This window comes from Tympanuchus pallidicinctus, unplaced genomic scaffold (genome assembly GCF_026119805.1).
Source record: "Tympanuchus pallidicinctus isolate F22 unplaced genomic scaffold, pur_lepc_1.0 scaffold4, whole genome shotgun sequence".
Classification (NCBI taxonomy): domain Eukaryota; kingdom Metazoa; phylum Chordata; class Aves; order Galliformes; family Phasianidae; genus Tympanuchus; species Tympanuchus pallidicinctus.
Window position 1 is genome coordinate 29,704,929 of NW_026294758.1, and position 56,585 is coordinate 29,761,513.

The 56,585-nt window shown below is 36.8% G+C and overlaps 1 protein-coding gene across 4 annotated transcripts; it reads left to right on the top strand.

Annotated features, from left to right (window-relative positions):
* Positions 1–642: 642 nt before the first annotated feature.
* On the top strand, positions 643–48,901 carry CHD1 (chromodomain helicase DNA binding protein 1). Of its 4 annotated transcripts, none has more exons than XM_052701134.1 (37): positions 643–780; positions 2,479–2,679; positions 13,037–13,241; positions 14,145–14,249; positions 15,502–15,569; positions 17,571–17,720; positions 18,050–18,318; positions 19,751–19,976; positions 20,739–20,839; positions 21,077–21,255; positions 22,509–22,636; positions 23,144–23,360; positions 23,929–24,018; positions 24,821–25,011; positions 26,065–26,253; positions 26,574–26,736; positions 28,358–28,510; positions 28,934–29,005; positions 30,380–30,529; positions 31,095–31,243; positions 31,498–31,594; positions 31,674–31,769; positions 32,226–32,402; positions 32,555–32,715; positions 33,965–34,006; positions 35,305–35,435; positions 35,890–36,028; positions 36,745–36,895; positions 38,162–38,284; positions 38,623–38,760; positions 41,138–41,401; positions 41,817–41,957; positions 43,783–43,961; positions 45,712–45,808; positions 46,029–46,086; positions 46,885–47,095; positions 47,316–48,901. In XM_052701134.1, the coding sequence occupies exons 2-37, from the start codon at positions 2,627–2,629 to the stop codon at positions 47,677–47,679; spliced, it is 5,427 nt and encodes a 1,808-aa protein (XP_052557094.1). In that variant the 5' UTR covers positions 643–780; positions 2,479–2,626; the 3' UTR covers positions 47,680–48,901. The 4 variants fall into 4 exon arrangements, with proteins under 4 accessions (XP_052557094.1, XP_052557097.1, XP_052557096.1 ...); XM_052701137.1 differs by having other exon boundaries at positions 46,032–46,086; XM_052701136.1 differs by having other exon boundaries at positions 13,040–13,241.
* The last annotated feature ends 7,684 nt before the right edge of the window (positions 48,902–56,585 follow it).

Below are 56,585 nucleotides of genomic sequence, written 5' to 3' on the forward strand. Positions count from 1 at the left end.
TTACTTCGAAGAACACGACATACAGTAACACGCTTATTTATCACTTCGAACAGCGGAGCGGACGGAGGAAGGTCTGCTTCCAACCAAACCTTCCTCAGGACGCCGCGGTGCCGCTTGTAACCGCTCGGGAACGCCGATAAACGGACTCCGATTTTACACGGGGAATCCGAGCGCTAGCACGAGGCACAGCGCGGCCCGCTCTATTCATGGAGTCCCACGGGGCCAGGCCGCGCCCAGCGCCCTCCAACCGGCCCGGCCCTCCGCGCCGCCCGCCTGCGGGGGAGGCGCCGCCCGGGGCTCTGCGCCGTGAGGAGGAGGCTCGGCCGGCCCCGCCGCCCTCCGCGCGGCCCGGCCGTGGCTCCTCCTCCAAGTCTTCCTCCTCCTCCTCCTCCTCCTCCTCCCGCTCGGTCCCAGGGCGCTGGGCTGACATCACGCCCGGGGTTTCCATCCGACCGCGGGAGGGGGAGGCTGAGCGGCGTGATGGCGGCGGTCGGCAGGACTTAAGCGGCGGCGGAGCGGAGCGGCGCAGCGCAGCGCCCACCCTGCTTCTCTCCGCGCCCCTCCCTGCCCACGCCGGGGCCCATTGTTCGGAGCCGCCGAGGGCGGCGGGAGAGCGTTCCGCGCAGGGTTGCCGGGAGCCGGCGGCACTGAGCGGCGGCCCAGGCCTCGCCGCGGCCGCGGGAGCAGCTCCCGACCGCGGGCTGCGGCACGAAGCGCCCCGCACGGCGCACGTAGGCTCGGGCCGGGGAAGGCCTGGCCGGCCGAGCCGGACGCGCGCAGGTAGGAAGCGGTCCGCCGCGGTTACTCTTTTCCACACGCCGGACCGGAGTTGTGTGGCGCCCGGAGACGGATCGGGCGTGCGGGGGGAGCGGGAGGGCTGGGTGAGGGGCGTGGGGCTGTTTTCCGCGGAATGAGGGAGGGAACGGCGAGGGCCGGGTCGGCCGGCCGGCGTCGAGCCGCTCTCGCTGGCTCCTGCGGGGGGAGCCCGTGCCGAGCCGGCGGGGAGCGGAGCGCGGCCTTGGCTCTGCTCCGGCCGTGGGGGGCGCCGGGGGAAGCGAGCGCGGAGGACGGCGACGGCCTCGCGGACGCTGCCAGGGAGCGTTGGCCGGGAGCGGCGCCTGTGCAGGCCGCGCCGCCCGCCCAGCGCCGGCTCCGGGGGCGGGAGGCAGCTCCGGACGGGCCCCCGCGGCAGCGCCTGGGGGCGGACGGAGGGAGAGTGGCGGCGGGCCTCGGCGCGGGTCGCCTTGGAGCGGGCGGCGGGGCCACTCGCCGTGCTTCCCGGGGTGCGGAGCTCGGGGCCCCGCGGGCGCTCTTCCGCGCGCAGGGCGCGGTGCGGAACGCGGCCTTCTTAGGCAACGGCCGCCGAGCCTCGGCCTCGCCTCGCGGCCTTTCGCGGGTTAAAGGGCTCCTTCTGCTCATTTTTCCTCCGTCATCGCCTTTGTTTGCTGTCCCGAGTAGCTAAGAGGGGTCTGAGCGTGGGGAATTTCCCATCCCGCAGCGGCCTCGTTCCCTCCCTTTCCCGCACGGACGGAGGGCAGGGCCGCTGTTCGCCAGGGAGAGCAACCCGGGGCAGGCAGCCCGCCGGCAGCTCCGAAGGCTCTCACGCCAGGAAACGTACGGGAACTGCTTTCTCTGAGTGAGTTTCTGCTTGTGCCTAGAGAGCAAAAGTTTAGGCTCGTGTTTAGGTGCGTGGACTGCATCTGAGACTCCAGATCAAATCTAAGGTGCTCCTGCATGTGAAATGGGGATCATTCAGTCTGCAGAACCTGGCTAGTTTGATTGTTTGGACTTTTTTTTTTTTTTTTTTTTTTTTTTTTAAACGAGGCGGTCTTCATCTTCCTGCTTCTGCCCCCAGCTGTATGTAAACAGCATGTATGTGTGTGGAATTGCTTCCACTGTATTAGCTTCTGCAGATCTTGGCAGAGCATTGATGTCTGTAGTCTTTACCTGTGTATTTAGTTTTCCTTCAAAGCATATAGCTAATTTGTCCCAAAGTCAGAACTATGGCAAAAGTTACACCGCGAAGTGCAGTGCACATGCACAGTAAACCATTCTTCTCACTCTACAATACTTAAGTGAGGGTCATTTCCATAACGTTTCCTGTTCTGCATTTAGTGGTTTAGCAGAACTGTCATCTTTATAGCAGTGTCAATGAAAAGTTGCATAAAGGAGTGCAATGGGACCTGACTGCAGTTGGCCAAAAAACTGCGCAGGTGTTTTCTTCTCTGCATTTTATACGTTTTGATTCCTTTCTATTATTAGTTTTTGTTTAAGTACAGCAGATAAAAAAGACCTGTTGAGAAGAATGGGAACCATAAATGGATAACACAGAATGCTGTTTTTCAGTTAAAAAGAAGGTGTGAAATGTGATAGGTGCCTGCTTTCAGTGTTAGTATGGTAGGCCAAGTTGTTTCTGTTATATTTTTAGTTGGAAATTTAATTTTCAATTTTTGTCAGTGTTTTCTTTTATCGTTTTAGGTATTTGGGCAGAACTCTTGGCCATCTATAGAGAATAGCAAGTCGAACACATTTCTTTGAAAGCATACAAAGAAGTACTGGAACGGGGATTCTTGACATACACCTTGTAACCTGAGTGGACTTTCTTCTTAACCTCTTAATACTTACAATGAATGGGCACAGTGATGAAGAAAGTGTAAGAAACAGCAGTGGAGAGTCAAGGTAAGCACTCATTTCAGTTATTCATGGATGTGTACTCTTCTGTACTTTGTTAAAATTGATTTACGTTTTCACTGTGTCCCAGAACCCTCTGATTAGTGAGCAAACTGTAGACAGGAGAACTGGATGTGCTTTCTTATAGATGCTTATCTGCTTGTTACATTCATTTTGCTTCAGCTAAGAATTGTAATGATCGTGCAGATCCTTTATATAACAAAGCTTAGGCAATAATAAAACTGCATCAGCATCCAACAGAACAGTGTTACTCTTTTGAAGAAATGTTTTAAAAGTCAAAAGCTGAAACAGAACTGTAAAGTTAAAATAAAGCTAGTGCCTGGGATGTGCAAGGCCATCTCTGAAATGGGAGCAGTGAGCTGTTGATTTCAGTTTTTGACTTGTAGTATACTTCATGAGGCTTCCTTTTTCACAGAGCCGTTAAAGCAGTGTAATCATTGAAATCATTAACTTTCTGTTTGTTTTCCAAAATGGAATTGCAGTTTACCAGCTTTTCTTTTTTTAATTACAAGGAAAAATGAAATGTAGTGAATAAACTTCAACATAAGCACAGTCCTAGAATACTGAAAGCCAGTGCAGTGTTCACTTGGTTGTAAGACCTCAATTTAAACCTTCCTTCCTCCATGCAGAATGGCAGCAAACTTATTGAGGTTGAATTGAAAGTTTTCTTTCTGGAAATGTGCAAAATTCAACAGGAGTCTCCTACCCTGCACTAATTAGGGAAACTAATAAATGTGAAAATGTGAACAATGCTGGAGAATTAAGAAGTCAAAGCAATCTCGCAAATATAAAACAAGTTTAGACTTCTCTTCTAAGAGGTGGTTATGACCATGCTGTTCATTTACCAGTTTGACTTTGCACCTCTTTCCGACTGCACAAATTGGAGGTCAGAAAGAATGCCGAGTTCCGTGGACTTAATGGAAATATCCATTTGGGTAGGGGAGGGAGATCTAAATCATTTCATCAAATGAAGAAATAAAATAGGAAAAATGGCTAGCCATTAAGCTGCTATGTTTATACTGGTAATGGACTCTAGCTAGCAGATAAATTTTGAGTTTTTTCTAGTAAACGTCAAAATATTCTTGGTTACTTTGAAAAACAAACACACACACAAAAAAAAAACAAACCATGAAAACATAATTAGATGAGAAGAGAAAGATGAAACAAAACAGTGTGAGTAAGGCTAGTTTTCTCATGTAGAAATCCTGAGTGATTAGCAGGGATTACTCTGAGTTCGTGTGCAAGTTTTTTATTACATAAACAAGTTACCTTACAAGAGATAAGGTAGGAAAGCTACTTTGTATCAAATTTGTCCCCAAATGCATTAAATGTATTAAAGTTATTTTAAAACTGTAGCAAATGATAACTTCAGCAAAAGAGATTAAAACAGCTAAACATCTTGAAAACTTCCCAGCAACTTTAGTAAAAGTTTCAGAAGGTACTTGAAAATTGATGATTACTTGTGAAATGTTTGTTCTTTATCTTAAAAGTGCTGTTCAGTGCAGCTTAAAGTTTTAAAAAATGTAAAATGCTAACAGCTGTTGTTGTTTTTTTTTTAGGCTTGTAACAATCATTAACCCTGTAGCCTGTTTCTCAGGAAGGTATTGGAAAACCTAGTTTGCAGCAGACTGTATATTACCAGATCTCCCTGTTTTTGTAAAGAAAAACTGAGAGCTTTCAATTTTAAGTGATGGAAGTTTCCTTCTAGCCTGCTTCCATTATCAAAATAATAATTGCAAAAGGACTACCTTAAGTTGCCTTGCTCTTTGTTTAGTCCTGTAGAGTTCTTCTGTTGATTATAAAAATCTCCACAATTCTACAGGTTTTTTTTTTACTACCAGGGGAATTGCTTAAGCTACCTGCAGCTAACTGTAGACGAATAGTTAACTGTATTTAGGGAAATGTTGCTGTGTTTAGCTTTTAAACCCTTAGGTGTGAGTTATGGAATTTTACAAAATGGAAGAATAATTGGTGATAGTACTGTGGATAGTGTATTATCCTTATCTAGGCTGAGGAGAGGAGCAAAACAATTGAGAAATCAATTGAGAATTGCTACTGAGAAGAGACTGAAAAGCATATTAAACTTTCAGCTGTGGGTAGAAGAGATTAAGGTAAATAGAGTGAAAATCCAAGCAGCAGCATTGATTTTAAACAGATGTTTTAAATTGTTAGTTCACAAGTATGGAGTGACCACTTGCCCTTTTTGACGCCTGGTGTAAACTTGCGTGGCTGTCATTCTGGAATAACAGCTGTGATCGCAAATGTACACTGAAGTAGGGAAGCCACCAGTATTACTTAGGAAAGGTAAGGGGAACAGTGGGTTAAAACTGGATTGGCAAAACTACACAGGCCTCATGGATATTGTTTCAAGGAAACATGTCTTGCCGTAGGTGTGGAAGGACTCTAGAATCATCAGCATTGGGATTACTGCAGAAAAGATCACACACAGGCCTTGAACTTTGTATGTTGGTTAGTGCTGCATTAAGGAATTGGAGCTTTCTTTTACTCCCTGTGACTAGCTGCGAAGAGCAAGCAGTTAAGTTGCTATAAATCAGTTCTAGTACCAAGCATGATGGAAGTTATAGACCAAGATAAACACTGTCATCTAATCTTCTTGCTTGCTGTTCTGATTCCTGTGTGACAATTGCAGTAGAGTCTACTCTCCAGCTTTTTATTCACTTGAAGTCGCTATGGCATATTTAAGTAGCTCAAGGTAAAATACAGCAGATACTATTCACCAAGATAACAAGTGAATGTGAGGCATAAAAACTTATATACCAGTGCTCTGAGAAGTTGGCCCTTAAAGTCAGGCAGTGTGTTTTTTGTGCAGTGTTCCTGAAAGCATTCCCACTGCAGTCTTGACTATGAGTAAATGCACACTAGTTAGCTAGTAGTAAGAAAGCTCAATCAGCCAGGAAGGGCAGTTATACCTGAACAGCAAGATAAGCTCCAGGTAGAACAGGGACTGCAGAAGTGAAACACTGATGGTAATTGAATAGTAATCTGATTTCCCATCTCTTCATTCTTCCTATGTTTCCTGAAGAACAAGGTATGGAGGACTTGTGAAGGCTTTCCTACTTCATAGGTAAAAAGGGATGTGGTCAGCACAGCTTATCTAGAAAGCTGCTGAATGGAATGCAGGGCACTTTTTCCTGTAAGCTGAAAGCAGTTGCTTAGGACAAAGAATTTTACCATTCTTGATATGCTTCAGAGCTGATGTTAACCAAAGATAGCAACTTTTGCAGGTTTAATTCATTTCATGCACGAACCACAAATGATATCTAATGAAGACCAAGGACATTATCAGCAGGTTTCAGTTTGACAAAGAAATTCATAATTTCCCTAGCTGTGAAAAGCAAGCAGTTAAGTTGGTGGAAGAAATGGCTTTTGGCTGTTCTCCTTTTCACTGTTGTAGCCTTCTTTCTGATAGAAATGCAGGAAAATTTCTCTTGTTGCAGGTGCTGAGCATGAGGCTATGTTTTCCAGTTTGGCATAGAAATTCATAATTTCCCTGGAAGATTGAGAAGATAAAGCCACTGCAATAGATTCTTGCTTTCAAGAAATAGAAGTTAGAGTTAAAATAGAAACTCCCCAAGCATGCTTGCAGAATTATTCCCTCTTGCTAACATCTTTTTATTGTAAGTTTAATAAATAATAGTAAGAAAACTGTGTGTGGATAGCAAGAGAGTTTGTAGAAGAAATTTCCACATCCCAGTATTTATCTAATTTCACTTGGCAAGTACTTGCTTCCGCTCTACTATTCTCAGTGCTTCAAAACTTTAGATTTTCTTGCATTCTTCAGTGAAGCTTTCAGAATTTGGTTACTGTGGTACAGGTAAGTTCATGTACCAGATATTGACAGATACAGCATCAGAAGTAATACTTTTTTTGCTGGTGGGTTGAAGGAGTTTCTGATAAGGACATTATTGTTTTGCTGCTGGAAGCAGCTGCACGAAGAATGATGGTCTGTGTACCCAGCAGAGCAGTAGGCCCTTGGGGTACTCTGGTATCTCCTGCCTGTGAGGTGTTTTCTTGTTTTGTTTTATTTTAAAATAAATTTTAGGTAGCATTTCCTTAAAACAAATTAGCAAACAGAAAGCCACCTTTAATGTAAATATTAAGTTTTAATCATTTGTTATTTTGTATGTGGTTCTCTGCTTATCCTGTATGGGCTTCATAATCAATGTTTGTGTTCTTTCTACGTCTGAATTATTTGAAACAAAAACAAAACAAAAAAACAGTCCACTGTCATCACATTTGTTTTTCAAAGACCTTGTAGCAATTCACTTTTTTTTTTTTTTAAGTGAAATTTTAATTTTCTTAAATTGATGCTCTATTTCCTGGTGTTTTTAAAGCAGAAGATTCTTCAAGTAACTTAACCTGATGAATGCACTCTAAATCAACAGTGATAAATTGTCGCTTGGGTCCATTATTAACATAGATCTGACACAGGAGCCTAAAAGCTTAGGCAGATCTTTCACACCCAGAACTTACATAGCTTTTCATCCTTTGGCTGCTCTTTCAAGTGCCCTGTATAAATTAGCAGACTTCATTCCTCACTGTTTGTTTCAGGTGGACCTTGAAGGAGTTATAAAGAGTAAGCGAGTAAAGCTAAACTGAATACTTGAAGGAACTAACGACTGTAACAGAATAGTTGCCTTTAGTCTCTTTCCCTGTCAATGATGTTGTCTATTCAGATGTCATCTTCCCAAAGCATTCTCAAGTTTCATTGGATAGGTACTTACTGGGAATTTGAGAAATTAATGGGTAGAAGCAAATACAGAAGTTACATCTTCTGGTACTTTTAGTAAGCTGTGTTGCCTTTCTTACAAAGTAGTTCTGAAATAAGTGCTGTGTTAATAGATACATTTTTCTTAAATATATTGGGGGTTCTCAGAATCAGTATGGGTTTATTTCTTTGTAGTTTGTAGGGGTTTTTTTGTTTTTTTTTTTGTTTGTTTGTTTGTTTTAGAAAGTAAAATACTGCTGTGTCAGACTTCCATACCAAATTAGACTTGACATATGTTACTATACAAATATAATTTGTTGACTCAAGGATTAGGGATGAGAGAGGCTTCTTGCCTAAATATACTGAGAAGTAATCTTTCAGTATATTTGTATTTATAATTTGTCAATATGCATGAAACTGTACTTCTTTGCATAGAAATCCTACCCTGAGAGCATGTTCATTTTTAGCAGATACTACTGCATTCCTGCTGTTGCAGGTTATTGCTGTCACTTAACTTTACCATCTTTGCCTTGATTTGTTTGCCTGGTTGTTGTGGTTTAACCCAACAGGTGGCTAAGCACCACACAGTTGTTTGTGCTCTCCTCCCCTTCCCAGTAGGACAGAGGAGAGAGCTGGGGAGAAAAGATGCAGAACTCACGGGTTAAAACAAGACTACTTATTGAGATAATGAAAAGGATCAAGTCATGCATGAGCAATTCTTATCACCCTGTGAAAAATGTCCAGTTAGACCCCTGTGCAGCAGGAAAGAGAGATGAACTCCAACCCCCTTCAAAACTGCTTCTGCATGATGTCATATAGTATAGAGTATTCCTTTAGCCAGTTTAAGTCATCTGTCCTAATTCTGTTTTCTCCCAGTTTCTTCAGGCCTTTGCTGAGAATGGCCGTAGATCTACACAGCACAGTTTAGCAGCAGTTATAAACATTGGTATGTTTATAACATTGTTTTTCTCCTAGAACAAAAAACATAGCGTCATACCAGACACTCTAAAAAATAGTTCTATCCCAGCTGTAACTAAGACAGTGCTAGAGAAGTAGTCTCACTTCTGCAGTACTGAAGAGATTATCATCGTGTTATCCATCACACTTGCATCCATATTTCCATAACTGTATGATACTCCAGTGGGTGCTTTGTGCAGCCTTGTGTATTACTATCTTTGTTTAGTTTTTGGGTGGTTTTTTGTTTGTTTTTAGTAGAAGAACAAGATACATTGTATGAAATGTTTGATTTCCTATTTAAGAATACTTTTTATCACTTAATGCTGTTTCCATTTTAGTATTGCCCCTCTTCTACTTCCCCTCAAATACTTAATTTACTTGGAGCAGGGAGAGAAGAACTCTTATGAGGCATATTATAAAAAAAAAGGGGATTTAAAAAAGCAGAAATTCAGTTTTGAGTAATGGAGTTAAGTGCCTAGAAGAGCACGCATAGTCTTCAACAGTTAATGAACGTTGTCTTTTTTCATATGTTATATTAGCAGAACCTCTGTTCTGTAGCTTACCTAGCCGTATTATTTTTCATCTACACACACTGTTGTAACTTTGATGGCTTTTGTAATTGTTGTTGGAACTGAGTGTCATGGAAGCTTCTTCATCATTGAAGAAGCCAGGAAGAAAAAGATAGTTAGACTACAGGATAGAGTTGTTCAGAAGTCAGCAGTGCAAAACCAAAGCAAAGGGAAGACAAAAAATGTTGGGTGCAGTAGTGTAAATTGACAAACACAGGTAAACAGTTAACTTAAGCCCTGTGCACTGCCTCTTCTATATAATGTAAGATGTATGACTTTTCTTCCAAAATTGCTGAAAGAAGTCAGGCTTTAGCTCTGGATTTTCCTGCAGAGAGCTTTTATCTTGAATGTGTTCAGAATGCCAGAAAAAGGCAGCAATGTCCTAATTTATGCTAGGTACCTCGAGATAGTGGAGATTTCTCTCTGTTTTCAAATTTCAGTCAGACTTTTTTCTAAGTTGGAGGAAAAGTGGTAAGATGTGGGTATGTTGTGTCCAGACCTCTCTCTCATACTACTTCAACTGTCTGCAACATATTAAGTATGATGTTCTCTTTTACCTTTTGCTGAACTGTTTTCAGTGGAAGCATGTTAATCAAAGGCAGTGACCCTAGGCTCTAAGGGAAAAGGGTAAGAGAGAAAGCACATCCTCTTTCCTTTAAGGTGTGGGGAACTCTGGTGAGCAGAGGATTGGAATTGTTCCTATGATGTTATTTATGTAACAGCATTAGTCAGCAGGTAGCAGGTCGTTATGACAGTATTCTTAGTCCTTGATTGAGGAGATATTTTAGTTTTAGTGTTCTCTGTGTCCTATACCTAGAGATTTGATAGCAGAATTGCAATTTAGTTGATTAATTTATGTGGAGGTCAGCAGTGTTACCTTGCTCTAATGAGTAAATTACTTGCTTTTGGAAAACTTAAAAAAAAAAAAATATATGGACCATAGCTTGACTACATCAGATAATATTTCAAGCTCTTTAGATAGAAAGAATTGCGAGTTGAATATGCCTCGAGAAATGAAAGGAAAATTGAAGAAGCCCGCAAAGGTGGAAAAGAAAGTGACAAGGGTGCTATGACTGCCTTGCAGGAACTGCCTCCCTGAATTTATATTTTAACATCCGTACATTAAAACTGAACGTAGATTCTGTTTTTTCAGTGCAAATAAACTGCCTTGCTCTTACTCAGGTTTCTATCTTTTTTTTTTTTTTTTTTTTTTTTTTTTTTTCCAATGGAACATCTAATTCAAAAGTCAAGTTTTAGAGTGAAGAGTGTGAAATGCTTCTCACTTGTCAACTGGCTGGCAATGGTAACTTGCAGTGACAATTTACAGAAAGTAAACGTGTTTTTATGTTAGATTGTATCTCCCTTTTTCACTTCAAGAAAGATTAAATCATTTCTGCTGATAAATGTTGGAGTGAGAGATGGTTGTCTTCAGATTCTCAAAAGCATGTAGACTTCTCTCAAGTCAGTTGTGCTTGTTCTTTACCATTAGGACAGCTATAAGAGCAACCATTCCAGTTAATCAAGAAAATTACGTCTGAGCTACTAAGAATCTGAATGAAACTCCTGTATTCAATATATCTTTTCCTGTGAGCCTCAAGAAGTCAAGTAACTACATTTTGAAAACCTCTGGCATACAAGCTTTCTAAATTCATTGATGCTTTGTGCAGAGAAAGTGCAGGAGGTATTAGACCATACAGCAATTTAGGCACTTGGAAAACTACCGATAAAGAAACCCCTTGTTTTGAACGTGGTGTAAGTTTTGTATTGATTTACACTGATGTATAATTTTGTTGCAGAATGGTATCAATAAGAAATACCTGCTTGCTTGTTCCAGTACTTTTTCAGTCCTTTAGGTTGATAGGATATTTGTGAAAGCTGAATCTGTTGCTGCTGCTGACACCACTAAGGAGGCGCTCTGCTGGGTAGCGGTGGAGATGTCAGCAAAACTCACCCTATATAACCCTCACCAATAGGTGAATGTATTGATAAGGACTGAGAGGTATCTTCAGGGTGCATTAGCTCATACTACTGCTTGCATCATTGTTCAGATGGTTTGAAAAACAGTTAAAATTCAGACTAACAGTAGGAACTTTTAAAGAGAGAATTTTAAATTCCCTCTTCCTCAGTTCCCTCCTTACTGGTGAGGAGGTAATAGATGTAACTTTTCTTCTTCAATGCATGAAAGTGCTTGAACTTGTGTACCTTTTCTTAAATAATTCCGTCTTTCCTCTCAGGGTTACCATCTAGTGTACTGAGATGTAGTCTGAAATACTGCTGATGTAGTAGAGGGTCATTAGTAATCTTGTGGCAGAAATTAATAGATTTATGTTCATATTTAAGGCTTGCTTGAAGTGTCTGTTTTAGGGAGAAAATGTTGTCTTTCTCTGTTTTGAGGCTGTCTTTTTTTTTTTTAATATCATAGTGCAGTGGTTTCCAAACATTTTTTTTCACACTGTTATCAATAAAGATTTTTGAGCAAACACTTACAATGTATGTATATTTATTTCTAAATGAATTGGCATGCTCTGATGTGTTATCATGTACAATATAAAGCACATAAAATACAGGTATTAAGAACAGTAATAGAATCACAGAACATCCCATATGGGAACACACTTGTGAGAATTATTTTGTCCACCTCCTGGCTCCACAGAGCTCCACCCAAAAACCCAAACCATGTGTCTGAGAGCTGTGTCCAAATGCTCCCTAAGCTCCAACAGCTCAGTGCTGAGCCCACTGCCCAGTGCATCCCGTTCCACACCCACCGCCCTGTGCTGCAGACCCTTTTCCTGACCCCCAGCTGCCCTCCCCTGGCACAGCTCCATGCCGTTCCCTTGGGCCCTGTTGCTGTTACACAGAGCAGAGCTCAGCGCTGCCCTCAGCTTCTCTCATGAGGAAGCTGTAGGCAAGTTGTCTGGCCCAAGATGCCTTTTTCCAGTATTAGTTTCATCCATGCTACCTTAAAATAGTTACTTAATTTTAATTGCCCTTGGCTTCATATGTGCTCAAACCTTTCGTATTGTATTAGTGTGTGTGAAGTTTCTTAGATTTGGTAATCTACCTTGTTATTTCTGTACATACAACAACTGTGAGCACACTTTACTCTGCACAGAAGTTTAATTTCTTTTTCCTCCTCCATGATTATGTAGGACCGCCACATTTTTGGTGGCTTTTCATCATGCACTCATCTCTATGATATTCACTTGTGTTTCAAGGTTTCTCCCTTCTCTTTTTCTTCTATTTTTCTTTATTTGCAGTTAGGGCTTAATTCTCCCATCCTTAGGGCACTTAGCTGTGCTGAGAAGTAATGTTTTCTGATCATTGAATCACAGAATGGTTTGGGTTGGAAGGAATCTCAAAACCCACCCAACCCCCTTGCTGTGGACAGTGCTGCTCCCCACCAGTTGAGCTACCCAGGGTCCCAGAAACCTGGCCTTGAGCACCTCCAGGGATGGAGCACAGCTTCTCTCAGCAACTGTGCCAGGGCCTCACCACCCTTTGAGTGAAAAATTTTATCCTAGTATCTAATCTAAATCTCGTGTGTCATTATATTAAGAAAATAAGATGGTCTATATAACATTTTATTTAAAGAGTTATGCAGTCTTGAAAAAAAAGAAAAGGAGGGGGCAGGAAGATAAGGGAATGCTGATCTGTAGAACTGGAAAAGTCATTTGTATTTTAGTTGTACTGGTCTTTGTAGCTTATACTTAATGATAAGAGGTATATATATAAGAAGATAAATATGAAGATTTGATAGATCTGAACTGTTTGGATTTTCTTTTGTGGGGAGGGGGAATAGGGGTGATAAGTGCTTGGGTAATAAACATTTGTATCATCTTAATTGCTCCTTGAAATTAATTTGAATGTTCTTGTTGCTTTTTTTAGTCCACAGAAAACATGTTTGATAAATGAAATCTCATATCTTATTCATTTTAACCTTTTTTTCATCTCAACTTTTATGATAAACTGCATACGCTAGTGTTCTGCATATGTAACTGCTAATTTAACAGTTCATTCATAGTGATGCCAAGATGAACTGTTTTTCAGTACTTGAGCCATTGTGAAATATCCCGCTAATTTCTAATTGCAGCAGATCAGATGATGATTCTGGGTCAGCTTCGGGTTCTGGATCTGGTTCAAGCTCCGGAAGCAGTAGCGATGGAAGTAGCAGCCAGTCAGGTAGCAGTGACTCTGAATCTGGTTCAGAGTCAGGCAGTCAATCCGAATCGGAGTCTGACACATCTAGAGAGAAGAAACAAGTTCAAGCTAAACCTCTGAAAGCTGATGGAACTGAGGTAAAACAAAATATACAAATGAGTCCTTGGTGGAGGGAAAAAATATCACTCTGTCCTGTTTGCTTCAAGAAGATTGCCATTACAAAACATAATATTTTAAAGTGTATAGATTTTAACCATTTGTCTAATTTTACCATGAATAAATACTTTAACTAATGCTCTTAAATTTTCATTTTTGTAAGTACTTTGAGTTAGACGCTTCCTTAAATTTTTTTATACAGAAACTTCTACTTATAAAAGACAAAATCAGATAAAAGTTACTATTTCTGAATTCCTTTTTTGTTTTAATAATGTTTCTGTAATACTTAATTCCATTGTATCAGTAAAAGATCCTATAAAACTTTCCAGATTATATACAAGTGGCTTTTTGCATAACCAATTTGCTAAGTTTGGGAAGAAGTAGTATTTAAAAATTTCCTAAAATTCAGTGGGCCAAAATTACCTGCAGTCTTCTCCATTATATGGACTTACTTGGGTGATAGATTGTACATGTATGAAAGTCAGTAATATATTAGTTGTTGTACAGTTTGAAGACTATTATGGATCGTATTTATGTTTTTGTTCATGTACTTCACTATTCCTGTATGAAGCAAAAGCATTATCAGGTATGTGGCCTGAAGTGGTTTATCTAGATCAGTTTAAAAATCTAGATTATAGTAACAGTGCCTACAAAACTATTGCGAAACTTCTGGAAAAACTATCCTAACAATTCTTACGTAATAGTCTGTTCTGAGGAAATCTTACTGTTTTAAAACACTACCTGATATTACTAGCACATGTAGTAATTTGAAATGATTTTTTTTATTACTGACAACATTGAATTGAATTTGGACTTAGTAGTGATGTTGTTTGTTTAAGACATGTTTCAGTTTAACTCACACTTAGATCTTAATTCCAATTCAGTTTTGGAAGTCCAGTCCAAGTATACTTGCTGTACAGAGATCAGCAGTGCTCAAGAAGCAACAGCAACAACAAAAGGCAGCATCATCAGACAGTGGTTCGGAAGAGGTGAATAATACACAGTTAGTTCTCTACAGTGTAAATTTGCCTGTCTTGTGCCACGTGCTATGATAAATTTTTTTAGAGCCAAGCTATGTTCTCTGTCTGTTACAGCTTGTCTATAAAAGTAATGTTCAAGACATGACATTTTTTATAAGGAATGGGAAAAGTATCTTTTGATTTTTCGACAGGGTGTTGCAAAAATTTTAGCAGCCTAGTTTGTGGGTGTATTCAGGTAGATATTCTGTGATGTATGGGCAAAATTTTCAAGCCACATGGTATTTACATTGTATTTTTGTCTCTTGAGTTTCTTCAAAGACAGTTAAAAATATTGAAGATTGGTCAGCTATTCCTCCTGTGTTGATGTAGGTACTGCAGTTTTCAAAAACACCGTAGGATACATTTTTCAAGTCTTTGTTTTTCTTATCATTACTACAAAATAATTCTTGCATTTTAAGAACCATGCCTGAATACTAGCTATTTAAAAACATAGATCATTGGTTAGTTAAACTTTGTGTAGTAGGAATATCTTATAAAGACATTAATGGCTGTGAAATGGTACCTATAAAGCAAATTTTCCTCTTTTATTGCAAAAATTATTCGCTGTACTCACACTTAATGGCTGGATTTATTTATGACTGGTACAGAAACTCGTAATTAAAACTCAGCCTAATCGCACATCAGTAAAGCATTAATTTACACCTTTTGTTTAGTATTTCTTTCTAAGGCTGTTTTTCTGGATTTAGATAATCTGTATTTAATCCCTATTAGATGGCTTTTTGGAAAATCTAGTTTTAAAAGGGTTCTTTTTAATTTTTCTGGGAGCAGAAATAAGATCAAATATGCTTTTTTCAAAGTTGTTATTTAAACATTAAAGAATATGAAATATGGGAGAGCTTTCCTTGGACAGGAGATTTGATTAGGATTGTGATAGAACCATCATTCTAATTAACTCAAAACATCTTAAGCTGTTCTGTGTAAGCACAGCAGTTGCTTTTCGAGACAGGTTTTTTTGTTGGTGTTGTTTGTTTTTTTTTTTTTTTTTTTTTGTGGTGTTCTATGGAGTTGTCCTGCCACAATGTATTCATAGATGATAAATGAAAAACCCATATCAGTCCTTATTTTATATTAATGACTACACGGTGGGGGATTGGGAGAGTGTAACATGAGTAATATGATAACAGTTTGAATATGGGAGCTGAAAACTAGAAATATTCCATTCTTTTCTGATAATGAATCATGTATTTTTGCTCATCTGCAGGACTCATCCAGTAGTGAAGATTCTGCCGATGATTCATCCAGTGAAACCAAGAAGAAAAAGCATAAAGAGTAAGATATTTTTATAAGCAATATCATGCCATTGTTTCTTATGGCAGCGTATAGCTCATGCCTTGTTTCTCTACAGTGAACTGCTTAAGTCCTCCTTTTAATTCATGTTATTCTTACCCATTTTGACTGACATCCCTAAAACTTACTGTAGAAATTGGAAATTGGTTAAGTAAATTTTTTAATGAAATTACAGTTGGAATCTCCTAGTTATTGCCAATTTTTTCTTTTTCTTTTTTTTTTCTTTGCCTTTAAAATGTATAAAATTGATTATAGTTCTGGTAGTAATTAGCTATAATGACTAGAAAAGTAAGTTTCATTGAGATCAAGCTGCTTATAAGTGGTAGATCAAAATGTTTTGAGCGTTTATGTTTATGCCATGTCATTGTGGCAGTGAGAAATGAGTAGGCATAGTGACCTGTGTGCTTCACGAAAGCTGCATAGAAATTGAATTGTCCTGTTATTCCTCTTGTTCCAGTTAAGAAGTCATTGTAGTTCTCCACTTTGCTGGTATCATCTTAAAAAAATGATAGTTGAAAAAAAATGGCAAGAAAAGCCTAACTTTGCAAACTTTTCTAATGATGAATTATTATTCATGGTCTTCCCTTACTTAAAAATTTGATTGCACCTAGTACCATCCTCTGTTACAAGAAAAACATGTCTAGGACACAGTAATAATATGGTCAGTTCTTGGCTTTTGTTCTATAATTCATCTGAACAAATATGTTTGGTTACTATTTGATGAAAAGATCAAAGATTTCTTCATAGATCAAAGATTTCTTCATATGTAAGTTGGAATGTGAGCAAATTTTAGAGGATGGTTCTTGGTATTTGTAGTTCACATAATTCCACATAAATACAAGTAGGTCATGGATTTAATTTGATTGATTGATGTTAAATTTACTGCCTGCAGAAATCTTTTAATGAGACATGATTTTTTACTATTGGCTACATACCACCTACACGTGCACATACATGTCTTGGGTCACTAGAATTATGGGAATGTCATTTCTTCCAGCATCCAATGTGTATTTGAGTAGGAGAGAGAAAGTCAGAGCACCAATTCTTAGGCTTCATGATTAGAAATTTAACAGATTTTTTGTACTATACTAACTTTGATGAGCATTAGTACTTCTCTAAAACTTTGGTTCAGGAAATTTAAATCTTGTTTTGGGTGTTAATTCTAAGATTCAGTAACCTTTCAACAATGCGTATTAGATTTTTTTTTCTTTTTCATGGAGCTAGGATTATATTTGCCTTTATACAGTCAGAGATTGGGGCAAGATACTATTCATCAGCTGGTGCATCTTTTCTGTTACAAAGCTGAGCAAGCTTTGTGCACAGCTAAGCAGGAGCAAGGAGACTGTGCTTGGTTTACTAACTTGTAGTACGTATGCTGCCTGGTTGTGATGCTCTGATTTATGGAGTGGGAAGCAGGATCTTTTGGGAGCCAGTGCTTCTCACAGCTGCTGCAGTTCAAGTCTTTCAGGGTGTTTCTCTAATCTGTTTTGCATTGTTTTTTGATCCCAGTGACAAAGTTGCTGATTCTTTACATGAGCCACAGAGAACATAAGTGTTAGAAAATGTAGGACCCTCCTGAGATTTTATGGTTTGAGTGATGTGAGTTCAGATAAACGTGTATATTTCTAGCTAGTCTTGTTAAATACTTCAGTTTCTTAACATGAGTCATAACTCATTTCTTCAAAACAAAATTTATGTAGAAATGTAGATTTTCGTTCTGTTTCAGATGTAACCTCTACCTCTTTAAAATAGGAAACTTATTTTAACTCCCTTTCAAGTCATTGAGCATTTTTATTTATTGCTAGTGGCAACAATTTTTACTCAGTGATGACTACTGTCTGTCAACTATAATAGCTGTTAAAAAAACATTTTTATTCATGTAAAGAATACTTAAATTACAATAGACACCTTTGGAGAAATACCTTATTTAAAAAAGAAATAATGGAAGGGTTTTTTTTTTCTATTTGTATTTCAATTCTGCAGTGAAGACTGGCAAATGTCAGGGTCAGGGTCAGTATCAGGAACTGGTTCTGATTCTGAATCGGAGGAAGATGGGGATAAAAGCAGCTGTGAAGAAAGTGAATCTGACTATGAGCCAAAAAACAAAGTCAAAAGCCGTAAACCTCCAAGCAGGTAAGATATAACTTGTGTTTCAATACTCTGGTACTATTTCTAAAAAGCTGTTTAGTATTGTACTGCTACTATATAGGCAAAATGAAAAAGGCAAATGAAAATATAAATATAGGCAAATGAAAAGATAAATATTAATTTTAAAATTAAGTAATTTTTTGAAGCTATGAGAAATAGTAATGATACTAATACTTTGTACTGAATGCCTCTTTTTCTTTGCTGTAATTGAAAGTAAATGGGCAATCGAGCTACATGTGTTTAGAAAACAACGTGTAAGAGTTGTGTTGTCCATCTTGATACGTCATGGTTGTATGCATCTTCTTGTCTTCAAGAATTAAGCCAAAAAGTGGGAAAAAGAGCACAGGACAGAAGAAGAGGCAACTTGATTCATCAGAGGAGGAAGAGGATGATGATGAAGATTATGATAAAAGAGGATCTCGTCGCCAGGCAACAGTGAACGTTAGTTACAAAGAAGCTGAAGAAACCAAGACAGATTCTGATGATTTGCTGGAAGTTTGTGGAGAAGATGTCCCACAGACTGAGGAGGATGAATTTGAAACTATAGAGAAGTTTATGGACAGTCGAATTGGCCGAAAAGGAGGTAATGTTTAACAGTGTTCCTAAGATAAAGGAACACATGAAAGTACAACTTCAGCCTTCCTAGTTGTAGATCTGTAGTGTCTGTAAACAGTAATAATTCTAAAATATCAGAATTGTTTTGTTCACATATTCATAAGGATGTTCCTTTCTAGGTCCCTTTCTAAGCGTTTCAAAGTCAAATATTGGAGAATTTGTATATCTACATAGAAAGCACAAAAATAGCGGTTCATATTGCTTAAATGCATACCATATTATTAAATAACTATTTATACAGTTCAGCCGTACTTCACTGGTATAAATTGTATGCAGTGAAGAACAGAAAACAGTGCGGATAGATTTAACCGCTGACCAGTAACCTGAGCTCTGAAAGATTGTGCTGATAATGCTGAACTACTGAGACTGTGATTTCAGTTATTGCTATAGAAATTATCTCAATATATATGCACTGTGTGGCATGGCAACAAAATGCATATAAAATATCAGTGATTCTCTATTGTGTGAATTACTGGAAGTATCATTTTGAAGGGTGGTAGACCTTCATTCATATTTCCAGCAGTGCTACGATGCGTCGTCCAGCAGTTCTGTTTTATAAGTTTGAGTCTGCAAATTATGAGTTCTAACTCATGCAGGTGTATGTATATACACATATATATAAATATTGTGTAAATGTGTACACAGTCTATCTCCACGCTTGCATTCTTTCCTTTCAGCTTTTTTTTCCGTTGCTGTCCTAAATTCTGTCATGTCTTGCCCCCGTGCAGGAGTGCATAATGTCCCTGCTGTGCTCAAAGTCTTCCGGACTAAGCTTCTTATAGTCTGCCCAGATGCTGTTGCTGCTTGTGCTTTATTTTGCTGTGGGCACTCTCCTTTGTTTCATCTGGCCACTGCAGCTCACTGGGCTCATGTCCTTACTTGACTGTCCTCACAGAAATGAGCCTGCTCCTTACTGCTAGGATGCTTTAGCTGTGTAATATTTTTCCCAGGTAAAATTCTAAAACCAGAAAATGTAGTGGAGCGTGTTGAGAAAGAAATTGATTTATAGCAGCCCTAAGTTATTTATGTTTCAAACATAATACCAAATGTCTTTTATGTGTTCAGAAATAAGAATAATGCGACAGAGGAGACATCAAGCAGTGTTAGTAGTGCGTTCCTTTTCAATCAGAAGCAGGAATTCAAAGAAAATTCTCTTGAGAAAAGATTAGATATTACAGGTTAGATACAGAAGTTTTAATTTCTTTATTGATCCGCTTTTGACTACTTTGAATGGGTTAACACACCTATTGTAATTGTTCAAATGTAACATGAGAGCTGTGTATATTAATGATTTTTTTTGCTCATATAAAGATACCACTAGATGCTGTCTGCAGGTTATTTCTTACTGGTTAATTTGTAGCAGTACCCACTTAATAGTTACGTTACGGTTTCTTCCTCAGCCACTGGTGCCTCAACCACCATCTATGCCGTTGAGGCAGATGGTGACCCAAATGCTGGGTTTGAAAAGTCAAAGGAGCCAGGAGACATACAGTATCTCATTAAATGGAAAGGCTGGTCACACATCCATAACACTTGGGAAACTGAAGAAACACTGAAGCAACAAAACGTTAAAGGAATGAAGAAACTGGACAACTACAAGAAAAAGGATCAGGAGACAAAGCGATGGTGAATATTTCTAGGAGAACTTTTTCACTTGTTTTGTAACAGTGTTGATATTTCATAACAATTGTTTTGTAACAAATTTGTTTCTGAGACCTGTTAATCTCTTTGTGAGTATGAGGCTTCAATTGTTTGTACAACAGGAAGACTAGAACTTTGAAAGCTGAAGCCTCCTTAATGTGAGCTAATCTGAACCTGATTTTAGCATTTGTTATAAATAAATAAAATCAGAGTTCTGTAGTAATTTTGTTAGAGAGACTAATGTTTTATTGATGCCTTCGCCATTTATTATTATATTTATATGAATTTAGTTTTATTATTTATTATTTTATTATCATTTATTGACTTGAGAACCTAGAACTGAAATGTAGTCTTCCTGGTCTTTGGTTTTATTAGTATGTTTGATATATTAGTGAATGCTGGTGACATTTTCAGCATTTTTGAGTGAGATGAATTCTTATGAAATAGGCCACTTTCCATAATGTTCCATGAAAATACCCTATAAAGTATGCTACTTATTATCTTCATTATTAACACTAGATGTATCTGATAGTAATTCTGTATTTTTATCATAATTTTTAGTCTCTAATAATGACACAGCAAGCACAGATGCAATGTTTTTTTGGAGTAGGAATGTCAAAATTGTAACCCTTTTAAAATAAGCTTTCTAAGTAGTGTTTCTGTGATGCTTCCACTCAGAGTTGCTTGATTTTCCTAGTTTTAAAACTACTCATTGTAGTAAATGTTGTAAATAAATTCCCATTTCAGGCTGAAAAATGCTTCTCCAGAAGATGTGGAATATTATAACTGCCAGCAAGAGCTTACAGATGATCTGCATAAACAATATCAAATAGTGGAAAGAATAATTGGTATGTTATAAATCTAAAGCAGTGTTGACAATATTGTTAGCGCATTGCTTATATTTGCAGTTAAAAATTTAGAATATTACCAACTTCTTTTCTAATCTAAAACAAAATTTCAACAAAAGAGAAGTTGTCATACTCTGTTACATGGTGCTTATATATGCTGTCTTATCATCCACATTCAGTGTTGTCTTAAAATACAGAAGTAAATATTCACTTAATATTTCTAATGCTTTTCTGCAGCTCATTCAAATCAAAAGTCAGCAGCTGGCTATCCAGACTACTATTGCAAATGGCAGGGTTTACCTTATTCAGAATGCAGCTGGGAAGATGGTGCTCTCATTGCCAAAAAGTTTCAGGCACGCATTGATGAGTATTTTAGCAGAAATCAATCCAAGACTACTCCCTTTAAAGACTGCAAGGTGAGTGTATAATTGCAGTAGATTTATAATAATTTGTACTGTCTCTGCCTGGGTTGTGTTGTTAGACTAGAATAGAAGAAAATAGAAGAGAATGGAAGAGAGTAGCTCAGTCAGATGGGACCTTCAGAAGTCATGTAGTCCAACTGCCTGACCTCTCCAAGTTAATCAAAAGTTAAAGTGTATTATTAAGAGCATTATCCAAATGTCACTGGCATGCAGGGGGCATCAGCCACCCTTCTAGGAAGTCTGTTGCTTTGTTTGGCCATCCTCATGGTAAAGAAGTTTTTTTCTAATGTTGAAAAGAGGCAAATGTTTTGGCTGCTGCTGAACAGTGTTCTCATGGTTTCAGAGCATTCTCTGTTTCTCACTGTGCTCACTTCTCCCTTCCTTCTCCCTGAAGCAGGCTACAGGTAGACAACAGTTTGAAAGAGAACATGGTGAGGATGAATCAGTGCTCAAACTGACAAAGTTCAAAGAGATTCTCCATGCCTTGTAATACCATGCTCAGCATTAAATCTGAGGGAAAAAATTAGGGAGTTACACTGTGGCCACTGTTTGGAGACTTACAGATCTGCTGATTAGAGGCTGTCTGTGATTGCTTTCTGTCAAATGATTCTTTTTTAGTTCTTGTTGTTTTATATTTTCTTTCTTCTTTCCCTCACCATAGTAAAGTACATCTATCTTCATCTGCAGGTTTGGCTCACCTGTGATGCTTCAGTTTTCTCTGCTGTATTGGTAGAGTGGCTTGCAAACAGCTGGATGGCAGTTTAGCTGCCAGACACACTCAAGCTGAACCACCACATTAGCTGTGAAAGTAAAAAAAATGTGAAAGTCTCATGCATTGAGAAATATGTATTATAAAACAGTTTTGAAGCTCGTTCAGAATTGTAATAGTTGTAGCTGTATAGTGATATATAGGCTAGGTATCACTGTTCAGGGTAGCTTTTTGAGATACTAGCCCCCTACTTTTTTACTGGCATTCAGTTACAGTATACTTTCTTAGTATTTTGGTTTGTCTGAAAAGAATGTGAACTTTGTGAGTGAGTTAATGTCATTCCAATGTGAAATCTAAATCAGCAATCAGTCTAATTTAAACTTGCAAATTGATCATTGTTTTTACATGGCATAGTTTTCAGTAACGGATTCATACCAGATGTGGTGATCCAAGAGATGCCTTCTGCTACATTTTCTGCAGGAACCCTTTTTGGTAACTTCAATCAATGTTAAAACTCATGCTCAGTTTGTTTTGTCAGGTTCTAAAACAGAGACCAAGATTTGTTGCACTGAAGAAGCAACCATCTTACATTGGAGGACATGAAAGTTTGGAGTTAAGAGATTATCAGTTAAATGGATTGAATTGGCTCGCTCATTCATGGTGCAAGTAAGTATAGTCTGTTTGTAAATTTTAATCATTTGTAAAAGTTTAAAATTGTTTTTTCTACATCTTCTTCATCTCCCTGCAGCTGAAAGTAGAACCTGAGATGACTGTTTTTGCTTTAAGTAAGTCTAAAGCTTGTATTACATGCTATGTCAAAGAACAGTTAAGCTCTGTTGCTGTTTTGCTTGTACTTTCCGTGTGGGAGTTGTTTGTATTTCTAAAAAGCAATCAAGCGAAATTACCTAAAGCTACAAAGGCAAAAAAACTAAACGAGATCTTCAGAAATAACGACGTTACCTCTTAGAGTACTTGGAAGCTTTTTGTTAACATTGGTAACTTGGTTTGAGGAAACAGTATATAAACTTCAGGATGTAGAATTGTGAAATCTTTTTTGAGAAATAGTGCTCAAAAGATAGTAATTTATTTCTTTGTGTTCATTCTCCTCTCTCCATTCCTCTTCACCTCCCTCCCTGTTTTTTTTTCTTGTTGTTTTGTTTGTTTGTTTTTCAGAGGGAATAGTTGTATTCTTGCAGATGAAATGGGTCTGGGTAAAACAATACAAACAATTTCTTTTCTCAACTACCTGTTTCATGAACATCAACTGTATGGGCCTTTTCTACTGGTAGTGCCACTTTCTACCTTGACATCTTGGCAAAGAGAGATTCAAACTTGGGCTCCTCAGATGAATGCTGTAGTTTACTTAGGAGATATAACTAGTAGAAATATGGTGAGTATCCTCCCTTCATCATTAGAAAGTCTAACTGGCAAATCTGATTCATTTTATATTCCTATCCTCTGCTAATTTGCAGTATTTTATTTAAGAGTGGGCAAATGCTTTCTAAAACAACGGGTTTAAGGTGCACATTTCAAGCTCAAATTATATACAATACATCCATGCATGGTAAATTCACATGAAAGATTTCCTACATGCTTACTAATAAAATATTAAAAATACAGTCTTATATTTGAAAACAGTATTTATGCAGGCCAGCCATAATCATAATATATTTTCTCAGGGTTTATTTTCATAATTTGTCTTCTGAATATTGATAATCTTATTTATTAAAGTAAAAAACGTTTTGTAGGAATTTGTTTCTATTTATTCAAGAGACTATGCTCAGCAATTATTTTGAAGGAAGGAATTATTTTGACTGGAAGTTCAGTCTTATGTATGTTTTGTGTTATGCTTCTATTTTGTGATGAAATTGTATGCATTTCTATTGCTGTAGTGCTAAAATTCATTTCAATCAACCAAACCTTTTTCTGCTAGCTTACTGTTCATTTTGTTCTTGTAGATAAGGACTCATGAATGGATGCATCCACAGACTAAACGTTTAAAGTTTAACATACTTCTGACGACATATGAAATTTTACTGAAGGATAAGGTAATCACATGTACTCCTTTAGGGAGATGGAATCGTTTGTCTGCTGTAGAACTTCTGCTAGACTTGCATACATTTTGGTTCTTAGTCATTAAATGGGAGTCAGGCATAATGGATTTTGCATTTTTGACATGTAACAGTGCACCTGTTTTAAGCACTTAGTGTGTTTCTGTAAGTGTGGTGAGGTTTTCTGCCTTCTTCCATTTCATCACGTGCATACCAGTTCCAGTTTGCTTGAACTTCTCTTTACTATAATGATCTCCTTCCATCTTGAAGAGCTCTACTTTCCTTGCATCTTCAAAGAACTGAAAAAGAATCATGCTCCTAGCCCCTAACATCTGCAATACAGTACTCTGAAATCCTGTGTGATTTTACTTCATTCATGTGCGCTGTCTCCATGATGGTAGTACAGTTATCAGTACTTTTTCTAAAAGTATATGGAAATTTTTGGAAATGGTCAATGTAAAGAGCATTTTGGCTTCATTTGTTTGCATGTGTTGGGAAGTACAGGTCAATGGAGACTTTTTTGTTCCTGTCATGAAAATTAATGTGGATCAAACTGCATTTTTTTCCTTTCTCCTCCTTTTAAACTTATTTTCTACTTCCTTGGGATGTTAGTACAGCCTTTCTGAGAGTCTGGTAAATATAGTAGTGTGCATAAATATTACTAAAAGCATATAGCTGTATTTATTTTATTAATATATGGAAAAAAGTTGTAGTATTTTTATCTTGGTTATGAAATGTAAGAAATTATATAATATGCCTAGCCATATAAGTGTTAATTCCCCACTTCCATTTCTTTTAGTCATTCCTTGGTGGTCTCAATTGGGCATTCATAGGAGTTGATGAAGCTCATCGTTTAAAAAATGATGACTCTCTTCTGTACAAGACTTTAATAGACTTTAAGTCCAACCATCGACTTCTTATTACTGGAACCCCTCTACAAAACTCCCTCAAAGAGCTGTGGTCTTTGTTGCATTTCATCATGCCAGAAAAGTAAGGAAGATTTCTGTTTCATGAATCATGAAACATGATTCACATGTATTCTCTCTTTTGTGAAGTTTTATGTTGTACAGTAGTGTTGTGATTTGAGAATCAGTAGAGATAAACATACTGTTGGAGAGTTTAACTATTCACTGTAAAGTAGATGCATTTATTTTTCACGGTCCTCTTGCTAGCTGTCTCCTGATATCATTGTTTCTTTTTGCCCTTATAGTGATTTATAAGAATGACAGATTAATGTATATTGGTCAGAACCCAGAGAATGCCTTACTATTAAAACTTGTGCAGCTTTCCAGTGGGGAAATAGAACAAGATTGAGGTTATCTTATTTTCCTTGATAATACTACCAATAATAGCAAGTTTATGCCAAGATGCCTGATATCCTCTGTTTGGGTCAGGTTTTTGCTTTAAATACAGTGGGCTTACTGTATTAACCTTATTCTTTATTGGTCTCTGTTTGTACATAGGATAAATGAGAGCTCATGTTAGAGCTCACATTCCTACAGGCAGCTTGAAAATACCAAGCAAATTTCATTTTCTTTGACTTACAGAGTGCACTGACTACTTCAAAGTCTTAGTGATCTAGTACTCATTCTTCATCAGTCTGAAGTTAGTTATCCTAGTCTGTTAAGCACAGGATAATTATGCTTCGCTTGTCTGTTCAAGGTGATAAAAAAAAAAAACATGAAGTTGTGTCTTATTGTCTGGCACACAGCTATATTTTCATGCTCTTCTTGATATATGTAGTAATGGAATCTCTGCAGCTATCCAACTGGGGCAATTGTAAGTCAGCAATTCAGTCTAAAATTTCATTTCACATAAATGTGTTTGAAACGTTCCATTCTTATATTTACATACAAATTATTTGGAATTTCCTATGAGCTCAAAATTCAGATATTTTAAAAAATTATTATCTTTAAATTAAAAAGAGAAGTGAGGAAGAAATCCCATGTATATGTGCACTTTTGGTATATTTTTATTTTTCATGTTAATTTTAGGGTTCACGGTATGTCACTGTGTTACACTTATTTTCTTTTACATTTTAAGATTTTCCTCCTGGGAAGATTTTGAAGAGGAGCATGGCAAAGGAAGAGAGTATGGTTATGCAAGTCTTCACAAAGAGCTTGAACCATTTTTACTGAGAAGAGTTAAAAAAGATGTAGAAAAGTCTTTACCTGCTAAGGTTGAGCAAATTCTGAGGATGGAAATGAGTGCATTGCAGAAGCAATATTACAAGTAACACCACTTTTTAAATTTTTCTGTTTTAGTGAGATGAATATATGCAGATTACTGAACGCTAATAATTTTCATAAAACAGTTTGAGTTAGAGGCAAAAAAAATAAAAAGCACCTTTGGTGATTTCAGGTGATTTCAGAACTGTGAAATTCTGTGAAGCAAACTCTTTGAGATTTATGTTGGTGTAATCTCTGTCCATTTAGCTTCTATTTTTTGGCATATTTGTTCATCTTACTCGGGGCTTTTTAGAATTTATTTGTTTATATCTTGCCCTCATGATTCCACATGTAGTTACTCACACTGTATATCTTAAATCATAGGTGGATTTTAACACGGAATTATAAAGCCCTCAGTAAAGGTTCAAAAGGCAGTACCTCAGGCTTTCTGAACATTATGATGGAACTTAAGAAGTGTTGCAACCATTGCTACCTCATTAAACCACCAGATGATAATGAATTCTATAATAAACAGGAGGCCTTGCAGGTAACATTACATTCTTTTGTGTGAAAAATGTTTTAGATCTGTAATATGCACACAGTAATTTTACAGCCTATTTGGCAATTTATTACTTTTATTAAAGTGCATTAGGAACGAACAAGATCTCTAAAATGTGCATCCTGGATTTTTTTTTACAATATGAAATATTGTAATGCAATACGAATGGAAACGCATGTAACTGGCATTGGTACACCTGCAATCTACGTCATAACATTAAGTTATCAGTTTTAAGCTTATTTGTAATCTGATACTGTTTTTCATATGCTCGCAAATGAGTAAAATGAGAAGAAACAAAAGTAAGGAATATCAAAATATGTCTGCTTGGGTTTTTTTTGTTGTTGTTGTCACAGATGAACATTAACACTACCAAAATTAACACTACCAAAGATGGATTGTGACTTTTTAAGTAAAAATTGACTAGAACTTGTATCAAAACTGTTGGAAAGTACACAGCAGTAGATATAAGGATTGTTGTCAACAATGTAATTTATATCAATTTTTTTTCTAAATATCTTTTTATTCCTGTAATCTTTGAAATTTGTAATTTAAATAGATTTTCCCAAAAATACTAGTTTATACAGTGACAGCTTGTGATAACAAGCTCTTTTGTATTATGAAGTATTTCTTAAAGGCAGAAGCTGTTTTGATTTCAAGTTGGCACACTCTACTGCCAGCTGATCATAGTACCTTTTAGAACTGCTTGAATATTATTTCTATTAATTGCAGACTTTAGTCACTTCTTTGCTCCACCTTATTAAATTTTGTCAGCTCTTACTTACAAAGGACATATCCTTCTCTTTTCTAAGCTAAGTAACAAAAGCATCTCACCCTGAATTTTGCCTTCTCCAGAGTTATGTCTGAACTTAAAAAAGGCATTAAATTAAAAGCATCAAAATCCATATTTGCTTTCTGTTCCCAGTATTCCTAAAGGAATTGAGAAAGCTCAATGGTGTAACCCACATAAAGTCGGTTAAGCTCCACAAACATCAGTCCTCTCACTGTCTTGCCTGAGAAACTTGATTGACAGGCTTAAAGATACTTAAGAGGTTTAAGCAGCAGCACTCATTTCTTTTTAAAAGATGGGAAGAAAAGAAGTTAGACTTCAGTATGGTTTTTCTTAATTTGGTTGTTATCAAATGTTAGTTTTCAATTTGCAGAAAAGAACTTGTGCCTACATACTAGCTGCTCAAGTTTTGAGGTCAGGTTATTTCTTTAATATTTTGACAAAGCGTTAAGATGCCACTTAATGAGCAGAAGCTGAGAAGCATGTTCCTCTTTATTTTATTTTTTTGTCTTCTTTTTAGTGAGGTAGTATTCGTTTGCAGTTAGAGTCAACTAAACTGAAATGAGAGAAAATTTAATGTTCAGATAATAATGCATAACAGTAAATCTAGCTGTGTACTGTTACAACTACCTGAAGTTGTTTTTTAGTTCTAGGACACTGTACATTGTATAACTGTGTTATGTATTATAATGAATATCAGGATGACTCTTTTTTTTTTTTCCCTCCCACATCAGTACACAGGAAAACAAGTCAGTAACTAAACACCTGCAATGTTGTTAGCGTTGAGATAAATTGATTTTATAATCCATATTTCTTTAATAGCATTTGATACGTAGCAGTGGGAAACTAATCCTTCTTGACAAACTACTGATTCGGCTGCGAGAACGTGGCAACAGAGTTTTGATTTTCTCTCAGATGGTGAGGATGCTGGACATCCTGGCAGAATATCTAAAGTACCGCCAGTTTCCCTTTCAGGTAATGATCTCAAGTAACCAAGAGGTGTTCATCCCGAACTTATGAAAAATCATGTTTTTACTCCGAGGGGGGCAGAGTAATGGAATACGTAGTTCAGATGTTACGAAATCTCCATTCTCTGTGATACTTAAAAGCCAAGTGGACATGGTCCTGGGCAGCCTTCGGTAGCAGACCTTGCTTGAGCACAGACAAGATGACTTCTAAAGGTCCTTGCCAGTGTTTCAGCCGTCTGTGACTATCTGTTCTTTACCATTTTGCTTAAGAAAAGAAAGCAACTTTGAATTTAAAAGATTTTGTGAAGGAGTATGTTAACATTCCTTCTTGTTCCTTCACGTTACTGTTTTATCAGTTGAAAAGTCAGGTTACTGTGATGGGAATATGGCTAAAGAATTACTTTTAGACTGTAGTTTTCAATCTCTTCAGAGACTTGATGGATCAATAAAAGGGGAATTGAGGAAGCAAGCACTGGATCATTTCAATGCAGAAGGATCAGAGGTATGGTAATTATTTTTTCCTAATTTGTTTTTTTTTCCCAAGAAGCACTGTATAAAAAGGAAGTTGATGACATTGAATTTTATGCATTAGTAAGGTTGAAATTATGTTATTCTTGCCTAGATTGTAAGGTTTACATTATGAATTTTTACAACATTAAGTAGAAAATGCATAGTTTATGAAACTAGTATTTAATGAATTGTGTAGTTGTAATATTTTTATATTGTTTCAATGCACTTTGTCAAAGTAGTTTTAATTAGTACTGCACTATAAAAATAATTCAACTCTTTTGCACAGTAAGACATGTCATTTACAAAAGTGGTGAACTTAAGCCTTTAGCACAGAAAGCATACTTAAGCAAGGGACTAAAGTGAGTTTTGTATTATGTACAATCATCTTTAATTGCTTTAAATATGGCTTCTGTTATCTTTGTTTTTATGCCACCTACTTACCGTGCCCTGGAGGGAAAAAATGATTTCTGATTTCTAACTGTTCCTTGTATATTACCTGTGAATTTACAGTCACCTCTGTTATAGCTTTTATTCATTTATTTATTTTAAATGCACTGGGGGATTTCTAGCTCGTTTAACACTCCTAATATGTGGGCCATCAATTTGATCAGGTGTTGTCCTTTTTTTTTTTTTTTGGTGATGGAGAGTGCTGTTTTTTTCTTGGTAATAGGATTATATTTCTCAGTTGATGATGAGTTTCTGTTTCTGCTGTGACTGAGGAGGAAAGACTTAACTCTGTGTTGTAAACTTCAAATACCTCTAAATCCAAGTTTACTTTTATCTGTTTAAAATTTTTAAACTTTTAGCACAGACATTGCCACTGTCTGAAATCTGCGCGGTTATACTGTGCAGTTTTTGAGGTGAAGAAGAACCTAAATGTCACACAGTTTCCAGGAAAGGAGGTGAATTCCACATTTAGACAGCAGCAGAATTATATTTTCTGTTCTATTCTCAATTTCTTTACTGAAAAAAATTATAAAACTCCATATATTTTTGGCCATTAATGAGCAGTGGTCTTCATGGAAATGTGTAGCATAATTTCCAGGACTCATTTCTAGTCGTGGCTTTTGCTGTTTGTTATGTTAGTTAAACTGAGATTTTTTTTCCCTATTTTACCTTCTCTTGAGTTTCATATTCTATTTTATTGCATATCTTAAGTTCCTTCTGTAGTCCTTCGTAGCTATCTCCAAATAATTCTGTGTCATCTACAAGCTTTATCATCTCATTACTCATCCTATTTTCATGCTGCTTATAAATATGTCGAACAGCAGTGACCCAGGAAGAGCAGTTCTACGTCATGTCTCTTGACTTAGCCAATTTGCATCAGCTATGATAAATAAAACTATTTCTTGTTTTGTGATTGCAGGATTTCTGTTTTTTACTATCTACCAGAGCTGGAGGATTAGGTATTAATTTGGCATCTGCTGACACTGTAGTTATATTTGATTCTGACTGGAATCCTCAGAACGATCTGCAGGCACAGGCGAGAGCTCATAGAATTGGACAGAAGAAACAGGTACACATTCCTCTTGAAGCTTCAAACTTGAAGGATGATTCCATACAGTAGCTGTCAGCTGTCTGTGTGGGCCACTGCAGTATTTGTGTGTTTAGAAAGTAATTAATAATTGAATGGTTGTATTCAGAAGTGTTCATAAATGCTCAATTTTTATTCGGTTTTTAAATTCCATGAAATTGAGACAAAGTATGGCAGCAGTGATGTATGGATGGAGGGGGGAGAAAAGTTCTGGGTTCGCCTGTTTAAGCTTCATTGGGATCATCAGGCACACTACCCTTAGTAAAGTATTTCATTGTTCTCTTTGAGTTTCTTCCGTTTCTTCTCTTGGAGAAGACATGCCTTAATAATCAGAAATACAACAATTTTGTGTATAGCAAAAATTGTGGCTAGTCACTGAGCTTAAAAAGAGACAAGTCTTGAGTTTATTTCTCTATTTTTTAAACTGCTTATGTGAAGACATCAGTGAAAAAATATTCATGTGTGAAGCCAGTCAATAAAATTAAAAAGATAAGTAGATGAGATTCACACTTCTCTTTGTTGTTTCTTAATGTTTTGAAATGTACAGGTTAATATTTATCGGCTAGTAACAAAAGGATCAGTAGAAGAAGATATTCTTGAAAGAGCCAAGAAAAAGATGGTACTAGACCATTTAGTAATTCAGAGAATGGACACAACAGGAAAAACTGTTCTGCATACAGGGTCTACTCCATCAAGGTACATTTGTGTTATCTTATACATAAATTTATATTTAATTTTTTTTGATAGATAAGTAAAAATGTCAGTAATTTCACTGATTAATAAAAGGCGAAACAAGATTAAATAAAATAAAAGCTTCAAAGTGTACTGTCTTTGCAGATTTTTGTTTCTGTACTAAGTTTTATTTAACAGTAAAAAGAGTGCTTAACTGGTTCATGATTAAAAAAATGTTCTAAAATAAAATGGTATTACTGAAACATTTTGTATTTCAGCTCTACACCTTTTAATAAAGAAGAGTTATCAGCAATTTTGAAGTTTGGTGCCGAGGAACTTTTTAAAGAACCTGAAGGAGAAGAACAGGAGCCTCAGGTAGGTAGATTTTATAGACAAAACAACCTAAAATATATATGAGTTATTTAGTTGTAAAGAAAGTTTTCATCTTTTTCAGGAAATGGATATAGACGAAATCTTGAAGAGAGCTGAAACTCGGGAGAACGAGCCAGGTCCATTGACCGTAGGGGATGAGTTGCTTTCACAGTTCAAGGTAGAGCTCTGTCCTCTTCCTCCTGTCATAATTACTTTTCTTTATAAAAACTACATGATGTTCTGCATCTGTTAGTTCTGAATCTCTTTCTAGTAAAATGTCTTTTAATCTCTACTGTCTGTGCAGGTATTTAAAAGTATGTAATGTGTTACTAAAATAAGAAATATTTATGAATGTGTTAATGACTACAGTTCTGGATTGTGGTTTCTTAATGCCTTTGATGTTAAGCAGCTGTGGTATTTTTAAACACAGTCTTAATTGATGACTTTTAGAAAGTGCTTTCAGCCCTGTAGTATACTTGAATGCCATATATTTTGTGTTACTGGTTAATAATATTACAGTGTGGGAACAGTTTATAAATGCATAAAATATGGAACATAGTTTCCCTAAAACATTAGCAGATAAGTCTTATTTAAATATAGCTATGTATTTACTACATATTTTTTTATATATGAGGTGGCAAATTTTTCCAATATGGATGAAGATGATATTGAGTTGGAACCAGAAAGAAATTCAAGAAATTGGGAAGAAATCATCCCAGAATCCCAGCGGAGAAGAATAGAGGAGGAGGAAAGACAAAAAGAACTTGAAGAAATATACATGCTCCCAAGGATGAGAAACTGTGCAAAACAGGTACCTCTGTCTTGTGTTTTTACGTTGATGTTTTCTTTTGGGTTTTTGCCTTTCTTTTTCTCCCCTTCTCTGAATTCATGTTTTTGTCAGACTAGATAAGACTTAACTATGTGTGAGTTATGTAGCTTTGAATTCTTATTCTGAAATTCCAGATCAGCTTTAATGGAAGTGAAGGAAGACGTAGTAGGAGCAGGAGATATTCTGGATCTGACAGTGACTCCATCACAGAAAGAAAAAGGCCAAAAAAACGTGGGAGACCTCGAACTATTCCTCGAGAAAACATTAAAGGATTCAGTGATGCAGAGATCAGGCGGTAAGATATGGGTGATGTGTATGTTTGTAAATGGATCAAACAGGTGTTTTTTGGTTAGTTTTGACTATTCTAGAGTTCAAAAATACAGAAAACAGCTGATCTGATTTATCTCAAACTGATTAGAAAACTTCCTTCCTAGACTCTTTTGTACATTTTCTACATTTTGTATCTTTTGTTCTCTGTGGTGCTGACAAAATGAATTATTATGTCAAAAATGAGCTCCATTTTGTGAGGAGAAAACTAGCTTGGAAGATGTCACCCAATTGTTTTACATTTGATTATCATAAGCTGCTCTTAATTCCTGCATCTTCTGACTGCAGCAACTTCAGAAAATTGTCCATCCAACAGGTCATCTTTTAACATGTGCAAAATAATGTACTTCCCATTGTTTTATTTGAAAGTTGTAGAAAGGTTATGTTTATCTTTGTGATGAGAAATGCAAAAGCTTGAGTGGGTTTTGTTTTCATACTTGTTCATACTGTAATTGAATTAATCTAATAAGCTGCATTTTTAAAACAAAAAATACAAAGTCCTGTTGGAGAAATAAATATGCACCTCCTCCCATCAAAACAATGCTATAAATTCTTTTGACAGGAGAAAGAATTTTTTTACTTTACCTTTATGGCTTTATGAAATGATTCAGAAATTTAGGTTGCTCGCATTTCTTTAAAATATTTTATATCTTTCAAAATCTTTCTCATTATAATAATAACCCTTGATAATCCTTTGGAAATCCTTGTTGCTCTTTTGTTTCAGTTAACAGCACAGCTAGTTGCTTATCATTTTGAAGCTATTCATGTGCTTGTACTTGCAATTTGCATTTTCATTTCATTCCCTTTTTATCCTGGTATTTACAGTTTCTTTCCATCACTTATTTTTTCCAACCAGTAATATTTTTTATCTTTTATGTTGTGTTTTCTTATTCTCTATTCACCAGAATTCTACATTTGTTCTTTATGGCTAAAGACATCTAGTTGCTGAATTGAGTCAAGTGAAAATATAGTAATAAACATTATTAGGGATAAGTAGAATAAATTGTACCTTCTGTTGCCTTATTCATATCAGTTCTTAAACCAAATACTGTACTGACTTTGTGTAGATTGTCTGGATATACTAAGCTGCCCTAGTCTCTCTGGTTTTGAGTTTTAGAAAAATCTTATCACAATTCTGTATGGTCAGTTCAAACAGTTTAAAACTAATGTGTTTAGTTAAGCATACATTGAAACTGCAAATTATTTTCTTTTCCTAGGTTTATCAAGAGTTACAAGAAATTTGGTGGCCCTCTGGAAAGGTAAGCTTATTTAATTAAAATTGTATAGCAACTTGGAACCTCGTTTGCATAAAAACAAGAAACAATATACCAAGAAACCTTAGACTAGGGAGAAAATGATGTGCGCAGTCTTGTAACTTGACTATAGTACAATTTTGGCTTAATGTTGTCCCTTCTGTGATATGTGTTCAGATAGCTACACTGGAAACCTTTCAGTTTTGCAGGACTGCTTGCTCTTTTTCTTTGTATTTTACCTATTCTTTTGTTTAAGCTTCTTTGGTTATAGGCGTTCAGCTGTCGTTGTTTGCTAGCCTGTTGAAAACCTGCTGATTTATCTAGTGTGATTGTCAAAGTTACTTTTCCAACTTAGTTTTAAATTTTTTGCATTATTCCATTGTTTTGAGAAAAATCTGCCATCTTTATTGTGATGGTTTAACCATACTGGCTTCTCAGAACCACACTCCTTTTTAATCTCTCATGCGGGAGAGATAAAAATAAATAAATAAATAAAAAGGGAAAAAAAAACCACTCGTGGGATAAAATAAGTATTTAATAAGAGAAAAGAAACAGAGTAATAGTTACGACTCTATATATGTTATATATATATATATATATATATATATAATATAATAAATGATGCACAAGCAGTTGCCTACCATTCCCCAACCAATTCCCAGCTGGCCCCTTCTGTGCAGCAGAAGAGAGCAAGTTAAACTCACAGCCCCTTCAGAGATCCTTCCTCCTGTTATCATACAGTGTGGAATATCCCTTTGGCCAATTGCAGCCAGCTGCCCTACTACTGTTCCTTCCTACCTTCTTCACTGCAGATTGCCTCAGCTCTGTACAACACTGCTTAGTGACAGGTATATAAATATAGGTCTGTTATCAACATTGATTTTCTTCTAAAACCAATACTAGTGTTATATTAGACACTTTGAAGAAAGTAGTTCCATCCCAGCTGAAAATAAGACATTTCTTTTCCTTAAAAATCTTTGTAGTCTACATGAGGCTATTATTTGCCATCTTTTTTTTTTTTTTTTTTTTTTAATGTACAGTACTGGAGCTAAAAACTATAGTCCTTTTTAGTTCTTGTTATCTGATACCTGTCCTCCAATACCTGAATCACTTGTATGTGTGATTGTTGTAATTCCTGTATTCTTTTCTTTAGCTTTTTTTTAACTTCACAGATCATAATTGTACACAAGTTAGCAAGTACAGGTGACTGATAAATGATCATTTGTCTAGTGTCAAAAACTGAAGGAGTCATTCACAATTACTGAAGTGACAGAGCTATAATAGTGTTAATTTTTTTATTACAGGTTAGATGCTGTAGCTAGAGATGCTGAGCTAGTTGATAAATCTGAGACTGACCTTAGACGTTTGGGTGAGCTTGTACATAATGGATGCATTAAGGCTTTAAAGGACAATTCATCTGGACAAGAAAGAGCAGGTACAGTGTGTTTGGATGTGCATGTGATGCAAAATAAGAAGTGTCAAGAAGTCTAAATTATTTTTAGACTAAATATAAGTCTAAGTCTAAATATAATAAATTATATTTATTATTTATATTTAGTGTGATCATGCCAATAAATGGTTGTGTTAGGGGAAAATACAAATATAAATGTTAGCATGGATGATTCTTAAAAATGGTATGGTGAGAAAATAATTTTTTCATTTCTGTGTGTGAAGTGTCATTGTGGTACACAGTACATTTTTACAGTACTGTGAGATTTAGAATTAATTTCTTACTCTTTGACGGACTGAGCATCTGGAGCTTAATTGGACCATTTAGTTAAGAAAAAATAATTCTTACATATATAGCAGCAAACTTGCTTGTTTTCTGTGTCTTTCCATAAAATGCATGTAACAGCTAACATATTAATACTCTCGTCATTTGTTTTTAGGAGGTAGACTGGGGAAGGTTAAAGGCCCAACATTTCGAATCTCAGGAGTGCAGGTGAATGCAAAACTCGTCATCTCTCACGAAGAAGAGCTGGCACCCCTGCACAAATCCATTCCTTCAGATCCAGAAGAAAGGAAAAGGTAATTTCTTTTTGTAAAGGAAGTTGTCATGTAAAAAATAATTGGACTTCATCTGCTTTATTCAGACAACTGTAACTCAGAGTGTGCTGCGATGGAGTTCTACCTCCATTCCCTATAGGGACTGGCTGCTGCAGCAACCTACTCCATATTTTTCTTTCTTTCTTCATTCACTTCACAAGTCAGCACCAGCTTTGGTTTGTGAACTGCATTCACTGAGCACTGTGTTTGGTTTTTATAGTAATCCAGACTAGAAGTCTTGCTTGCTGAGTAACTGTTGTGTCATCTCTGCTTGAGGGAAAATAGTGTCTGTCAAACTGCAGCAGATGGTAACTGATGGTAGTTGTTATAGCTCAGAACTGCTTTGGCTTTAGCTGTTCTTAGATTATCCATATATTTAGTCAGCAGTTACACTTGATGATGTTTTATGCTTTTCTTCATGGTTAGCTAACTGTGGTATAACCCAGAGCCACAAACTGATGTATTTGTTCTTCACACTGTATTCTTGATCAATTTGAAAACATATTTCAATGCTGATTTAAATAAATATTTTGTGAAAATGTTAAAGAAATACAGTAGATACACAGATTGATTTCCTGAATATAACAATATCTTAGTGGTGTAAATAGGTTTATTTTTTCTGTTCTTAATGTGTTTCCCTCTCACTTCCTACATTCCAGTGGTAAAAATCCCTTATTTATCTAATTTATTTCTGCTAGATATGTCATCCCATGCCACACCAAGGCTGCTCACTTTGATATAGATTGGGGTAAAGAAGATGATTCCAATCTGTTAGTAGGCATCTATGAATATGGCTATGGCAGCTGGGAAATGATAAAAATGGATCCAGATCTCAGCTTAACACAGAAGGTATGTCATCTACGGCATTTCATCAAGGACTTCTTTTGTTTATGAATAACATTAATAACAACTACGAAAAGTGTTTATTTTTTGGCAACTGAAATTGCTAAGATTTTGCATGTCTGTAGTACTTCTACATTTCTGTATTTTGGTATGTTATTAGATTTTAAGACTTCAGTATTCAACTAAAGCATGCCTTCTTATGCTTCCTTATTTCTGTGTGTCAGGGCTTTTTTCATTTGAATTCTTTCTTCTCTGTCTTTTGCTATTTTAGATGTTTTTATTGTATTTGCCTTGCTCTTGAGCTTTTGGGGAAGGAGGAGCTTGTACTCGATAGGTATTTTGGTTGGTTTCTTTGTCACTATTAATCCCAACATTCTTCAGTTGAAACTTTTCATCGTGGCATAAAAATAGCCATCATCAGACTGCAGTATTTGAGTTGTGGCTTGGCAGTAGTGCACAATAGATTTAGGAAAAAACTGGGCTGTTGCAAACAACCGGTTTCTTTGGAATTCAAGGAGCAAGGTTTGCATCTAAGTTTGTTTAATAATAATTTCTACTTCTGCCTTCCATTATTGTTTTTGTTTTATGAAACCACACATCTAGGGCTGACAATAGCAGGACTAGGGGAAATGGATCCAAGTTGAAGGAGGGAAGATTTAGGTTGGATGTTAGGGGGAAGTTCTTCACAAGGAGAGTGGTTAGGCCCTGGAACGGGCTGCCCAGGGAGGTTGTGGATGCCCCGTCCTTGGACGTGTTCAAGGCCAGGTTGGACGGGGTCCTGGGCAACCTGATCTGAATGTGTACGTTTGGTGGCCCTGCTAGTCAGGGGGGTTGGAACTACATGATCCTTGAGGTCCCTTCCAACCCGGGTGATTCTGTGATCTATGCTTTCTGTATCCTGTAATAATGAGTTTTGCATTTAGAAGGTGCATGAGGCAGGGACCAGAGTTCTGTGTGTGACTGGTAGAGAAGCACAGAATTTCTTAGGTAATAATGAAAATGGAAACAGAAATCTGAGGGTAGTTTCAGTTTGTTCTGAACTCTGTGAGGAATTTCGAAGCCTTTGTACTGGCTGCGATTAGAGAGAAATGAAAACATTTAAGAAATTCTCCCATGGCTTTCAAGCATGCTGACATATTTGCTTGACATAGTTGAAGTGGTAGGATTCACCATCTTTTATGAAGATTTTTTTTGTTCTGAGTGCTCTAAGCTAGCATATCTGAAAATTTGATGATGCATATTCACAATTCATACTACCAATGTTCTCCTTAGATTTTACCTGATGATCCAGATAAGAAACCCCAGGCAAAGCAGCTACAGACACGTGCAGACTACCTCATTAAATTACTGAATAAAGACCTTGCAAGGAAGGAAGCACAAAGGCTTGCTGGTGCAGTAAGTAAAATTTGGCATTCATATGCAAGACAAAGTAATACACTTAGGGGGTTGTCAGTAGAACTTTCGTATTTTTTAGTTCTCGTTTTTACTTTTTGTAGTGTTTGTAATCATACTACAAGAGATGAACATAGTAAATGAATTGCAACTATATCTTGTATGTTGTCTATCTTACTTGTTTGTGTTCTCTGCTGTTGCTCTGTGCTTTGTCTACAGTACAGAGGAAAGCAATGATTGATAGTTGCAATAAATAAGATTAAAATTCTGTTTGATGTAATTCTGCAATTATGGTGAGAAGGTATTTGTCTGATGTAGTAAAAGTACTGATTTGCATTCAGGGCAATTCCAAGAGAAGGAAGACAAGAAGTAAGAAGAATAAGATAAAGGCTTCAAAAATAAAAGAAGAAATAAAAAGTGATTCTTCACCACAACCCTCAGAAAAAACTGATGAAGATGATGATGAGGAGGATAACAAGGTAAATATCTTTCATATTTTGAAGATGTTAGTAGCAGTTCATATTTTATTTTCTGTTTGACCTAGTAAAAACAGAGTACCTGAATGGCCTCTTCTTCCTGTGGCTGCTGTTGTTAATCAGTACAATCACATGGAATTTAATATACCAGTAGATAAAGAATTATGACAAGTTTTCCAAATTATATTATAAAATAATTTTTGTGGTCTTATGAAAAATAACATTGTTTAATTTCAGTGTTATTTGAATACCTAGAACATTGTATCTGCTAGAAGTGTAAATCTAATGAAAGTGCAAATATAAAACTGCAGTCTCTGGCTAGTGTGTTGTTACTACTAATACTGATTCTTCAGATATATGTTTTTGTTCAGGCACAGGGGAAAAAAATCAAATTCATTTAGAAGCAGCAGCATCAATAAATGATGTTTTGAAATGTTCATGTGTAAGTTCCAGGTTATGTCACGACTTTCATTATCTGAAAAGGCTACTTAATCTTGTGTTACTTCAGATGTATTTCATAAAGTTCTGCTTTGTTAGATCTTTTTAATATATTTATTACAAAGCCAAAACCACTGGAGAGAACAACATAGGTAACATTTAATATCATGCCACGCCTATGTATGGTTATGAAATCAATTTAAGTAATTAAATGCAAATCATTAACTAAAATCCTTCCTACTTGGTTTAGATAACCTAAATGGAAGTATCTTTCATAATCATTTTAAACTATGACGTACCTCTGTAATTATCAATTCTCTCTGCAAAGAATAAAATACTAATGCAAATATATATCACAGAAGGATAGAGGTTGGAATGGACCACTGGAGATAATCTAGTTCAACCCCTCTGCTAAAGCTGGTTCCCTGCAGTAGGTGTGTACTTGAAATTGATTAGGCCAGAGAAGAATTATCATACAGTTTATGATACAGTTATGTAAAAAAAAAATAAATAAATAAGTCATTTTTAACTAAAGCCTTCCTGTATGTTATTTAGATTCTTTTATGAAGAATCGGTAAAGACAGTAACAAACTACCAACAAACAAGCCTTTCTATGTAGACTGGTTTGTTTTTATAGATACAATAACTTGAATAGTTTATTTAGAACGTAAGGCTTAGAACTGTGTGTGTTGTCACCACAAAGTAAAATTGATATTGGCAGCCGAATCATAAAACTATGTAAATTATAATTTAAAACTACTTGAAAGAATGAGTGTCAGACTTATTCTGTTATGAGAGTCCACTCTTAACAGAAGACAAGTCTGTTTGTTGACTTGTTGCGGTTTAGGAGAATAACTAAAATGTCTTCTCCTCTCTCATACATTTAATAATGATTATGCAACACTTGAATACTTCTGAGCACAGACAAATGTTAGTACTTGTGGAAAAAAAAAAAAGGACTAGATCCTCAGGTACTCTTTAAACACCTAAACATTTGGCTCTAGCTACTTAACTTCCATATTTTGTGAATATTTAAAGCTCACTAGTCAAAAATTCTTTAAGCGTTCAGGAAACATTTGTAGTCATTGGATTCTTGCAAGAAAGTTTCCATGGTATCTAAGTACTGAAGTCCTGATTGGACTGCCTACTTGATGTCTAATCTAAATAACTTTTCGATTCATTTGTTAGGTGTCCTTGTATTTACTTTTCTGCAAAAAGTTCGGTATTTTCTTGCCCAATCTGTATTTCAGATCAGTTCAGAAATAATGATGATGATTCTTGCATCTGTACATACTACATTTATTACTTACTATTGTAGTGTTCTTCCATGTCTGAAAAGACATGAGCATCCATCTCTGACTTCTTAAGTAAATGTTACACGAATGATAGGGCATTTATTTCATGATGAAGTAACTAATTAGGCCACATCAGGCAATCTGTAAGTAAGACTTCGTATTTGAACTTTTAAAAAAAGCCAACAGAACAGTTCAGGAAAAAAGGAATTTGGGATTCTCTCTGTGAATGTTTAATGTGGAAGCAGTAAAAAGTTACTGGGACAATACTAACTAGAACTTCTAATATTCCTTAAATTGAGTGTCCTGAACAATCTGCTCAGATTTGCAAATCTGTTTCCCTACAGTTTTTAGCTTCGAGCTCAATTATCTTTTACAGGAGCAGAATTCTTTGGGCATACAAAAATTAAATGGAGGTAATTTCTCACCACTCATTACCATTGTCAAATCAGTACTTATTTGTGTCACATCAAGGAAATGAAGAGTAGTCCTCATTTTTCTTTACAGCTGCATCCATTTCTACTTGATAGTTATTAAATCTATGTCAAAAAGCTAATGCACAGATAAAAAGTATGTTTTAATCTGATGATTATGAAACTTTTATAGGTAGGAACACAGTTTGATGTGACATATATGCTTGCATATTGCAGGATGAGATTGTTTCAGTGAAACATCTACATAAAAAAATAAAAACAGAAAAAGAAAATGAAGAAAAGCCTGAGCCAGATATTGGTATAAAGAAGGAAGCTGAAGAAAAAAGAGAGACAAAAGAGAAGGAAAATAAAAGGGATTTGAAAAGGGAGAAAAAAGAAAAAGAGGATAAGAAAGAATTAAAAGAAAAAGATAATAAAGAAAAGAGAGAAAACAAAGTAAAAGAATCCACACAGAAAGAAAAAGAAGTAAAGGAAGAGAAGGTAACTAGGTTTACTTATCTTATACAGCACTAGAAAAGGCAACTAGGTTTTTGTGAATTATTTTGAGTTGAAAAGATATTTTGGATCCAATCAGTTGTCCTTTCATTGAAATCTTTTACATTATTTGAAGTTTTGCTTTTACGACTTGCAACTATGAGGACAGGCATATGGAATAGGAAATTACTTCTTTAATTGTACATGACTTATATGGATTGAGAACACAAGTGGATGCAAGAGACTCTTATTCCTCTTCCATTCTGGTTTTCCACCCTACAGAAAAAGTTAAATGTGTCATCACTGAAAGTAAGCATAGTTTTATTGCCAGAGAGAATGCAGTAGTTGTCATCGTTTTCATACACTACAGGATAATTTCACACCCTAAGTACACTTAAGCATTTTCATATTTTGCTCTTAGGTAAATGAGATCAAATCTGAAAATAAAGAAAAATGTAAAAAAATTCCATTACTGGATACTCCAGTTCATATTACTGCAACCAGCGAACCAGTTCCTATCTCGGAAGAATCTGAAGAACTGGATCAGAAGACTTTTAGTGTGGTAAGTCCCTTTTTAGTGATACCTTTGTTCTTTTCTAGATATTCTAAATTGACACAGTTCTGATATTATTGTAATGTTATATACAGCATTATTGATCACAGTAGCAGAGAGATCTCTTGCTAGTAAACTGTTAGGCTAGTGAATGTCACTGACATTATATTGAAGTTTCTTCTGTATTCAGGTCAGCAGTTTTATACTATTGCTTTTTGCATTTAGGCATTACAGTTTTCTCATCTTTCTTATCTAGTGGTCAGTATGCTGAAGAAATCTATCCTCAGTAAAAACTTAGATATTCTACTTGTTCAAGAGCAGAAGTTAATAAACAGGCTTTGGAAGGGTACTTTGAGCAATCATGAACTCTTCTGCTGTAGATGTTTTATCGTACAGATGTCAACAGTTTTCTGTTTCTGCCGGACAGGTTTATTTGATCTATGGTAGTGTTAGACTGCAGCATGCAAATTAGATTCTCATCAGTCTGCCTGTCAGAGGTCTATATAAGTTTTTTAATTAAATATTGCAATTTACTCATTTATGATTCCCAGGATGCATCTCCAGTGATTCAGGTGGATTGGGGTGTGTGACTGAAAACCACTTGATTTCTGTGTACAGTATATATTTTTTTTTTATCACTTCTGCACTTCAGCAGTGAACTCTGTAAGCTTTTTGGTAAAAACTAGTTCAAGCTTTGGCTAGGTCAATGTGTTGTACAGCTGCTTAATTATTTAGTGACACGAACTAGCAGTGAAACTCTCCTTCTTGAACTCTTCCAGGGGTGGGGCTCCACGACTTCTCTTTTCTCAAGATTTTGACAAAGTGATGGTGGTATTCTTCAATGCCCTCTCCTCCCTTTTATTTTTAAATAAATAAATAAAGTCTGGTTCTACAGTTGTAACATTTGTCCTTGCAGAGAACAATTCTGGTTTGTGTTTGTGCATGGAATAATATTTTTTGGCCAGGCTCTTATTTCTGAACTGCATTTTTTTTCTTATGCCATGGTCAGATACCAACTAGCTAGCATGTTTAACTACATTTTCAAACATCAATTGCTGCTGCAGGTTGTTGAGGCTTAGTTGATTTGACTTACAGGACAAGCAGAATATGCATTTCATCTTTTTACAATGCCATTGTTATTATATGGAATTTCTGAGCAAGTATCATTTAAATCACACTGGCTGCTTCATGAGCATTTATTCTTAAAACAGTTGAATTAAAGTACAGAAATTCAACAAAGCACATATAAAATGTATCATTGCTGCCATTGGTGTTGTTACTTGCCTACACATATGGAAGACAGCTTTACTCTGAGTAGCTCAGGTTCTGCTAATATCTGCATAACGGTTAGGCTTAAAATCTTCTCAGAGAAGGAAAGCATCCTCTACTAAATGGCAAATAATCACAAAAACATCATTTTGAAATATGCTGAATGCTCTCACACTTAATCTTGCAATTCAGTTTTTAGCTTTTAAGTTGCTGAAAATAGGCCTTGTCCTAAATACTTGTGATGAATTTTGTAGCAAATATTATCAAAGCTAGTTGTAATAACTCTTTCTCCCTCAAAAATCCTTTAGACTGAAGTATTATTTTCTTAAATCCTGAATATCCTTATTATAAATCATGTCTTGCTTTTATATAGGAGTACAATTTCCAACTGAGTTTAAAATTCAACTTCTTCCAGTGGAAACCTGTAGTAAAACTAAATTTTAAGATCTCTGAGCAGAGTCTTGTGTTTCAGTTGGCTTGTAACTATACTGCCTTTGCCTGTATAAATATCAGAGTAATGGGTGGGTCATGTTTTTGGTTTTTTTTTTTTTTCCCCATTTTACAGTGCAAAGAAAGAATGAGGCCTGTCAAAGCAGCACTGAAACAGCTGGATAGACCAGAGAAGGGCCTTTCTGAAAGGGAGCAGCTGGAACATACTAGGCAGTGTCTAATCAAAATTGGGGATCACATTACAGAATGCCTGAAGGAGTACACAAATCCAGAGCAAATAAAACAGTGGAGGAAGTAAGTTTTTTCTGCATTGTTTTTCTTTTTTAAAAAGGAAAATCTCTAATTGTTTGTACTAAACAGTGAAATGTTTAATTATTTCTCTTGTTTCTCGTTCATTATTTCTTGTATCTTTCTGCCGTTTTAAATAAGGATTCCAAAAAATGATTAGTAATGGACTTTTTCATATTGCATAGCAATGTGTTTTATCCAGTAGATGGAGTCATCTCACTTCTTAGAACAATAAATAACTGGTTTTTTACATCCTTTTATCAATGGGAAAGAGTTATTATCTTCAAGGATCTTTTTATTTCAACTTAGCAGATTTTTTTATTGGCACTAAAAATAGGCAATTCAAATGGGTATGCTGAAAATTTGCGTTGATTTTGATATGCAGAATACTTCTTTTTTAAATGTACTGTAAATTGAATGACTTGATTTAAAAAGTCGTACTTCTGTATTTCAAAATTAAGGGACTTTAAGTGCTTTTATGCATTGTGAGGTGGCATTTTTTGAAAAAAATCTATTTTTGGTAAGCATATTCCACTGTTCAGTTCTTAATGCAGTTTGAGTTCATTCTGTCTTAATGCACGTTTCAGTCATTTAAGTTTGAACATATATCCTGCATTTCCATATGCAAGCTATTTAAGTTCTATAATTCCCTTGCAGACTGTTGCTTCATCTGTTTTTGCTTGGTTTATTTCAAATTATTAACATGGTCCAAAATATATAAACAAGATCCATGTCTTGCATCCTGATAAACATAAATTTCTTTAAATGGAAAGACACAATAGAACTATTATTCACAATAATGCTACTGTACCATTTCTAGACTGTTAAAATATGTATTCCAGCTGGTTTTGGTAAATACTGTAAAGACACATAATCTTCATTTCAGAGTTACACAAGTATCTTTAGGCTCACCACTGACTTGTTATCTACCTTTGCAAACCTCTAGACCGAAACTGTAATGCTTAAATAGTGACAGTGAGGAGCAGACTGTTGCTTCCTGAGCCTGCGCTTCAGATGTTTCTGAGCACCAGGATTATGTGGTCTCTTTTAAGCATTCTACCAGTAAACTTGACTAAAAGAATTTTAGACTTCAGTTTATTTATCCGTAATCATGGATGCAAACTTTTTCTTCAGGGCTTTGGCAACTCAACAGCGAAAGACCTCAGTTAGTCTTCTTACTTCCTTTGTAGAACAAATTAGGCTTGAAGTTATTCCTGTGCTGCTTCTGTTCATTCTCAGATTTCTTGTTTGATTTCAAAAGCTTTGACCAGGCTCTAGAATTCTGTGGAAGATTTCTATGATATTTTCAGGAAATAAGCTGTAAATCAAATGTCATACACTGGAAGAAACTTATTTTCCCTCACATACTGTGTTTACTTAAATTTTAATTACCGAGTTATAAATACTCAAATTTTGTTAGATTTCAAACGATCTTGGAGAAGCCGTACATATACTGAAGGCAATATTTGTAAGCAGTTACACAAACTATTAACACAAATGTTATTACTACTTCATTTCACACACTTGGTTCTCTGAAGTAATGATGATAAATATGACAAGTTGTTGCAGGAATTCACTCATCAAATACTTAAAGTACAGTTAAGTAATTCTTGCTGTGCAGGTAGGTAGTACTCTGTAGTGGATTTCATAGTGTATTTTGTGTTGTTGAATTGATTTCAGTTAAACCCACAGTCATTTGCATAATAGAAGGTAGCTGAATGCATACACTTATAACTTCTCCTTTCTTCTTCCTCAGAAATTTGTGGATTTTTGTCTCCAAGTTTACAGAATTTGATGCCAGAAAGCTGCACAAACTCTACAAACATGCAATCAAAAAGCGCCAAGAGTCTCAGGTAATATTTTAAACCCTCTCTAAATATACAAGCATATTTTTTTTAGTGTTAAGCGCTTAAATTAGATTTAAAGCATACGCAGGAACACAGAAAATCCCATGTAACTCAAGTAATTACTTTGTGTCTGTAGTAATGCAGTCCCTTTTGTTAGGATCTTTTTTGAAAGAATTCACATTAACTTTTTGACTTATCAATGAGTTTATGTACTTGTCTCTTTTAGCAGCATAATGACCAAAACATTAGCAGCAATGTGAATACACATGTAATCAGAAATCCAGGTAAGAAATCTTAAGTATATGCTCATGCTGAATATAGCTTAAGCTTGTAATGGGTGTAGAAGCAAGTTACTTGACTATCCTTTTAAAAAAAATTGGAAGCCTACTTTTTGTACTTAGTTTTGGGGTGGTAGAGATGTCTACTTAAAAGCTGTAAATTTCATAGAAACTCTCTGCATACTTGTAGCTGTTGTAATGTCACCATAGATGTGGCAGAGAAAGAGAGTTATGTTTTAAGATCATAGTTTTTAATTAGTTATATGGGATGTCTTTTGTTGCTGATAGTTACACTGATTTTTTTTCTGTTTCCATACTTGCACTGTTGCAAAATATTACACAAGAAACACATGTGTTATTGTGGATTTAAAATCAACGTATTATAGGAATGCTAGTAAAAGTCTTTCATTAACTACTTGTGCATGTAAAATGTTTTCTTTCCATTAGGCCCTTCCCTCCTTAGAGAGGAAGTTGATACGATTCTAAACCTAGTCTACCAAAGGCACTACTCACTGATTATGTGGATCATTCTTCAACTCTCCATTCAGTTTCTAAGACCAGAAAGCTCAGTTCCTGAGCCCTATACATCTACATTTCTGGTTTGCATCCTGCTTACCTCTAGGGTTTCTTTCTGTTCATTCACAGTAATGCATTTGTCTTGCAACCATTTAGGTCATATATGTCAAATTATAATTTCATTTTCACACTGCTTTCAATCAAACAGTAGAAGTGCTGTTTAAATTGAGTGAAGGAAATAATTTATAATGTGTGAGATTTCTTTATAACCTCTGCTTTATTAAACAGATGTGGAAAGACTGAAGGAGACTACAAACCACGATGACAGTAGCAGGGATAGTTATTCTTCTGATAGACATTTATCACAGTACTATGATCATCACAAAGACAGGCATCAGGGAGATGCTTATAAGAAAAGTGACTCTAGGAAAAGGCCGTATTCAGCCTTCAGTAATGGAAAAGATCACAGAGACTGGGATCACTATAAACAGGACAACAGGTGAGTTTCTGCAACAACTGTAAAACCTGTTCAGAATTCTCTTCCTGTTTTTGTAATATGCACGCAGCAAGCACCAGTGCTAGAGTATCCAAATCTTTTTGAGTAATGCAAAATTACAAAGACAATGTATCTCTAACGTAGAGCTGTTGAACTGATAGAATTGTAGTTTTTGCTGTGTGTTCAGTAGTACTTCTCTAATATAAAATCTTTTGGTTTTTAGATACTACAGTGATAGTAAACATAGAAAGCTAGATGACCACAGGAGCAGAGACCACAGATCAAACCTGGAAGGAAACTTAAAAGACAGCCGGGGTCATTCAGATCACCGCTCCCATTCAGACCACAGGATACACTCAGACCACCGCTCCACTTCAGAATACGGTCATCACAAATCTTCCAGAGATTACAGATACCACTCAGACTGGCAAATGGACCACAGAGCTTCTGGTAGTGGCCCGAGGTCACCACTAGATCAGAGGTCTCCTTATGGTTCAAGGTCTCCCCTAGGACACAGATCTCCATTTGAACACTCATCAGATCACAAAAGTACACCTGAACATACATGGAGTAGCCGGAAGACATAACAAAGACTGACATTTTCTGGACCTTCTTTTAGCCATATACAGTAAACTAACACAGTAATTGCCTTACATGACTTGAAAGATATGGACTGGATATTCTATCAGTAGCAGTATTGTTACTTCTTTCCAGGATGCAAGGTCTATTATCCCAACAGAAGAAAAATATTTTTGTATTTAAAGTTTATGCTGCACTGTGCTGCAAATGTTGTAGCACTTTTTTTTAAGAAATGGAAGATGTTTACTTTTACAGGGACCTCAACACTGCCCCTTTCAGACTGGATCTTACTATAAAACTCTTCATGTCAAAGTGATTTTAGGCTGAACACAGATTAAATTATGTTTGTAAATGAACATTTAAACACTGACCTGTGCTTATGTTTCAGGAAAGAATGGGGGATTTATTTTGTTTTATTTCTTAGTAGAGAACTCTCAAGGACTTTGTTCACTTTCCAAAGCTACTTGTTTACATTGTACACTGCGACCACCTTGCCGCTTTTCATCACAAGCTTGAATATTTAAATTCTGTAACTACAGTTGTAAAATAGCCAGGATTTCTCCTGTTTGTGATCAGTTATAATGCCTTTTTATGAAACAAACAACAACAACAACAACAACAAAAATTAAAAAAAAAAAAAAAACACAACAAAACCAACAAATGGCTGTAAATTATTGTAAATTAATTAAATGAGCTTTTTTCCCCTCTCAGGCTTTTTTTGGCTGTTCCTTTCCCCACCAACTCAGGCCTTCTTTTCACAAAGTCGATATACTTACATGTTTTAAAAAAATATCTCAATGAAACCAGAATGTAAAAATGGGGAAAGGGAATATTTTATTCCATTTAGTTCTCCTTTTTTATTGGATACGTTAGATACCTGTTTTTGGTTGTTTTTGGTTTTTTTGTTTTTCTACTAAGCTGTCAGTGTTGTGATTGTTGTAATGAAACAGTGAGAAATATCCAGCTAAACTATGCTCTGGAAATCTTTTCAGGTGCATTGGTTTAAAGAAGGAAGTGTTCAGTACCTGAACACTTCAAAACCCAGATCAGCCAAGATTTATTGTAAATCCATTTGTTTTCACTCTTTAACATGGGCAATAATGTCAAATGTGCTATGCAGCCAGTTAATATTTTAGAAGATTTGAATGACTTTATTAACAGAATTGTTACAATGCACACTGATTGTACATAGATAACTTCTATCTGACAAATTAAATTTAACTAAAAGGATATGTGGGCTCTTGTAGTTTTCTGCTATGTTTTGCTGTACAGTGTACCTTCTCATCAATTCTAACTCTGAAGTACTAAATTTTAATACACTATATTCTAATTAGAGAAGATATGTAACCCAACATTGCGTGGTTGATACTGAGCACTTTTTCCAGTTAACCAGGTTTGTATGAAAGCATTGATAGAGAACTGAAATCTGTCATGGAGAGTCAGGATCTCATTGTAAGCACAGTTTAGGTTGGCTAGGTTAATTCTGTGTAAGCTAATTTATTGTAGGCTGCAACTTGGTAATTTAATGGTTCTTTGCGTCTTAGCTTTTATCTTCCCAGGTTAAGTGAGGTTTTGCAGTTTTTCTAAGTTTAATTGCTGAAGCAGTGTTTAGCAGTGGTGCCTAATAAGGATGCACATTTGTGCCATTGCCATTGCTGAAAATCTAGAACATCTTGCATCTGAAATCACTGTGTGATTCTTGCTGCTTGAGAAGTGAACAAGAATCGTTGATCTATCAATAGAGCATACAGAGATCAGTCCCACTAAATCTGGTTCACTATCAGTGAAGCTACACTATGGCACTGTGATCTTTCAATGCGAGTCAGTCTGCGACTTTTTATTAAAGGTATCTCAGGTCTCTAAGAAAGAACATTCTTAACTGGTGGCTTTGATTGTTAAGATCTTTGCCTCTTTCGATTTGATCTTACTTAGAGATTTACAGCAACATTCACAGCAATTTAAGTCTTCCCATGCTTGTTCTGACGAAGTTGTCAGTGTGAGGCTTGATGAAGAGAGCCTCGGTTACTTACAACACTGCTAATGATGTACTACTTAGGAGAATACCATCTCCTCTGCTAATAAGCTGTTTTACAATTCATTCTGCGTGTGCTCAGTTCTGTTCTTTGTTTTGTAACGAAAAATCTACGGTCACTGGTACTGCAAAGTACCAAGATTTTCTCTACAAAAAGTCTGAGGGATTTTTAAGTTCTCAAGTATGCATTTCATAACAAACTCTTGGTTCAGATCTTTAAGTTGCTCATCTGTAATATGTTTTAGGAAGTGAGAATTTTCTTGGCTGCAAGGGGCACCTGGTATGGCTCTTGAGAAAAATTCAGTTGTCCCATCTACCATGTGTGACAAATTTCTATCTTAATTATGTTACGTATTTAAAATCCACCCTTCTCATTACACCTAAGAGTGTGTATATATGTACATTCCCAATAGTAGATTGATGATCAGTGTGAAAACAAACAACAAAATACATCAAAAATGCATCGCTGCTGTTAAGTTTTAAAGATAGAACTGCATTCTGTGACTGGCTTCCATTAGTTTGTCTGCTCTTTTGTTGGCATCACTTACTGGTGCACACCACCAGTGTGTTTTGCACATTTCAATCTTCTTTGCAGGTTCTGTAGTGTCTGAGCCAATGCTTCTGGTTTCTGAGAAAGACTTCCACTGCTGTCAGCTAGAGGTCTCCCAGAGGTTTCAAGCACCAGCCACAAAAGGGTGGCAGGAGCGTGACACTTCGTGATAGGTGTGCATCCCTGACTGCTGCTAGAGACAAGGACAGCACAGCAACCTAGAGGGCAGCTTCCTAGGCTAAGTAAATGTGATGATGGCTGCATACCTTATTTTTAGAGCTTGCTCAGCTTATCTTGGCCCTGTACAATCCTCTAACATCAACAAATGAACCTTACCATTTAGTTTTTAAGGTATATTTCAAGTGGGAATTGCACAGATGTAAAAATATACGAGCAGAATAAAATTTTTATATCTTAGATATTTGTTCACTTTCAGTATGGTATGTATTGTAGGAGGGTTTTTTAATAGAAGAGTCATCAGTGCTCAAGTGTCTGTTTTTCAGCTTACTTCAGAATTTCATTATTAATGGAAACTGATAAAGAAATCCGCATGTACATACTGTGATTTATCAGGCTCTTTCCACTGGTGCACAGCAACAGGACAAAGGGCAATGGGCAAAAACTGGAACACAGAAAGTTCTGTCTGAACATGAGGAAACTCTTCTTCATTGTGAGGGCTCAGAGCATTAGAATAGGCTGTGCAGTCTCTTTCTCTGGAGATGAAATTCAAGACACCTGGATGTTTTCCTATGCAACCTCTTGTATCATGTCTACAGAAGGAGATGTCAGTAGGCAGTCAGTGGATGTCTATTTTACCCATCACCCTAGAGCATTTCCTGACAGCGAGCGTTATCTTATGCATGGTTGAATATAAAGAGGGTATGGATCAGTTTGCCCACCACATGGTTACAGAACGCTCTGCAGCACTTTGGGAAAAGGGCAGCAGGACACATACAGTTCGACACAGAAATTGATACATCGTATAGGTCAATCCCAGACCACATTTGAAGAGCATCCAGTAAAGAGATGTGCAGTGAAAGGGCCGTGGGCCAGTCCTGGCTGGCAAATTGTGGAATGACACATTCCCACCAAGAAAACCAGCCCAGTACTACCACTTCTGTTCTGGAATTGGTTTGTAAACATTTCATACAGTACAGTGCGTTTTTATGTGAAGTTTGCAAAGGAAAGCCAATGAAAATACACTCTATTGACTAAGGCCATGCAAAATATTTTCGTGTTTAGGATTCCCTGCCAAAAGCATTACTCCTCAACCTGGGCAAATTGGTGGAACTATTTGCAAAAGCTGTGATTCACTGCAGCTGATTCCTCACAGCTAGAGGTACTATTAATGCATCTACAGAAGGGAGAGCTTTGCAGGAAGGATGGTGTTCCCACAGCTGTGTACAGGCTGCCAGGGGCAGCAGAGTCAGTCACTGAGCACCAATCCTTGAGCCCAGAGGCACAGGGGAGATGGTGTCTCAAGACATCACCAGACACTCTGACCCTACCACCCAAACCCGAGGTACCAGAGCCCAGGTGGTTCCTCTGGTTGTCCCAAATTCCCACCCCACTGCTTCACCCTCAAAGCTCCTCAAGGCACACTTTATCAGCCTCAGGCAGAGACAAAGACAGAGGTCCTTTCCTGTGACTACTACCCCCCACTCTTATTCCACTTTAGTACCTATGTCACTAAGTACAAACAGCACCAGCTTTCCCCAAGGCTTCCAACCTACCGCACTTGCGTGCGCAGCCTCGCCACAGTTTCCCTTCTTGAATGTGCTGCTGTCTCTGCTGCAAGCCAGCACCTGCCCTCACTCCTAGTTGGCTGCAAAGTCTGTATGCAGCTATGAAATGAAAGCATTAGTTCTCATTTTGGTGAGGATTCCGGAAGCTCTTAGAGAGAGAACTCTTCCAGAAGACATGGAGGATGTACTCAAAATGGAAGGGAGGACTTATCAAGGGAAAAGTTATTCAAAGTTGAGCAACACATCATGTTAAGGAGGAGTTTGGACCTGAGTTCATAAAGGTAATCTGGGGGCTCACTGTAATAACTGCCAGACACAAAGTCACCCAAAATGAAGGTGAGCAAGAGCAGCTGACGTACACTGCAAGTCTGATCGTGAGCTGTCAGGAAGGAGCTGGCAGAACCGCTAGAACTGGTTATACCAAAGTGCTTGGGGGCACGCGCAGAGGTTTATGTGTGTTACAATAGCCCTGGTTCTGGCAGTTTGGCAGACTGCCAGAGCAGCTTAATGATGGGTGAAATGCTGAAATAAAAATGTTGTCATCCTCAGAGCAGCTGTTGTCAAAGCATGTTTCTTAAGCTCCACTAAAAGTGGTTTGTAAAACACCTAATTAATTATTAACAACTTACGAAAATCTCTGAGGTAAGGCTCCAAGAGGCTTTAAAAGATAAAACTCTTAGTCCTGCTAGGACCCTGTGTTCATAAACGTGGAGCATGCTTGGATTATTAATTTGCTAAAGGTAAGCATTCTGTTTGTCACAGCTTTTTTCAGCAAGCTCAGTTTTTAACTCTCCCTTCTCTGAGAACAAACAGCCTGAGGTGACCTCCGGAAACCACATCTGTTCACATGTAAGAAACTAAGAGGCTTTAGAATTGCTATATTCTAAGACTTCAACTGAGTTTTAATTGCAATAATTTTAATATTTGCTGAAGTAACTGAAGTATTTGGATAATAATCTTCTCTCTCGCAACTTCAAATCAGCCTCTGGTTTTTGCTGGATTTAACCCTGATGCTGACTGGCAAATGCACCCACAGTGCAAACAACAAACATAAGAAATGTTTCTTTAACTTTCCTTATCAGCATGGAGGAGCAATGATAACTTTGAATCTCTGGTATTTGTAAGCTAACCAAACAATTTTTCTCTTAAACGTAACTTTACCTAATATCACATTAAAAGTATCTGAGATACTCAAGATTATATTATGTGAAACCATCTGTTCATATTGGCATCATAATTAAGTGCTGTGCATTGTGAATTTTAGGATGGTTAAATGTGGTTGACTGAGCAGAGCACACTGCTACCTTGGTGCTGAGCATCCATAGTAACGCTGCCAGAAGTCTAAGGCCTTTCAGGTCTAGAACACCTAGAACTGTAACTGCTCCTTCTCTTTTTGTCACTATGGGCAAAGAGGGTGCCAGTGTAAAATAAAGACACGTGTCTCGAATTTTTAAAGTAAAAATTAGATGTTGGTGTTATGGATACTTTTCTTGTAATGAAGAATGTAGATGGATTCTCTTTCATGAGTGAAACAAGCAAGAGATCAGTTTGACAAGGTTGCCAGCAGAAGATCGTAATTCTCACCAAAGTGAACCAAATCTAGAAGGATGAGTTATATTCCAGTTTCCTTTTTTTTCCAGAATGAAAGTAAGCAAGGCTAAAAAATTACCTTAATCTGCCAGGATCTGAGGGCTTCACTTCCTCCTGCCAATTCCATAAGTGCTTGTCTTTAAGTAAACGAAATGGTTATGTGATACAGCACTGGAACATGTTGCCCAGAGACATTGTGGAGTCTCCTGCTATGGAGATATTCAAGACCTGTTCAGAGGCTTACCTGTGTGACCTATTGTGGGGTACTGGCTTTAGCAGAGAGGTTGGACTCGATGATCTCATAAGGTCCCTTCCAACACCTGTAATTCTGTGATTCTGTGACGAATTAGGATCTGGTCATTCATTAATCTTAATGCAGGGAAACACAGACAGAAAGAGATACTTCAGTGTGAGTGTTAATGTCAAAACAATGGCCATTTTAAAATTCTAGAGAAATTCCATAATCTTGACTGGAAGTAAGAAAAGAAAAAAAAAAGAAATAAAAAATATCTAGTACTCTGTTATAAATTAGGGGATATAATGAGAGAAAGTGTGAAAAGTGGCTCATTTTAATTACAGAAAGTAATTAAACAGAAAGTGATATAACAAAGATTTAATTTACTTGTAGATTATCCAATTTGCTTTTCATTTTTGAATATTTCATTAATTCTTAGAGATCACTTTTGTAATTTGTAGAAAGATATTCTTGATAGAAAGAATACACTGTTATTTAATTATAAAACTCAAAACAGACATTATTATTAGAAACAAAACCAGTATTTCCATAATTGTGACCATATATCGGAATTATTAGATTGAAATTCACTTACATTATCTGTAAGTTAAGTTATTTTTCCATGCATAAATGAAATACTTAATATATGTGTTTGTAGTGCAGTATCCCGCAGGATAAACAAATGGACACAGAGCTACAATGTTCTAAAGAAACATTTCCAATAAATAAAGAGTAAGCATTCAAAACTGAAGTGAGAATATTTTTAGATGAGAGTATTTTCAAAGGCTTCCACCCCTGCCGTGGGTACGGCTCGTGGGACGGTGCTTCCCAGCAGATAGAGGGATGTCTCTCCTGCCCGTGCTGAGCCCGTGGTTACTCTATGTCTCCTACATAGTGGCACAGAAAGGTTGGCTGTGCCACCAGCTATGTTAGGGGCTGTCAGGTTTTAGCTTATTGAGTAGGAATTTTAGACAGTGGGGTACTCTCCATTTGCCCTAAATGTTCTGAAATATAATAAATTAATTGCTCTGTCAATTCAGTACAAGGTGCTGTACTTTTTTTAAGGGCACATGTTGAAGCTTTGGTCTCTTGCATCAAGCTTCATTAAAGGGAATATGTCTGGAAAGGACATGGATTATCCTCATTTTTTCATGATCATTTCAACTCCTCACATACATGGCCACAAATCAGCCCTGCTGCAGATACTGTAAATTTTTGCTTGTGTGTTTCAAATTTCTCAGATGTTCCATTTACTAAGCTTCCTTTCATTTTATTGTATTACCTCATTTCAGATTATAGTGAACGCTTTATTTTCACCCCTTCTCTGCTCTTCAGTCCTCTCATATGCTAGAGATATATTTTGATAATCAGAGTTCTACTTTTCATCCTGATGGAGGATGGAAACATCCCTCCTGTTGCCACATGCTTGGAGGCAACTAGAGGAAACATGTGCCATACACCATGCACAACCTCTCAGCTGAAAGCCATCCCAACAGTTTGGAGCAAGTTCCTGTTGTCACACTGCATGGCCATGACAGCTCAAAGGCTGAAATAAATCTACTTACAGACATTCACAAGAGCAGTCATGCGCAAACATGAAATACTGATTTCTCTAAGCTGGCTGTCAACAATAAGTAATTTCAAAGAATACTCTACCCTGAGTAGAGTATCCTGATGTGGATGATTTCATATCTCATAGCATTGGGAATGCTTGATTCTTTATTAGATGTTAAACATTTGCTGATTAACCACAAGGTCCTTTGCATTTATTTTTAAGTTCATGAGTAGTTCAGTTTGGATTTTCATGCTTCCCAGGGTCTGTGCATTTTCCTCAAACCTATTCATATGTGAGACATATGCTAGATACACACTGCGTCCCAAAAGGGACCCATCTTCCCATAATGAATGCCAGCACTGAAAACTTGGGAATGAGGCAGCTGCACAGTTAGTTTCAGATCTCTCTAGACTGTGAAGTGAGGCCTCAGTTTTATTTTCCCACCGAAAAAATGCTCAGATTGTAAAGTAATTATTATGAACAAATACAACGAGGTCACTGTAGCTCTTTCTGACTAGGTTGTTTGAAATCTGCATTTTTAGGAAAGGTTAAAATGTCAAGAAGAGGGAAGAGTGTCAAAGAAAATGTCAAGAAGAGGCAAACAGTCCTGTATTTGCCTCCTTAAAGATTTAATCTTGTAGGCATTATCATTTGCCACTAGATTTCCAGATCTGATTTTTTTTGGTTTTTATATCCCATTGTGGCCTTAGCTGGATATTTCTTCACTTAACCCCAGGAATGGAATAGGCATGATCCACATGCGGAAGGCTAAACTGCTCAGAGTCCAAGTAGAAAATCTTCAAATGTAGAAAAGTGAGAACACAGAGCTTTGCTAACCCTGCTGCGAAAAGCAACGTGTTTTCTTGTTGGCTGCACTGAATTACAATTGTTTGAATTATATTTGGTGGGGGTGGGAAGGCATTGCTGAAAAGAGAAAGGAGAACTCAGCTCTGCTGGTTCCTTGACAGGATGAGGTACTTTGTGTCAGGAAGGATTTTGATTATATGTGTTAAAATGTCACTACAGGTGATGTTCAGAGCTCAGAACAAAGCTCTGGTAAAGGCAGAGGACGGAGCTTCCCCCAGAGTTAGGGATGCTGCATGACAGATAGCTGTTCTGGCCAAAGCAATGCCCCAGGCCACGTGCTCAGGGTATGTGCGAGAGTAAAATAAATGAAGAATGGACAAATTGTACTCCTGCTTTATGA

Bases quoted from the DNA above. Each gene is read 5' to 3' on its own strand.
- CHD1 (XM_052701134.1), top strand. From the start codon at position 2,627: ATGAATGGGCACAGTGATGAAGAAAGTGTAAGAAACAGCAGTGGAGAG. The intron at 32,403-32,554 runs GTACCTCTGTCT...CTGAAATTCCAG, and splicing joins TGAGAAACTGTGCAAAACAG to ATCAGCTTTAATGGAAGTGA. The intron at 35,436-35,889 runs GTACAGTGTGTT...ATTTGTTTTTAG, and splicing joins ATCTGGACAAGAAAGAGCAG to GAGGTAGACTGGGGAAGGTT.